Genomic DNA, 72,089 nt, shown 5'->3' on the forward strand with positions numbered 1-72,089 from the left:
GATCTAATATACAAATGTTTCCTGTACTTAGGAACATCTACTTCATGTTGTCCTGCATCATGTTCAGAGTTGTGTACACATTGACTAATGAACAGACTCCAGAAAAGAACCTGTTCACACTGAGGACTGTCTATACTAGCAAGTGCACTAATCATGCTAAGCACTACCCATATAGACCATTATATTTATGGTAATGTCTGGGCTTGTAATTTCACAAACAATCCTATACACAGGAACAGGAGGAGGTTACCCAGCAATTCAACCCTCTTCCATTAACTGTTAGTTAAGAGTTTATCTGAAATATTTAACAAGATTACTTCTATATCTTTACTCTCTTACCTAACCAAAATTGATCAGTCTTAATTTCAAAAGCTTGTACAATTTATTCTGGGAGATAATTTACCTGATTCCAATCCCCTCGTGAAAAGAAATGTGTGAAGTAATTAGTGATAGCTTTATAGAAATGTGCAAAGGCAGCTGTGTTACAGAACATAGAACATTACAGCCCAGGCTCTTCGGCCCTTGATGTTGTGCCGACCTGTGGAGACCAACCTGAAGCCCATCTATCCTACACTATTCCATTTTCATCTATATGATTACCCAATGACCATTTAAATCCCCTTAATGTTAGCCAGCATACTACTGTTGAGGCAGGGCGTTCCATGCCAGTACTACTCTCTGGGTAACGAACCTACCTCTGACATCTGTCCTATATCTATCACCCCTCAGTTTAAAGCTGCATCCCCACATGCTAACCATTGCCAGCCAAGGAAAAAGGCTCTCACTATCCACACTATCTAACCCTCTGATTATCTTATATGTCTGATTATGCCATTAGATCACAAGGAACTGCAGGGGCTGGTGTTTCCTTTATTTGCATGGTATGCAGGTGTCATTGGCTGCCCCAGCATTTGTTTCTCACACTCTCTTCCAATCTCTTCCATCAGGCAGAAGATACAGAAACTTGAACACACGCACCAACAGGTTCAAGAACAGCTTCTTCCCTACTCTTATGAGGCTGCTGAATGGACCTCTCTAATTTCAAATCTAATGTTGACCTTGCTTTTGTGCACCTTCTGAGCAGCTGTAACCCTGCATGCGTTGCTCTGCCTAAATACCCTATGACCTGTATGTCCTGGTATGGTATCATCTGTCTGCACTGCTCGCAAAACAAAACTTTTCGCTGTACTTAGATACATGTGGTAACAATAAATCAAATCAAATATTTGCCCTTGAATTGAGTGAATTACTCAGCCAGTTCAGAGGACAGTTAAGAGTCAGCCATCTGAATGTGAGCCTGGAGTCACATGGAGGCCAGAGCATCTAAACACAGTAGGTTTCCTTCCCCTAAAGGGAATTAGTCAGTGAGATGTCTTGACAAAAAACAGTTGACCATGGATATATTTTATTCCAGACTGTTTTATTTAGATCAAATTTTGCCATCAGTCCTTTTGGAATTTGAACCCATTTAGCCCAGACTATTAGCTAGTATCCAATGGGATTACAATGGCATTGCCACGGCCATGCAACCAAAGCGTATGATGCAAAGCTGGGGCTTGCTGTGAATGACTAGCTGCAGTGACAATACCATCCAACAGCTTCATGTTCACACTCTGTATCGACTAACGCCTGGAAACTATCAGTTTAACTCCAGCCTGCCCATGTCCATTTACAAGACGACAGACCTCATTTTCCTACAATACACTCTTTTTCATCAGTTTCCCAAATGGTTTCATTCTCACTTGAAGGTTATTGCTTCTGGATCTTGTCCCTTCAAATATAACACACCCTAAAATAAATTGAGAGATTCAGCCCTCTGCACCGTATACACAGATCCAATGTTTTTGATGGTTTTATTCCAACAATACCTTGTGAATAGAGCAGCGCCACCAGAAAGATTAGAATTTGAAGGATCTAAAGAGTAGGCTTCCCCAGGCTAGGGGAGATTAAAATGCGAGGGCATAGGTTTATGGTGAGAGGGGAGAGATAACAAAAGGGTCCGTTGCGGGGGTGCAATTATTTCATGCGAAGGGTGATGACTGCCCAGAATGGCTGCCAGAGGTAGTGGTGGAAGCAAGTACAATTTTGTCATTCAAGGAACATTTGGATAGCTACATGGATGGTATAGATATGGAGGGATGTGGACTAAATGCAGAGAAATGGCATGAGTTTAATTGTGAAAACTGGGTGGCATGGACAAGTTGGACCAAAAGGGCCTGTTTCTATGCTGTAAACCTCAAGTGAAACTTGAAAGGCTTCAGAAAAGATTTACAAGGATGTTGTCAGGGTTGGAGGGTTTGAGCTACAGGGAGAGGTTGAATAGGCTGGGGCTGTTTTCTCTGGAGCCTCAGAAGCTGAGGGGTGACCTTATTGAGGTTTATAAAATCATGAGGGGCATGGATAGGATAAACAGCCAAAGTCTCTTCCCTGGGATGGGGAGTCCAGAACTAGAGGATACAGGTTTAAGGTGAGAGGGGAAAGATTTAAAAGGGGCCTGAAGCACAACTTTTTTTATGCAGAGGGTGGTATGTGTATGGAATGAGCTGCCAGAGGAAGTGGTGGAGGCTGGTACAATTGCAACATTTAAAAGGCATCTAGATGGGTATATGAATAAGAAAGATTTAGAGGGATATAGGCCAAGTGCTGGCAGGTGGGCCTGCGTTAATTTAGGATGTCTGGTTGGCATGGATGAGTTAGACCGAAGGGTCTGTTTCTGTGCTGTACACCTCTATGACTCTGTGACTCTATGAGGTGATGAACTAGTGGCATTATCACTGGAGCTACACTTACAGAGGCTCAAATTCAATCTGGTTAAATTAAAAATCTGGGATTAAGAACCTAACGATGATTATGAAACTATTGTTGATTGTCAGGTAAAAAAACAATCAGGTTCACTAATGTCCTTTTCAGAAGGAAATCTGCCATCCTTACCTGGTCTGGCCTACATGTGACTCTAAACCCACAGCAATGTGGCTGACTCTCAGCTGCCTTCCAGGAAATTAGACGTAGGCAATTAATATTGGCCTGGCCAGTGACATCCATGCCCTGTCAATGAATAAAAATAATTGAAACAGGAAGCGACAATTGCTGTCAGCGATGTTTTATATCACTTTACAATTTGATAACATTAGTCCAACTCTCCCACCTTATCTAAACAACAGTTGTATTAATGACTACAATCTGATAGTCAATAAACGATGTGAAGCATTTTGTAATACCATTACTGTTCATTAACCCTAGTCCATTTTATTGGAGATAGCTCATCATGTATTTGAATGGAATGTATATGATTTCCTTCCCCACTCCATAACCCAACTCAAATGACAGGTTTTATATTTGGTACATTAGTGAGCAGAGTTTGTCCATCCCCACTTGTTTTGGTTTGCTTGCGTAAAACTTTAATAACAGCTTTAACGGGCTTGCCAATTTAAGTTCATTTACCTTTCTCAAAGTACACTTTGCTCAGAACATTGTCTCATTGCAGTTCACCTGTAAAAATACCACGTAGGTGAAAGGATGGATCATATAAAACAAAGCTCACATTAGTCGAGCTCCTTTGCATAAAATTAACACCAGTTTTTTTAAAAATGGAGAAATTAGGACAATCTTCTACACCCCAAGTTACTATAAGCTGAAATGCACGTTTGAAAACATGTTGGAAGCACATTTCACAATAATTTTAAGAAAGAAATTAGTGAAATAATTGAAGTGGAACAATTTTCAAGGCCATGAGGAAAGCTCAGAGGTTTAGCCTGATGGTCTTTTAAATGCATCAGTGCAAATATGAACATCAGACTGGCTGGTCGGATACTGATTGCACTAGCAAAATCCAAGAGTTTAAAATATGAGATGCTTTTCCATCCATTACAAGCAGGAGGTGCTGATACTGCAGATAGTGCTCAAAATCTTGGGGACACCTTGCAGGATCACATTACCTGCAATGGAGTGATCTACTCTGATGTTGTACTTGTTGTCAGCTTTTCTTTATCATTCCTTCATGGGATATGGACATCACTGACTGGACCAGTATTTACTGCCTGTCCCTAGTTGCCCCCTTGAGAGGGTAGGTTTGAGCTGCCTTCTTGAACCACTGCAGTCTGTGTAATGTGGGTAGATCCACAATGACCTTCAGGAAGGAGTTACAGGATGTTGACCCAGCGACCACGTAGGGACACAGCAACAAATTTCCATTTCAGGGTAGTGAGTGGTTTGGAGGTGAACTTGGAATGGGGGACTTTAGATATAAGGAAAGATTAGAGAGAGATTAGGTTTATTCTCTTTGGAGGAGAGAAGCCTAAGAGGTGACCATATCGAGGTGTTCAAAATTATGAACAACTTTGATAGAATAGAGAAAGATATCCTGCTTTCGCTAGTTGGTATGTCAGTAACACAGGGTCATAATTTCAAGATTGTCAGCAAGAGAGCTAGGAGTGAGATGAAGAAAAATTCTTTACTCAGAGAGTTGTTAGGATTTGGAATTAGGACGAGTGATGGGGGCAGATTCCATCAGAGGTTTCAGAAGAGAGCTGGATAGATATTTGAAAGTGATGAAGGTAGAGAGCCAAGGAGATAGTGCTGGAGAATGAGACCAGCTGGGTAGCTGATTTGGGAGCTGGTACCGACACAGTGGATCGAATGGCATCCTCCTGCACTATAAAATTCTATGATTCTTCAGGATGGCTCAGTAGTTAGCACGGTTGCCTCACAGCACTAGGGACCAGGGTTCGATCCCAGCATTGGGCAACTATCTGTGTGGAGTTTGCACATTCTCCCTTTGTCTGCATGGGTTTGCTCCAGTTTCCTCTCACTGTCCAGAGATGTACAAGTTAGTTGGCTATGCTAAAATTGCCCATAGTGTTCGGCATGTGTAGGTTAGGTGCATTAGTGGGGGGGGCAGTTGGTTACTCTTTGGAGGGTCAGTGTGGACTTGTTGAGCCAAAGGGCCTGTTTCCACACTGGGGATTCTTTTATCTATAGCAGAATGTTTGTGGATGGGGTTCCTTTGCCTTGGATGGTGTAGACTTTCTTAAGTGTTTGGAAAGTACTGTCCGAAACGAAAGCCTTTGACAAGTTACTGCAAAGTAAAATGTACATCAGTTCTGCATAAAGTGGTGGATCTGGTAGAACTTTTCTTCCCAATGAGGGACAGATAACTTCTTACAAACTTGACATTTTGTGTACAGACTACCATCTAGTGGTCAAAGTAAGATACTGATAATGGGCCAGTTATGACAACAACTCACCAACAGCTTTTAGGTCGAGATCAATTGCTTTTACATTTGTTCAGGCAATTTATTGCTCAAATAATTAATTTCACCTATCTGAGAGATACCAGCAGTAAAGTGATTGTCGTATTAGTGATTATCAAAAGCAGCTTGCAGGTCTATTAATGGGACCTGAGGTTCCTTAATCAGGAGGATCAGACTCAAACAGCAACTCTTTGGTCCAGAATGATAGGTGCCTTCTTCTAAAATCTTCTTCTCAACAAATAAAAACAATTCAAAAACAGAAATTGCTGAATAAACTCAATAGATCTGGCAGCATCTGCGGGAAGAAAGCAGAGTTAACATTTCAAGTCTGGTGACTCTTTCAAAATGTTAACTCTGCTGTTGCCCCACAGATGCTGCCAAATCGGCGAGTGTCTCCAGCTATTTCTGGTCTTGTTTCAGATCTTCATCATCTGCAGTTCTTTGTTTTATATAAAGATAAACAATAAATTATCCAACATAGCTTTTTGCGCGGATAAGCAATTGAATTACCAGTTAAGACAAGCATTTCATATATTATGTGAATAATTCTTCCAGCCACATTTCTGAACTCCCTACCTTGAAAGGAGCATAATTGTTCATGGGATGTGTCTAGACCAGCATTTATTTCCCAGAGGGGAGTTAAGAGTCAACCACATTGCCATGAGTCTGGAGTCATATGTAGGCCAGACCAGTAAAGGACATTAGTGAATCAGATATATTTTAACAACAGCTGACTGTAGTTACATGGTTCTGGATTAGTGGTGCTGGAAGAGCACAGCAGTTCAGGCAGCATCCAAGGAGCAGTGAAATCGACGTTTCGGGCAAAAGCCCTTCATCAGGAATAAAGGCAGTGAACCTGAAGCATGGAGAGATAAGCTAGAGGAGGGTGGGGGTGGGGAGAAAGTAGCATAGAGTACAATGGGTGAGTGGGGGAAGGGGATGAAGGTGATAGGTCAGGGAGGAGATGGTGGAGTGGATAGGTGGAAAAGGAGATAGGCAGATAGGACAAGTCCGGACAAGTCATGGGGACAGTGCTGAGCTGGAAGTTTAGAACTAGGGTGAGGTGGGGGAAGGGGAAATGAGGAAACTGTTGAAGTCTACATTGATGCCCTGGGGTTGAAGTGTTCCGAGGCAGAAGATGAGGCATTCTTCCTCCAGGCGTCTGGTGGTGAGGGAGTGGCAGTGAAGGAGGCCCAGGACCTCCATGTCCTCGACAGAGTGGGAGGGGGAGTTGAAATGTTGGACCACGGGGCGGTGTGGTTGATTGTTGCGGGTGTCTCGGAGATGTTCCCTAAAGCGCTCTGCTAGGAGGCGTCCAGTCTCCCCAATGTAGAGGAGACCACATCGGGAGCAACGGATACAATAAATTATATTAGTGGATGTGCAAGTAAAACTTTGATGGATGTGGAAGGCTCCTTTAGGGCCTTGGATAGAGGTGAGGGAGGAGGTGTGGGCACAGGTTTTACAGTTCCTGCGGTGGCAGGGGAAAGTGCCAGGATGGGAGGGTGAGTTGTAGGGGGGCGTGGACCTGACCAAGTAGTCACGGAGGGAATGGTCTTTGCGGAAGGTGGAAAGGGGTGGGGAGGGAAATATATCCCTGGTGGTGGGGTCTGTTTGGAGGTGGCAGAAATGGTTACCATTAAGCTAGATTTTATTTTCTCCCCAGATTTTTATTGTTTTCAAATGTTACCATCTACTGTAGTAGGACTTGAATTCATGTCCCTAGAATATTTGTCTGAAGGTCTGGATTACTCGTGTCGAGATATTTCCACAACACCACACCAACAAATAGACAGACCCCAACAATGATTCAGAGATGTTTGTTTCAATGATGAAGTCAGGTTTTTTTTGAGAAATGGTAATTAAAGGGTCATAATTCAGATCTTTGAAGTAAGCATAAACTCACGTTTATAATATTGCTTTAGTTAATGAAGTACCAAAGACCATTACAGCTAAATAAGTATTCTATTGTGTTGCTCCTGTTCTGATGTAGTAAAACACAAGACAGTTTTAACAGGCGAATGCAGTTCTATGATCCATTGCTGTCCTGCCAATATACAGCATTTACATCAACAGGATTGTCTTCTTGTATTAATACACCACAATCATAGACAATAGACAATAGACAATAGGTGCAGGAGTAGGCCATTCAGCCCTTCGAGACTGCACCGCCATTCAATATGATCATGGCTGATCATTCCTAATCAGTATCCTCTTCCTGCCTTATCTCCATAACCCTTGATTCCACTATCTTTGAGAGCTCTATCCAACTCTTTCTTAAATGAATCCAGAGACTGGGCCTCCACCGTCCTCTGGGGAAGAGCATTCCACACAGCCACCACTCTCTGGGTGAAGAAGTTTCTCCTCATCTCTGTCCTAAATGGTCTACCCCGTATTTTTAAGCTCTGTCCTCTGGTTCGGCCCTCCCCCATCAGCGGAAACATGTTTCCTGCTGCCAGAGTGTCCAATCCTTTCATAATCTTATATGTCTCAATTAGATCCCCTCTCAGTCTTCTAAACTCAAGGGTATATAAGCCCAGTCGCTCCAGTCTTTCAGTATAAGGTAATCCCGCCATTCCAGGAATTGACCTCGTGAACCTACGCTGCACTCCCTCAATAGCCAGAATGTCTTTCCTCAAATTTGGAGACCAGAACTGCACACAGTACTCCAGGTGTGGTCTCACCAGGGTCCTGTACAGCTGCAGAAGCACTCTTTGCTTCTATACTCAATCCCTCTTGTTATGAAGGCCAGCATGCTATTAGCTTTCTTCACTACCTGCTGTACCTGCATGCTTACCTTCATTGACTGGTGTACAAGAACACCCAGATCTCTCTGTACTGCCCCTTTACCTAAATTGATTCCATTGAGGTAGTAATCTGCCTTCCTGTTCTTGCCACCAAAGTGGATAACCATACATTTATCCACATTAAACTGCATCTGCCATGCATCTGCCCACTCACCTAACTTGTCCAGGTCACCCTATAATCTCCTAACATCCTCATCACATTTCACCCTGCCACCCAGCTTTGTATCATCAGCAAATTTGCTAATGTTATTGCTGATACCATCTTCTATATCATTAACATATATTGTAAAAAGCTGCGGTCCCAGCACGGATCTCTGCGGTACCCCACTGGTCACTGCCTGCCATTCCGAAATGGAGCCGTTTTTCACTACCCTTTGTTTCCTATCAGCCAACCAATTTTCAATCCAATCTAGTACTTTGCCCCCAATACCATGCACCCTAATTTTACTGGAGAAAGTGAGGACTGCAGATTGAATTCAAGAGTCGTGAGGTGATGTTGCAGCTGTACAGGACTTTGGTTAGGCCACATTTGGAGTACTGTGTGCAGTTCTGGTCGCCTCACTTTAGGAAAGATGTGGAAGCTTTGGAGAGGGTGCAGAGAAGATTTACCAGGATGTTGCCTGGAATGGAGAGTAGGTCGTACGAGGATAGGTTGAGAGTTCTCGGCCTTTTCTCGTTGGAACGGCGAAGGATGAGGGGTGACTTGATAGAGGTTTATAAGATGATCAGCGGAATAGATAGAGTAGACAGTCAGAAACTTTTTCCCCGGGTACAACAGAGTGTTACAAGGGGACATAAATTTAAGGTGAAGGGTGGAAGGTATAGGGGAGATGTCAGGGGTGGGTTCTTTACCCAGAGAGTGGTGGGGGCATGGAATGCGCTGCCCGAGGGAGTGGTAGAGTCAGATTCATTGGCGACCTTTAAGCGGCATTTGGATAGGTACATGGATGGGTGCTTAATCTAGGATAGAAGTTCGGCACAACATCGTGGGCCGAAGGGCCTGTTCTGTGCTGTATTGTTCTATGTTCTATGTTCTATGTTCTAGATGCTGGAGATCAGAGCTGAAAATGTGTTGCTGGAAAAGCGCAGCAGGTGTGGCAGCATCCAAGGAACAGGAGAATCGACATTTCGGGCATGAGCCCTTCTTCAGGAATGAGGAAAGTGTGTCCAGCAGGCAAAGATAAAAGGTAGGGAGGAGGGACTTGGGGGAGGGGCGTTGGGAATGCGATAGGTGGAAGGAGGTACGAAGGTAAACTGGCCAAAAGTATAAAGGAGGATAGTAAAAGCATTTTTAGGTATGTGCAAGGCAAAAAAATGGTTAGGACTAAAATTGGGCCCTTGAAGACAGAAACAGGGGAATATATTACGGGGAACAAAGAAATGGCAGAAGAATTAAATGGGTACTTCAGATCTGTGTTCACTGGGGAAGACACAAGCAATCTCCCTGAGGTAACAGTGGCTGAAGGACCTGAACTTATGGGTGACGGTGATAGGCCGGAGGGGCCCCCACCTTGTCTCAGTCAAATCCCTCGAACTCAGCACCGCCTTCCTAACCTGCAATCTTCTTCCTGACCTCTCCGCCCCCACCCCACTCCGGCCTATCACCGTCACCCATAAGTTCAGGTCCTTCAGCCACTGTTACCTCAGGGAGATTGCTTGTGTCTTCCCCAGTGAACACAGATCTGAAGTACCCATTTAATTCTTCTGCCATTTCTTTGTTCCCCGTAATATATTCCCCTGTTTCTGTCTTCAAGGGCCCAATTTTAGTCCTAACCATTTTTTTGCCTTGCACATACCTAAAAATGCTTTTACTATCCTCCTTTATACTTTTGGCCAGTTTACCTTCGTACCTCATTTTTCCTCTGCGTATTTCCTTCTTAGTAATCCTCTGTTGTTCTTTAAAAGCTTCCCACTCCTCCGTTTTCCCACTTATCTTAGCTATGTTATACTTTTTCTCTTTTAACTTTATATGTTTCTTAACTTCCCTCGTCAGCCACGGCCGCCCATGCCTCCTCCTGGGATCTTTCTTCCTTTTAAGAATGAACTGATCCTACAACTTCTGCATTATGCAAAGAAATATCCGCCATTGTTCCTCCACAGTCATCCCTGCTAATTAGGCCTTCTGCTGATCTTCAAGGGATCAGTGAGGATCCGTGGCTCCCAGATATCCGATGCTTCAGCCACTGGAATATGACACACCCTAGCAACCATCAACTAGGTCCCAGTTATGGATCAACTAGTCATCTACTCCCCACCCACAAACAGACTGGACTGTGGAACTGAGCAGAATACACCAACTAGTGCAGTGAGAGAAAGGGTTGGTGTTCTCATTCCTTCCGAATCTGCTCTGCTAGAGTTCCCCAGGTGACACGGCACAGTGCATAGCTCTGAGGCTGGATCAGGGGATCCTAGAAGAATTAGGCAGGAGCCTGGCCTCAGCATTGATGACGTTCATGAGTTTCAGGCCAATTTCCTTTTTATGCCCAAATTCCTGATTGCATCAAGAGCAGAAAATGAACCAGTTTGGTATTGGCGTCAAAGATGGTGATGGTGCGCCCTCCAGTGGCTGAATTCTGAGTGCTTTTCACTGACAACAAATGCAATGTGTATTCATGAGAACAAAATACGTCTAACTTCACCACCTAAGAGATCCTAACTTGCCTTCCATTTAGGCAGCAGTGATAGTGTCACTACCTTTGAGTCAAGAGGCTTGTGTTCAAGTCTCACACTCCAGAGGTGCATCTTAGAAAATATCTCCATCTGTTTCATAAATATGTTTTGGAATGTCACTTTCATTTTTCTTCCCACAAATCCATGTTATCCATTGATGATGGCAGTGGCTCTGTTAGTAACGTTCTCACCTCTCAACTAAGGAATTTGGATTCAGGATTAGTGGTGCTGGAAGAGCACAGCAGTTCAGGCAGCATCCAATGAGCAGCGATTTCGCTGCTCGTTGGATGCTGCCAGAACTGCTGTGCTCTTCCAGCACCACTAATCCAGTATTTGGTTTTCAGCATCTGCAGTCATTGTTTTTACCAATTTGGATTCAGGACCTACTCCAGAGGTTTTGGTGCATGCTGCAGATATGTGTGCTTTGTGCTGGACGGATCTCTCTTTTTAGTGAGGCACTGTTACAGGTGACAGACTTTGCATCATACATTAACGCAAAATAACTCTGTAATTTCAAAACACAGCAAGGAACTACACCGACTTGAGTGACATGAATGAGTCTGGTCCATTTTATATTAACTGATGGAACGTGGGCATCACTGATTGGACCAACATTTATTGCCCATCCTAGGTTCCCTTGACCACTTCCATTTAAAAGAACAAGGACAGCAGATAATTGGGAGCATCACCATCCAAAACCTCTCCATCAAACCACTCACCATCCCAACTTGGAAAAATATCGCCATTCCTTCAGTGTCATTGGGTCAAAATCCTGGTATTCCCTCCCTTAGAGCATTATGGGTCTACACACATCACATGGACTATAGTGGTTCAAGAGGTCAGACTCAAGATTTGGATACAGACAGATTAACCCCACATCTTTAATGCAGTCTCAGCTGAGATGTCACTTTCTTTTATACTGATAAAACCTTAAATTATCTTGGGACTGTGACTTGAAAGAAGTTCTGGAACTTACATATTAATCAATCGAAACCTGCATCCCCATTCTAAGTGATTAAAATTAACAGCAGTCTAGGTTTGTTCAATTCATTGTCTCAGTTGTCTCTGATTTTTTACAATAAATCCTGTGCCCTATAATTCTGCCCCACTAGCTACCTGATGTTGGAGCAATGCTCCGAAAACTAGTGCTTCCAAATAAACCTGTTGGGACTATAACCTGGTGGTGTGTGATTTTTAACTTTGTATATCCATATCATATCTTTATCTACTATCTTATCCTATTAATTGGAAGACTTCAATCAGATAACTCCATAACCTTTAAATTCAGGAGAAAATGTTGCCTCAATGTCAGCAAGATGAAGGAGGTGGTCGTTGAGAGTGAGGGGGACACACCCCTAACTTTTCCAATGATGCTGAGGTGGAGGTGATTGAGAGCTTCAAGTTCCTCAGAGCAATATCACCAACAATCTGTCCTGGTCCATCCACATCGGTGCTACAGTCAAGAAAGCACACCAATGCCTCTACTTCCTCATGAAGGCCAAGGAAATTCAGCATATCCACAATATCCACAGACACAGTGGCTAGTATTGCTGCCTCACAGTACCAGGGTTCAATTCCAGCTTCCTATGACTGTGTGAAGTTTGCACATTCTCCCGACTGTGTGGGTTTCCTCCCACAGTCCAAAGATGTGTAGGTTGTGTGGACTGACCATGGAAAATGCAGGATTATAGGCTAGGGGGCAAGTCGGGTTAAGATGTTCTCCAGAGAGTAGCGTGGACTTGTTGGGCCAAATTACCTATTTCCACACACTATGGGTTCTATGGCAATATTAGAGTTGATTTTTCTCTGCACCTGCTTTGTAGTTGTAACACAGTATTCAGCATTCTGTTCTATTACCCTGATGCACTTAAGCAAGGTAGGATTAGTCTGGTTAGCACAAAAGGTAGTACTTCTCAATGTACCAGCCTTTTTCCCTGGATGGTAATGGCTAGCATGAGGGAACATAGTTTGAAACTGAGGGGTGATAAATAAAGGACAGATGTCAGCATAGTTTCTTTCCTCAGAGAGTAGTAAGGGTGTGGAATGCCCTGCCTGCAACAGTAGTAGACTCACTAACTCTAAGGACATGTAAAAGGTCATTGGATAAACAGATGGATATAAATGGAATAGCGTTGCTTAGATAGGCTTCAGACTGGTTCCACAGGTCAACACAACATTGAGGGCCAAAGGGCCTGGTCTGTGCTGTAATTTTCTACATACTTCTCAATATACATGACAATAATAAATCAAATCAAAACAGGCCTGATTTGTGTTATCTCTCCTCATAACTTAATACTTGAAGTGCAGTTACCATTCTTGTAAACTTGTTATATTCCCTGTAAGGCCAATATATCCAATCACATTTCTGGAAGCATCTGATCAGCTAGCAAAGGTTAATAAACCATAACCTTTAGTGGTTAGGTGCATGAAGAGACGGCAAGAGAATATCTCCTCTTGTCTGAACATTGCCCCAGTCAGAAGATGTCATGAGCTCGTCTCTCAAAGTGAACCAATTGCCTTAAGTATCAATTATTCATACAGAAAGGTAATAAATTCTGTGAAACGTATGAAAGTACACTTGCTGACCGCTGACCACCAACCCCACCGCTCCAAAAACACAGAGATGGTCTGGGCTTGGAGAGAAGTGGGTATGACTGTTGCAGAGGGGTTTGGTGGGTGGTCAGACCATCTGCGGAGAACCTGCGCTGAGCTGGAATATTCATTTGAAATTTCCTACTTTGCTGGAGTGTCAACCATTTACCATTGTCCTATTTTTAACTTTTCTTTCAACTGTAAGTAATGCAATTACTTTTACTCCTGCTGTATCCAAGATATGTACCTAAGATAGCACGATAAGAGGCAGACATTGTAAAGGCTTTTCATTGTACTCCTACAGTGGAGTGCATGTCACAATTAATAGACAATAGACAATAGGTGCAGGAGTAGGCCATTCAGCCCTTCGAGCCTGCACCACCATTCAATATGATCATGGCTGATCATCCTTAATCATTATCCTGTTCCTGCCTTATCTCCATAACCCTTGATTCCACTGTCCTTGAGAGCTCTATCCAACTCTTTCTTAAATGAATCCAGAGACTGGGCCTCCACTGCCCTCTGGGGCAGAGCATTCCACACTGCCACCACTCTCTGGGTGAAGAAGTTTCTCCTCATCTCTGTCCTAAATGGTCTACCCCATATTTTTAAGCTGTGTCCTCTGGTTCGGCACTCACCCATCAGCGGAAACATGTTTCCTGCCTCCAGAGTGTCCAATCCTTTAATAATCTTATATGCCTCAATCAGATCTTCTCTCAGTCTTCTAAACTCAAGGGTATACAAGCCCAGTCGCTCCAGTCTCTCAGCGTAAGGCAGTCCCGCCATTCCAGGAATTGACCTCGTGAACCTACGCTGCACTCCCTCAATAACCAGAATGTCTTTCCTCAAATTTGGAGATCGATACCGTATTGTGTCGTTTGTCAGGAATGGAAGACCTTTATCTTGGTTCTCTGAAACAGCCTGCAATTTGTAACTGACCTGGGTCTCACAGTTACAAAAAGCCCTTCGTGATGAAGGACTTTTGCCCGAAACATCGACCCTCCTGCTCCCTGGATAGTGCCAGACCTGCTGTGCTTTTCCAGCATCACACTCTCAACTTTTGCGGTTATAGTTAAACTGAAAACTTCAGACTTTAAATTTTACACCACCCTTAATTCCACCTTTTGGCAACTTACTATAATAATCTAAAAATTACTTGCTCCAAACATTCTACTCATAATACAGAGAAATACACATCAACCTCTGCAGTCCAGAATTCCTGAGAATAAATCTTCCAGCTCAGCGAGCAAACCTACACCCAGATCCACATCCAGTCATTCTAGATTTTGCAGTTTTCCGAATTACAGAATTAATTGGAATATCTATTCACAAGACTATTACCATATAAATAAAACATTCAATTGTATAATTCATCCAAATACCACATCTGTAAGGTATTTGCTCCCAAAGGCTATGCTAAAATGAATCTGATCAGGGAATTCCTCTATATCTGAAAATATTTCTGGTTTCTAACAATAGGTTTCTGTGCTGCTGCCACATTTAAAAGGGAAGGAAGCCAGTTTGGTTATTATCTGATTTTGTTTTTGGACTCTTGACCAACATGCTGGTTTTGCTTCCTTGTTATGACAGATGTGAAAACATGACTGAAGCAACAAAACAAACAATTCAGAATTTAGCTAAAACTGCAAGTCATAGAATAGTGAAGGAGGAAATGAAAGTTCTGAGATGTGCAATGCTTCCTGGCACTGTGGGTACTGCATTATTGCGACAAACTGCGGGGTGGGGGTGGGGGGAAGAGATGGTTGGGACCTTGGGTTGGGTGGGGGGTGCTGAAGGGCTAACAACATTTTATCTGCCCACTGGGTTACTGAACTCATCTCTACCTACCTCGACACTGTCCTATCCCCCCTAGTCCAGGAACTCCCCACATACGTTCGAGACACCACCCACGCCCTCCACCTCCTCCAAGACTTCCGTTTCTCCGGCCCGCAACGCCTCACCTTCACCATGGATATCCAATCCCTCTACACCTCCATCCGCCATTACCAGGGCCTCCAAGCCCTCCGTTTTTTCCTCTCCGGATGTCCCCAACAGTACCCTTCCACCGACACTCTCATTCGTTTGGCTGAACTGGTCCTCCCCCTTAACAATTTCTCCTTTGAATCCTCCCACTTCCTCCAGACCAAAGGGGTAGCCATGGGCACACGTATGGGCCCCAGCTATGCCTGTCTCTTTGTTGGCTATGTAGAACAGTTGATCTTCCGTAATTACACCGGCACCACTCCCCACCTCTTCCTCCGCTACATTGATGACTGCATTGGCGCCACCTCATGCTCCCGCGAGGAGGTTGAGCAATTCATCAACTTCACCAACACATTCCACCCTGACCTTAAATTTACCTGGACCATCTCTGACACCTCGCTCCCCTTCCTGGACCTCTCCATCTCCATTAATGACGACCAACTTGACACTGACATTTTTTTTCAAACCCACCGACTCCCACAGCGACCTGGATTACAGCTCTTCCCACCCTACCTCTTGCAAAAATGCCATCCCATATTCCCAATTCCTCCGCCTCCGCCGTATCTGCTCCCAGGAGGACCAGTTCCACCACAGAACACACCAGATGGCCTCCTTTTTTAGAGACCGCAATTTCCCTTCCCACGTGGTTAAAGATGCCCTCCAACGCATCTCGTCCACATCCCGCACTTCTGCCCTCAGACCCCACCCCTCCAACCGTAACAAGGACAGAACGCCCCTGGTGCTCACCTTCCACCCTACCAACCTTCGCATAAACCAAATCATCTGCTGACATTTCCGCCACGTCCAAACAGACCCCACAACCAGGGATATATTTCCCTCCCCACCCCTTTCCGCCTTCCGCAAAGACCATTCCCTCCGTGACTACCTGGTCAGGTCCACACCCCCCTACGACCCACCCTCCCATCCTGGCACTTTCCCCTGCCACCGCAGGAACTGTAAAACCTGTGCCCACACCTCCTCCCTCACCTCTATCCAAGGCCCTAAAGGAGCCTTCCACATCCATCAAAGTTTTACCTGCACATCCACTAATATCATTTATTGTATCCATTGCTCCCGATGCGGTCTCCTCTACATTGGGGAGACTGGACGCCTCCGAGTAGAGCGCTTTAGGGAACATCTCCGGAACACCTGCACCAATCAACCACACCGCCCTGTGGCCCAACATTTCAACTCCCCCTCCCACTCTGCCAAGGACATGGAGGTCCTGGGCCTCCTTCACCGCCGCTCCCTCGCTACCAGACGCCTGGAGGAAGAACGCCTCATCTTCCGCCTCGGAACACTTCAACCCCAGGGCATCAATGTAGACTTCAACAGTTTCCTCATTTCCCCTTCCCCGACCTCACCCTAGTTCCAAACTTCCAGCTCAGCACTGTCCCCATGACTTGTCCTACCTGTCTATCTTCTTTTCCACCTATCCACTCCACCCTCTCCTCCCTGACCTATCACCTTCATCCCCTCCCCCACTCACCCATTGTACTCTATGCTACTTTCTCCCCACCCCCACCCTCCTCTAGCTTATCTCTCCACGCTTCAGGCTCTCTACCTTTATTCCTGATGAAGGGCTTTTGCCCGAAATGTTGATTTCGCTGCTCGTTGGATGCTGCCTGAACTGCTGTGCTCTTCCAGCACCACTAATCCAGAATCTGGTTTCCAGCATCTGCAGTCATTGTTTTTACCAAGTACATTAACTAGGCAGCTGATTGACAAAGTTACAGACTTCAGACATTCCTATTTCATCAGGAGTCACGTGTAGACCAGACTGTGTCAGGATGACAGATTTCCTTTCCTGAAGGAAATGAGGGAACCAGATCAGTTTTTATGGCAAAAGAAAAACCTGCAGATCCTGGAAATAGAGTCATATAGCCATAGAGATGTACAGCACGGAAACAGACCCTTCGGTCCAACCTGTCCATGCTGACCAGATATCCCAACCCAATCTAGTCCCACCTGCCAGCACCCGGCCCATATCCCTCCAAACCCTTCCTATTCATATACCCATCCAAATGCCAATTAAATGTTGCAATTGTACCAGCCTCCACCACATCCTCTGGCAGCTCATTCCATACACGTACCACCCTCTGTGTGAAAAAGTTGCCCCATAGATCTCTTTTATATCTTTCCCCTCTCACCCTAAACCTATGCCCTCTTGTTCTGGACTCCCCAATCCCAGGGAAAAGACTTGGCCTACTTACCCTATCCATGCCCCTCAAGATTTTATAAACCTCTATAAGGTCACCCCTCAGCCTCCGACACTCCAGGGAAAACAGCCCCACCCTGTTCAACCTCTCCCTATAGCTCAAATCCTCCAACCCTGGCAACATCCTTGTAAATCTTGTCTGAACCCTTTCAAGTTTCACAACATCTTTCCGATAGGGAGGAGACCAGAATTGCACCCAATATTCCAACAGTGGCCTAACCAATGTCCTGTACAGCCGCAACATGACCTCCCAATTCCTGTACTCAATACTCTGACCAATAAAGGAAAGCATACCAAACACCTTCTTCACTATCCTATCTACCTGTGACTCCACTTTCAAGGAGATATGAACCTGCACTCCAAAGTCTCTTTGTTCAGCGACACTCCCTGGAATCTTACCATTATGTGTAAAAGTCCTGTTAAGATAACCAAAATGCAGCACCTCGCATTTATCTGAATTAAACTCCATCTGCCACTTCTCAGCCCATTGGCCCATCTGGTCAAGATCCTGTTGTAATCTGAGGTAACCCTCTTCACTGTCCACTACACCTCCAATTTTGGTGTCATCTGCAAACTTACTAACTGTACCTCATTTGCTCGCATCCAAATCATTTATGTAAATGACAAAATTTGGATGACCCAGCACTGATCCTTGTGGCACTCCACTGGTCACAGGCCTCCAGTCTGAAAAACAACCCTCCAATACCACCCTCTGTCTTCTACCTTTGAGCCAGTTTTGTATCCAAATGGCTAGTTCTCCCTGTATTCCGTGATATCTAACCTTGCTAATCAGTCTCCCATGGGGAACCTTGTTGAACACATTACTGAAGTCCATATAGATCACATCTACTGCTCTTCCCTCATCAATCTTCTTTGAGGAAGTAACAAAAAACTCAGTCAAGTTTGTGAGACATGATTTCCCACACTCAAAGCCATGTTGACTATCCCTAATCAGTCCTTACCTTTCCAAATACATGTACATCCTGTCCCTCAGGATTCCCTCCAACAACTTTCCCACCACCGACATCAGGCTCACTGGTCTATAGTTCCCTGGCTTGTCCTTACCACCCTTCTTAAACAGTGGCACCACGTTTGCCAACCTCCAGTCTTCCAGCACCTCATCTGTGACTACCAATGGTACAAATATCTCAGCAAGAGGCCCAGCAATCACTTCTCGAGTTTCCCACAGAGTTCTAGGGTACACCTGATCAGGTCCTGGGGATTTATCCACTTTTATGTGTTTCAAGACATCCAGCACTTCCTCTGTAATATGAACATTTTTCAAGATGTCACCATCTATTTCCCCACAGTCTATATTTTGCACATCCTTTTCCACAGTAAGTACTGATGCAAACTACTCATTTATATCTCCCCCATTTTCTGTAACTCCACACAAAGGCCGCCTTGCTGATAGTTGAGGGGCCCTATTCTCTCCCTAGTTACCCTTTTGTCCTTAATATATTTGTAAAAACCCTTTGGAATCTCCTTAATTCTATTTGCCAAAACTATCTCATGTCCCCTTTTTGCCCTCCTGATTTCCCTCTTAAGTATACTCCTACTGCCTTTATACTCTTCTAAGGATTCACTCGATCTGTCCTGTCTATGCCTTACATATGCTTCCCTCTTTTTCTTAACCAAACCCTCAATTTCTTTAAGTCATCCTACATTCCCTATACCTACCAGCCTTCCCTTTCACCCTGACAGGAATATACTTTCTCTGGATTCTTGTTATCTCACTTCTGAAGGCTTCCCATTTTCCAGCCATCCCTTTACCTGCGAACATCTGCCCCCAATCAGGTTTCGAAAGTTCTTGCCTAATACCGTCAAAATTGGCCTTTCTCCAATTTAGAACTTCAACTTTTAGATCTGGTCTATCCTTTTCCATCATTATTTTAAATCGAATAGAATTATGGTCGCTGGCCCCAAAGTGCTCCCCCACTGACACCTCAGTCACCTGCTCTGCCTTATTTCCCAAGAGTAGGTCAAGTTTTGCATCTTCTCTAGTAGGTACATCCACATACTGAATCAGAAAATTGTCTTGTACACACTTAATAAATTCCTCTCCATCCAAACCCTTAATACTATGGCAGTGTTAAAATCCCCTTCCATAACTACCCTATTAGTCTTAAAGGTAGCTGAGATCTCTTTACAAGTTTGTTTCTCAATTTCCCTCTGACTATTAGGGGGTCTATAATACAATCCCTTTCTGAAACTAAAACAGAAATTGCTGGAGGAAGTCAGTAAGTCGGGCAGCATCTGTAGAGAGAAAACAAAATTAATGTTTCAGATCCAATTACCATTTGTTTGTTTTTAAATGACAACTAGCAATGGTTATATGGTGACCATCTGGCCAGCATTTAGTTCCAGACTTTTATTGAATTTAAATTTCACCATGTAGTGTGGTGGGATTCAAATCAATGGCCCCAAAACATTTGTCTAGGGCTCCAGATTAATAACCTGGTGACATTACCACTATGCCACCTCCCCATAATACCTATTCCCATTACAATACTGCATTCTACATAGAATTCAAATACAGAAAAGAAATTCTCTTTAAATCACTGTATTTAAAAAACAATGCATTAGCAAGTCAAATTGGAGCTCTTCCACAATATAAATTAAAATTCAAAATTGTAAACATGCAGTGAATCCACAACCTTCTCATTTTGAGTATATGCATTGCTAAGATATTATGAATGACACAAATTTCCCACATTAGCTCTTGCTATGCAATCCATTCAATGGGGATGCAAAGGGATATCATGTTACACCACTTATTTGCAACACTATGGGGTGAGATCTCTAGCAGAGCTTCAGCACATGTATGACCAACATTACCCAAGGGTTGAAATACAGAAGGGAAGAGCAAGTCATGTTTCTGTTATGTGAAGTGATTACAGTACAGGACTGTATTCCATTTAGAACAGGCTGCACAAATTGAGCAGAATTACACAGAACTAAAAGAATGAAATTCTGGAGCTTGATTGCAAGATGATCAGAGGATTAGATACGGTGGACAGCGAGAGCCTTGGATGGTGATTGCTAGCACGAGGGGACATAGCTTTAAATTGAGGGGTGATAGATATAGGACAGACGTCAGAGGTAGTTTCTTTGCAGAGAGAGTAGTCAGGGTGTGGACCACCCTGTCTCCAATAGTAGTAGACTCACCAACATTAAGGGCATTTAAATGGTCATTGGACAAACATATGGATAAAAATGGATTCGTACAGGATAGATGATGGGCTTCAGATTGGTTCCACAGGGTCAGCACAACATCAAGGGCCAAAGAGCCTGTACTGTGCTGTTATGTTCTATGTTCTAATCATAGAATTGGCTAGCATTCCTTTGAGGACAGAAAGTCAAAGGGTGATCCAATTGAGATGCTTAAAATGACTAAAGGACTTGGGAGGGTAGGTGGAATGGAACATTGTCCATGGGGGTTTTTGGGGGTGGGGGAGGGGGTGGGGGAGGGGGAGGGGGAGGGGGAGGGGGCTGACACATTGAAGTAGTGTGACCTAACATTAGATCTCAGCCATTCCAGAGTGATATTATCAAGTATTTTTCTCCCCCACACAGACAGCAATGTGAATCTGTCTGCTCTATCATGTTGTTAATCCTGGGATCAAATAAACTTTTCATAGAAAATAGGAGCAGGAGTAGGCCATTTAACCCTTCGAGCCTGCCCCACACCATTCAATATGAGCACAGCTCATCATCCAGCTTAATAACCTGCTCCCACTTCTCTCCAATATTCTTTGATCCCAGGACCCCAACTGTCAGATCCAACTCCCCTTGAAATCACAGAGTGTTTTGGCCTTGACTGCTTTCTTTCAGAGTGAATTCAGGCACAGGTTCATCATTCGCTGGGCAGTGATATATCTCCTCATCTCAATCCTAATTGGTTTATCACGTATCTTTAGACTGTGATTGCTGTTCCTGGACTGTCCATTCATCAGGAACATGAACTAGACTGCTGATTATCCCTCACAGGTTCTAGAAGGATTTTGTTAAACATTGCCATTCAGTACTACGTGTCCAAAGATGGATAGTTTGAGTGAACCGTGATCCAGTGTAACAGGAGAACCAGCAGCAGTGCTGAATAGCTGCTTCCTGTTCCTGTGAACATGACAGTGCTAATTCTGGTTGGGTGTTCAAGAACAGATAGAACTGCAGTCACTTAAAAACGAATAAAAATCTGTTTAAAAATGACTTTGCTGCTGTACTGGTAGACTGTGCTTGTACTGCACACAAAACAAAATGTTTGGCTGTACCTAGGTACTTGTGACAGTAATAAATCAAGAGATAGAGCAAACTTAACTGATTTTTAAGACAAGTTGGTTTACAATTGTTGTTTTGACACTGAAGCAGCTACACTCTTTGGCACCATTACTAAAAAGTTCATTCTACACCTTTAACACTTGCTGTATCATTTGCAAGTGTTTTAGCAGGCATAGCTGCTGTATGTTTCAGGTGGAAAAATAATACACATCAACATCAAGAAACTAACTCTTAAAAAATATGTAAAAATTAAAATCAAGTAATGAGGATAAATACAAAACTGTCCAACAATATTCACAAGTTCATGATTAGAAATCCCACTTTTTCAAGTATTACAGATCTGTACAGAAGATTCACGTATGTTCGGGTGCAAAAACGTTGCAAGAATAAACCACTAGATTCAATCGGTGGACAGGAAACTGAAGCACCAAGCGCTCAGGGAGCAATGTTGTTAGGTCAATTTCATTATCGCTAAAATGCCAGTAATAAGACCAGCCGAAAAGACTGCCAACGTCTGATAGGTCGATGTTCCAATGTAAGAATAGATAGTCTCCTAAAAGAGATAAAAAGACACAGTAAAACCAGTAATTAATAGGACTTACCAAACCAGAACTTGATGCCAAAGCAATCAGAATAAATATTGCAGAAAATGAATGAGTTTTGTGAAAGATCACATTAAAGAAAATGGTTTATTGTCAGAATGAAAGCAACATCAGAAGAACAGAAAACCTGCCATTATTAACGGATATATTCAGAATCTCTCCCTGTAAACTGTACACACAAACTCCCTGGGTTCAATCATTGCTTAGGTATTCCGTTATAAAAGTGATCAAATTTTTTTCCGAGAGGGTCTCTGTGTTGTCTCTCTCCTCTCTCTAATTATAAATCTATCTAGCCTCACAGCCCAAGATGTCCGCCTGTCCCTTCAACTCTGTTCAGAATTCCAACTTCCAGGGTATAATGTTTAAACTGACGAGAAAGCATTCAGGTCCTAACTCCAAATTTTACACTAGTTTTGATGGGAAAATCTGATCTACTTAAAGTTACTTCATTTCTAAGGAATACCTTTCATGAATGAAGCTATAGCATTAAGTGAGGAATAGTATCATTAACACAGTGTCCCTGTTGTAATTTTGGAAACATGACAGCCAGTTTGCAGATAGCAAGTTCCCTCAAAGGAGTATTGATCAGACAATCTGTATTTGTGATAATGTTGGGCATAACTATTAGCCTGGTCACCAGGTGAACATCCAGGGCCATGAGATCTCTTACAGGCATCAGTTTAATGGCTAGGCAGCATTTATTGCCCATCCCTAATAACCCAGAGGGCAGTTAAGAGTCAGCCATGTTGTTGTGGGTCTGGAATCAAGTCAGCCAGACCAGGTAAGGATGGTAGTTTCCGTCCCTAAAGGGCATTAGTGAGCCAGATGGGTTTTTCCAACAGTGGACAAGGGATTCACTGTCATCGTTGGACTCAATTCCAGATTTTTACTGAATTCAAATTACACCATCTGCCATGGCAGGATTTGAACCTGGGTCCCAAGAACATTATCTGAGTCTCTGGATTAACAGTTCAGCGATAATACCACTCAGCCCATTAACTCCTCATAGACATTTCAAGGGTGCCCACATCTCATGGATGAACTGTTTTTTTAAAACACTTTTTGAAAAAAAACAAAAAAATTCAAAAAAGATTACTCCCCCAACAACACAGCAGGGGAGTGTAAGTCTTGGCTGTGATTTTCACTGAGGTAATTGGGAGGGGGAGGTATGGAACAGGGACAACTAAATTCCATTAGAAAATCAAAAATCTCAGGCTCAGTAATATTGGCCAGGAAACTATCATCGATTTTTGCAAAAGCCTAATTAATTAATATCCTTTACCCAAGCACATAGATGATGCCAGACTCAAATATATCCTGACAGCGTGAAATCAGGCCATTCAGCCCATCGAGTCCACACCAACCCTCCAAAGAACATCCCACCCAGACCCAGCCCATTCCTATAAACCCACATTTCCCATGGCTAATCCACCTAATCGCCACATCCTTGCACACTATGGGCAATTCAGCATGGCCAATCCACTAACCTGCACATCTTTGGACTCTGGAAAGAAACCAGAGCACCTGCAAAAAACCCACACAAACATAGAGAGAACGTGCAAACTCCATGCAGACAATCAGTCGAGGATGGAATTGAACCCGGAATCCTCGAGATGTGAGGCAGCAGTGCTAACCAGTAAGCCACCATGCCACCCAAAACTAATGTGATTTGACTCTTAACTACTCTCAAATAGCCTAGCACTACACTTAGAGAAAGGGCAATTAGGGAGAGGCAACTAATTCTGACCTTACCAGTGACATCCGCATCCCATGAATGAAGAGGAGATAAAAGTTAACTCACCCATCCACCCTGTTGTTCAATCCATGGAATTACACGGGTTCGAATCAAATCCAAAGACCAATTAATGATAGGTTGAATCATTGCCCTCAATTTTTTCAATGCCTGAGAAAAGAAAGGCAGTTACTCTTAAACAACAACAGAAGGAAAACCCCATTCACCCAATTTCCTTCTTCCCTCTCCTCTCCTGAAGCTGGAGAAATTTGTGCCAATACAGTAATGCAGCTCCCTTATGATACACAAACACAACTGCAATTGCTTTCAGGCTAACCACGGGCGATTTTCCAGGTTCAGGACAAGATTAAAATACACCATCCTTTAAGACCTTTCTCTCTGTCGGGACCAGATACCAAATACTTGGTTATTAAAACTGCACCAAGGTATAAACGCCATTGTGATGATGGCTCCAATAAGATTACATAACAGAACTTCCAACTGAACAGGCACCTAAAAATTGTAAAAAGAGCAGTGTCGAATGAAGGTTCTTCAGATGACTTTGCCACATATTGAGGCAAGGGGTTAATATTTATTCCTCCAGTGGACTTTGTAGTGTGTAGAAAATTAGCAATGATCTGATCAACAGCTAATTTACACAACTGAATTATTGGAACAGCAGTCTATGGGTTACCACAGGTCCTTTCTGGGCTATCATTCAGCAGGATGGGATGGGGGTAAGGAAACAAATAAGTTATTTAGGGAGAGGCTATGGCCTAGTGGCTTTACCACTGGCCTGTGAACCCAGAGACCCAGATAATGTTCTGGGGACCTGGTTTCAAATCTGGCCACAGCAGAAGATGGAATGCGAATTCAATAAAAATCTGGAATTGAGTCTAACGATGACCATATGTCGATTGCCAGAAAAACCCATCAGGTTCACTCATGTCTTTTAGGGAAAGAAACTGCCATCCTTACCTGATCTGGCCTATATATGACTCTACAACCACAGTAGTGTGGTTTGACTGCCCTCTGGGCAATTAGGGATGGGCAGTAAATGCTGGTCTAACCAGTGACACCCTCATCCCATGAGTATCTTATTTAAATTTCCTCAGCTCAATGCCACTCATAGTTGTTTCTACTCATGAGGCAGATACTTTATTTTTCAAAAAAGAAATCAATTTAGATTCTTTATTTTCAGAATTACTTAAATAATAATTGAAGGAATGAACAGCATTATGTTTTATTTGCATACAGTATTGTAAAACACTGACCATACATTGTGGGGGGGGATGAAACAGGAAATGTAATGTGAGAGTGAACCTGATTGTCACCTACAGAATGTCCAATCCATCACACACTAATGCAGCTTACCTTAGATACAAGTCTGCCAGCAAAATACAGGAAGGTTACAATTCGCCCCCAGTTCAAACCATCAGAAACTAAAATCCCTTCAGCCACTTTGCACAGAACTTCTCGGATATTGTCAAGAGGTACCGTTTCAATCAGACTGTTATCAGAAAGAAGTACAGAGAGGATTAGTCATCTGCAATTCAAAACATGCTAACATTTTTCATAAAAATAAACGGTAATTGTAAAATAGTATTTAGGATACACACAAAATCTAACATCAGAAGGTGATAGCAGTCCTAGCTTGCTACATTGAACTAAGATTTGCCAGCACTTGGCCCATATCCCTTTAAACTCTTCCTATGCATATATCTATCCAGTATAATGAGAAGGGAGGGTGCCATACGTGAATGCTCAGTGTATACAAAACAAGATGGCGTGGTGAGTCAAACTTTCAGGGTCACAGGTTCCAAGGCAGCATTAGCTACTGTGGGCTCAGACTGAGCCCTGTACTTCTGAACTACCTGGCTCCACTCTCATAGACAGACACCCTCTTATATACAACCCAGTCTCCAACCTTAGTGAGATGTCAATACAATTTTCAGAACTTAAAATGGAGTCACAGAAGGAAAAGATTTGTGAAGAACTTGTGTAGAATGTGACATATTATAAATGACAGATCCTGGCCAACAGAAAACAGACAAAACTTGTAAGCAATTCCCACCTCAGGCGACTCTCTGTGTGGAGTTTGCACATTCTCCCTATGTCTGTGTGGGTTTCCTCCGAATGCTCGTTTCCTCCCACAATCCAAAAATGTGCAGTTTAGGTGAATTGGCCTTGCTAAATTGCCTGTAGTGTTAGGTGAAAGGGTAACTGTAGGGGAATGGGTCTGGGTGGGTTGCGCTTCGGCAGGTCAGTGTAGACTTATTGGGCTGAAGGGCCTGCTTCCACACTAAGTAAGTAAAAGTAATTTAATTATTTGCAAGAGGTAATGAGTGATGAGTCACATGATTACTCTTGGGGTGAAAGGACCAAAGGAATGGATGCTGAATTTACTGACAGTACAAAGCTGGTGAAGAAAGAAGGACATGAAGGTGGTTACTGAAGGACACAGAATGGGCGGAGATCTGGAAAATGAAGTGTGATGTGGGAAAATATAGAATTATCCATTTGACAGGAAGAGGAAAAAAGCACGTTTAAAGAGTGAGACATTGCAAAGCTCCGAGCTGCAAGGACATCCTGCCATTTTAGTGTGTGAATTACAAAGAGGAAGAAATTGGAAAGCTAATAATAATGTTAATGTTTGTTTAAGGGGAATCAAAATCACAAAGTTATGCTTCAGTCACATGGGGCAGTAGTGAAACCTGACCTGGAATACTGTGCATTGCTTTAAGGAAGGAAGGAAGGATGTAAATACACTGAAGAAATTCAAACTAATACCTGGAATGAGTGGGTTATCTGAAGAGGAAAGGTTGACAGGCTAAACTCATACACACTGACCTTTAAAAAGCTAAGAGGTGATTTGATTGAAATACACAAGTTCTTGAGAGGTCTTTGCAAAATTCAAGTGATGATGATTTTGTGTCTTGTGGAGAATCTAGAACTACAATTCTTTTTTTTAAAGTAAGGAGTCACTTTTCGACAGAGATCAGGATAAATATTTCTCAGAGGTGACACTTTTTTGGAACTCCACTTCACAAAGCAATGCAAGCACAAGCAGAGGGACATCCGATTCCTGTCAAGCTCTGTGTCTGTGTTTGTTTGCGTATGTGTGTGCATATGTACGTGCACATCTGTATGTGCATCTGAGTGCATGTCTGTGTGTGCACACGCATGTTTGAGGGGTGCAGGCATGCCAGTGTATGAGAATGTGTGAGTGCATGTGAATAATCAGACCAGCCATGATCCTCCTGAACGGTGGAGCAGGTTCAAGGGACCAGGCAGCTCACTCTTGCTCCTGAGTTTTTTAATGTTTGTACATACCACAGTATGACAATAGCTAAATCATTGACGATACAGTCAGACAGAGAAATCCAACTATATTGCCCAATTACATACTGTTGTAATTCCATATTTCTGTTCAGCTCATCTCCAATTTTCTTCAAACTCTTGCATATCTCCTTGACGTTAGGGTCATCAATCTCTCTTCTAGTGCCACCAAGATCCTCAGGACTGAGTTGGCATTGCGGATCTTCTTCGAGGATCGTCTCCAGGACAAACCTACATCATAATTCAAAAAGAAAATTAGACACTTTTTGAAAAGAAAATCACACTTTTCCAACAGTGTATTTGCATCCATCCACATACACACCCACTGGAGTTCTTAAAGAAACAGTGCAAAATCCTAACCAACTGCATTCACAATTTGGAATGGCATCGTCAGTCAATACTTTATCAAACGGGACAAAAACCAGCTTTTGAAATGACTGTGGCAATAGCATATGAGCTGCAGATGATACAAAGTTGCCAGCAAATTCTTAAAAAATATAGACATTCAGAACTATCCATTGAGTGCACAATTCTACATTGAAGGACAGGATAACACAATAATGCCGTGGAATCTTCAGTCAACCTGACTCCACATTTCCAACTGAACCAAAAGGAGGATCCAAAACTCAGCAGATGTGCCTGTCATGACCCTACTGTATCGGGAGGGTTTTCACAATTCAAACTAGATAAGGTGGACCACACAGCTGCAAATCCTCAGCACAATTGGGATCATTTCAACACCAGCTCTCGTTTGGAAAGGACCTTAAATTTTCTGAAAAGCCACTTGGAGGAAGTGGTTCCTTTTTCCGATTTGAAAAGCATCTAGGGGTTGTCTGCAGACAGATTCCTGAGGCTGTGGTGAATTTATGAGCACGGTCTGGACAGGCACTGACCTTCCTGGAGACTAACAGCATCAGGGATACTGGGACAGTGCAGGCAAGTGCTGTGAGCTGGAAAATCAGCCACTATTTCATTGAATGGTGGAGCAGGTTCAAGGGGTAGAATGGCCTACTCCTGTTCCCATGCAGACCAGGCTTGGAAACACAGTAACAGCCTTATAACAGGTAAAAAGAGTAAAACTGCTACAGTTTTCAAAGTTCATCTAAGGAGCAACAACCTGGTGTGAATATTCCCATTTTCAAGGTGCGCACTTCAGCTTTAACGACAAATTTAAGCTGTAAGTTTGCTCGCTGAGCTGGCAGGTTTGTTCTCAGACGTTTCACCGCCATGCTAGGTAACATCATCAGTGAGCCTCTAGTGAAACACTGGTGTTATGTCTCACTTTCTGTTTGTGCGTTTTGGTCTCAAAGGTGGGTGATATAATTTCCAGTTGTTTTTTCTCAGAGGTTGGTAAATGGGGTCCAAATCAATGTGTTTATTGATGGAGTTCTGGTTTGAATGTTAGGCCTCTAGGAATTCCTGTGCATGTCTCTGTTTAGCCTGTCCTAGGATGCATGTGTTGTCCCAGTCAAAGTGGTGTCCTCCCTCATCTGTACGTGAGGATACTAGTGAGAGAGGGTCATGTCATTTGGTGGCAATGTGGTGTTCATGTATCCTGGTGGCTAGTTTCCTGCCTATCTGTCCAATGTAGTGTTTGTTACAGTTCTTGGATAGTATCTTGTAAATGACATTCGTTTTGCTGTTTGTTGGGATAGGGTCCTTTAGGTTTATCAGCTGTTTCAGTATGTTGGTAGGTTTGTGGACTACCATGATGCCTAGTGGTCAGAGTAGTCTGGTAGCCATCTTAGAGATGTTTTTGATGTTTGGTAATGTGGCTAGGGTTTCTGGGGTGTTGTGTTGACTTGCTGGGGTCTGTCGTTTAAGAATCGGTGGCGGGGTTGAGAGAGGGCGGGGGCGCGGGCGGGGTCGAGAGAGGGAGAGGGGCGGGGACAGGGACGAGGGGCGGGGGGCGAGGGCCAGAGAGCGAGAGCGGGCGAGCGAGGGCCAGAGAGCGCACGTGACAGCGAGAGCGAGAGCGAGCGCGCGGGGTGGGGTGGGAGGGGGGGGGGAGGGGGGGGAAAGAGTGCGCGCGGGGTGGGGGGTGGGGGGGGGGAAAATAGTGCGCGCAGGGGGGGAGGGAGGAGGGAGAGCGCACGCGGGGTTGGGGGGGGGAAGAGCGCGCGGAGAGGGGGATAGCGCACGCGCTGGGGGAGAGAGCGCGAGAGAGAGGGAGAGCGCAAGGTAGGGAGAGAAAAAAATTGACAGTGAGTTTGAAATAACCTAAATTAAATGAGATAAGTGTACAAATAAATAAACTGCTCTTTTTAATCTTTGAGAGGTTGCTGCTGATTTAATTAATTATATCAGACATGTCCAAGGGTAGAATAAGACCACTCTCTCACTGAACAAACTATCTGTCTCACAGATAGTAACACAGTCCTTCCAGTCTGTCCATGATAACTGATGCTCATATTGTTTCCTCGGTTATACTGACCGTAGTTCAAGCATTCTGCATATCTGTAAAACATTGAGGTGTCCTGAGATTATGAAAATGAAGCAAGATTTCGTTGCAGGTCAGTTGTCCAACTGTCGCTGAAAATAAAAACAAATCTCCATTGGATAGTTGAGAATAGCAAAGAGATTTGCAGCTCGAATGTAGGGACTGCCTCTCTAAAGAGAGGACTTCAGTCTATAACATGATCGAGTGGAATATGGGAAGAAGCAATTTACTAACAAAGGTAAAATCTTTATAATCCCGGGGAGCATACGGCTGCTCCCTCATTAGAGAGAGGGATGATTGATGGACTGAGGGTCATCATGTCCCAGGCAAGGGGAGACATTGAGAAGACAGAAACTTCATGTCAACTTAGCTGATGCAGGAATTGAACCCATGCTCACATACAGCCAGCTGAGCCAACTGACCCCAAGTTGTTAACTGCAATAGCGTCTTCTCAACTGGCATAACAAAGACACTCAGAACATTTAATGTAACGTTTAAGGCAGTCACCAACCTCCGCACGAGAGCTTCAGATTGCCTGTCCAGACTCCTGTTCACTGAATCTGAAAAATAACACACAAAATTTAATTATAAGCATAACAGTTAGTTAATTAGATTGTCAACTTGATTTAACACAAGAAAATTGAATGGGCAACAAAAGGATGAAAACAGACGATTTTCAGTGGAAGCATCAAGGGGCAAGGTGGAGAAAGGCTGTTGAACTGAAGATGATCATCACAAGACCATAACATACAGGAGCAGAATTAGGCTATTCAGCCCATTGAGTCTGCTCTGCTGTTTGATCAAGGTTGACATGTTTCTCATCACATTCTCCTACTTTTTCTTCATAATTTTTATTAATGACTTGGAAGAGGGAGTCGAAGGGTAGGTCAGTAAATTTGCAGACGATACGAAGATTGGTGGAGTTGTGGATAGTGAGGAGGGCTGTTGTCGGCTGCAAAGGGACTTAGATATGATGCAGAGCTGGGCTGAGGAGTGGCAGATGGAGTTCAACCCTGTCAAGTGTGAGGTTGTCCATTTTGGAAGGACAAATAAGAATGCGGAATACAGGGTTAACGGTAGGGTTCTTAGTAAGGTGGAGGAGCAGAGGGATCTTGGGGTCTATGTTCATAGCTCTTTGAAAGTTGCCACTCAGGTGGATAGATCTTGTAAGAAGGCCTATGGTGTATTAGCGTTCATTAGCAGAGGGATTGAATTCAAGAGTCGTGAGGTGATGTTGCAGCTGTACAGGACCTTGGTAAGGCCACATTTGGAGTACTGTGCGCAGTTCTGGTCGCCTCACTTTAGGAAAGATGTGGAAGCTTTGGAGAGGGTGCAGAGAAGATTTACTAGGATATTGCCTGGAACGTAGAATAGGTCATACGAGGATAGGATGAGAGTGCAAGGCCTTTTCTCATTGGAACGGTGAAGGATGAGGGATGACTTGATAGAGGTTTATAAGGTGATCAGAGGAATAGATAGAGTAGACAGTCAGAAACTTTTTCCCCAAATACAACAGAGTGTTACAAGGCGACATAAATTTAAGGTGAAGGGTGGAAGGTATAGGGGGGGGGGGGGGGGGGGGGGGGATGTCAGGGGTAGGTTCTTTACCCAGAGAGTGGTGGGGGCATGGAATGCACTGCCTGTGGGAGTGACAGAGTCAGAATCATTGGCAACCTTTAAGCGGCAATTGGATAGGTACATGGATAGGTGCTTAAGCTAGGACAAATGTTTGGCACAACATCGTGGGCCGAAGGGCCTGTTCTGTGCTGTATTGTTCTATGTTCTATGTTCTAACTCTCAATCTCCTTACTAATTAAGAACCCATCTCTGGCTTAAATACATTCAATGACTTGGCCTCCACAGCCCTCTGCAGTAATGATTCCACAGAGTCACCACAATCTGGATGAAGAAATTCCTCATCTCAGTTCTAAAGGGTCAGCCCTTCATTCTGAGGCTGTGCCCTCAGCTATGAGTCTCTCCTACTTCCAGAAACATCTTCAAATCTCAATAATCTAGATTTCCTCCCTCATCCTTCTAAACACCAAGTTCAGACCCACAGTCCTCAATTATTCCTCATACCTTTGTGTTGTTTTTAATTAATTCCCGGGATAAAGCTAGTGTTTATTTCCTATCCCTAATTTACCTGCAGGACAGTTAATAACCAACTACATTGCTGTGGATCTGGAATCATATGTAGACCAGACCAGATAAGGATGGCAGGAAGGAAAGGACACTACTGAACCAGATGGGTTTTTCCAACCATCAATAATGGATTCACTAGGCACTGAACATTAGCTGGGTCTCTGCATTAACAGTCCAGCGATTTTACCACTCCGCCCATCACCTCCCCTTCATCCCCAGAATCACTCTTATGAATCTTCTCTGGAACCTCCAGGGCTAGAACATTCTTCCTTTAGATACAGGGCCCAAAACTGTTCACAATATTCCAAATGAGTCTGACCACAGCCTTTTTCTTTTAATATTCATTTATGAGATGTGGCCACTACTAGTTAGGCCAGAATTCATAACCCATTCCTAATTGCATGGGGTCTTGCACAGCCCCAGCAGTACATCTCTGTTCTTTTATTCTAACCCTCTCATAATGAATGCCAACATTGCATTTGCCTTCCTAGTTGCTAACTGAACCTGCTTGTTAAGCTGAAAACAATCCTGAACTAGGATTCAGGTTTCTAAAGTCTTTGCCCACTTAGAAAATTGTTTGCCCTTCTATTTTTCTTACCAAGTGCATACCCTCTCACTTTCTAATACTGTATTCCACCTGTCACTTCTTTGCCAACTCTCTTAGCCTGTCCAAGTCCTTCTGCAGCCTTCCTATTTCCTGATCACTATCTGTCCCTCCACCTCTCTTTGAAATATCTCCAAATGTAGCAACAACGCCCTCAGTTCCTTTGTGCAGATAGTTAGTGTAGAATGTGAACGGCTGCAGCCCCAAACAGACCCCTGTGGAACTCCACTAGTCACTGGCTGCCATCATGAAAAAGACACATTCATCATCACTCTCTGCCTTCTGCCAGTCAGCCAATCCTTTATCCATATCAATCCCTTTCACATAACACCAAGGATTCTTATTTAAGCAGCCTCCTGTGTGGCACCTTTTCAAAGGCCTCCTGGAAATCCAATCAGATCATGTCCACTGACTCTCCTTTGTCTAACTTGCTTGTTACTTCCTCAAAGAATTCTCACAGATTTGACAGGCATGACCTTCCCTTGACAAAGCTGTGCTGACTCAGCCCTGTGTTACCATGCAACTTCAAGCAATCTGTAATCTTCTCCTTAGTAATAGGCTCTCAAATCTTTCCAATGACCAAGATCAGGCTAACCAGCCTGTAGTTTCCTTTCTTCTACCTCCCTCTCTTCCTAAACAGTGAGGTGTTAGGTTAGCCATTTTCCAGTCCCCTGGAACCCTCCCTGACTCCAGCGAATCTCCAAAAGGGTTACACCTGAAACACTGACTTCTCCACCTCCTGATGCTGCTCAGCTTGCCTCCTGCCTGTCTACAATATCCTCAGCTATCTCCTTCTGAACCCGAGGGTGTCGTCCATCTGGTACAGGTGATTTCACCACTTTCAGCTTCCCCAGCACCTACTGCTTAATGATGGCCACTACCCTCACCTCCGACTCCTGACTCTCAATGTTCTGATATGCCACTGGTGTCTTTCACTGTGAAAACCGATGTAAAGTACCTGTTCAGTTCCTCCTCTATTTCTTTGCTCCCACTACTTTTCCAGCCTCCTCCAGTGGCCCAGTGTCCATTCTTGCTTCTCTCTTACCCTTTATATAATCTAGAGGAAAAAAAAACTATTGCAATCTTCCTTTAAAGCCAGGCTGCCCTTATATTTCATGTTCTCCCCACCCTTATTGCTTTTTTAGTTATCCTCTGCTGTTTTTTAAAGGCTCCCCAGTCTTCTGGCTTCCCACTAATCTTCGCCATATTGTGTGCTTTTTGTTTTTCATTCTTGACTTCCCTCATGAGCCATGGTTGTCTCATCCTCTCCTCAGTATGTTTCTTCTTCCTTGGAATGAATATCTGCTGTGGTTCCTGAAGTATCCCCAAAGATTCCTGCCATTGATGCTCCACTGTTTTCCCTGCTATATTGCCCTTCCAATCAACTCTAGCCAACTCCCTCCCTCATGTCTTTGCAATTACCTTTACTCAATTACAGTAAAGTTACATCTGATAGCAGCTTCTCCCTCTCCAACTGCAGGGTGAATTCTGTCACATTAAGGTCACTGACCCCTCAGAGTTCCTTCACCTTCAGCTTCCTAATCAGGTCTAACATGTGACACCTGACACGCTATTACACAGGAACCCTGATTAACCGAATTTCGGATTATCCGCACAAGATCGCAGAGTGCCGACGCTTGGCTAATTATGTTATCCAGCATTTGATTCACCAAACAAAATACTCCCCGTCCGTGTCCTTTGGATAATCTAGGTTCCTCTGTATTGAGTTGTCCTTTGCCCTAGTGCAATCTACCACAAGCTGCTCCTAAACAAAATACTTTTTCGTATACATTCCAGAAATTTCTTTTCTTGAGATCAGCTACCAATCGGATTTTTCCAGTCCACCTGTATATTGAACTCCCCATGATTACTGTAAAAGAACTTTTTTTTTTACATGCCTTTTCCACCTCCCGATTTATTTTCTTGTTCACACCCTGACCACAGCTGGACGTAACTCCTATCAGGGTCTTTTTCCCTTTGTGGTTCCTCAACTCTACCCACACAGATTCTACGCCTTCTGACTCTATCCTTTCTTGTTGTTAATTTCATTTCGTTTCTTACTAACAAGGCAATCATGCCCCCTCTGCTCGACCTTTCAACAGAACACATATCCTTGGACATTTATTTCTTAGCCCTGGTCTCCTTGCAGCCATATCTGTGATACCCACAACATTGTATCTGTCAATTTCGATCCATGCTACAAGCTCTTGAGCTTGTTTTATATACTGTCTGCATTTAAGTACAACACTTTCAGTCCTACATTGACTGTCCCCTTCTCAAGGTTGTCCCCTTATAGAGTCATAGATTTATAGAGATGGACTGAAGAGTCTGTTCCCGCGTTGTCTAACTCGTTCATGCCAACCAGATATCCTAAACTAATCTAATACCATTTGCAAGGACTCGGCCCATATCTCTCCAAACCCTTCCTATTCATATACCCATCCAGATGCCTTTTAAATGTTGCAATTGCATTGGCCTCCAGCACTTCCTCTGGCAGCTCATTCTATACACACACCACCCTCTGAGGAAAATGTTGCCCCTTAGGTCCCTATCAAGTTTAGGGTGAAAAGGAAAAAACTTATGCCCTCTAGTTCTGGACTCCCCCAGCCAGGGGAAATCACCTTGTCTATGTACCTTATTCACATCCCTCATGATTTTATAAAGATTTGCTGTGCCTGAAGTTAGATTCCTGACCCTTTCCATACTCTCTGCTCCATTACTTGTTCCAGAAACTTTAACAACGTCTGCTAAGCTCACTCCCTTTAACAAGTTTGACGGTATTAGACAAGAGCTTTCAAAAGCTGTTTGGAGGCAGATATTCGCAGGTAAAGCGACGGCTGGAAAATGGGAAGCCTTCAGAAATGAGATAACAAGAATCCAGAGAAAGTATATTCCTGTCAGGGTGAAAGGGAAGGCTGGTAACTACAGGGAATGCTGGATGACAAGAGAAATTGAGGGTTTGGTTAAGAAAAAGAAGGAAGCATATGTCAGGTATAGACAGGATAGATCGAGTGAATCCTTAGAAGAGTATAAAGGCAGTAGGAGTATACTTAAGAGAGAAATCAGGAGGGCAAAAAGGGGACATGAGATAGCTTTGGCAAATAGAATTAAGGAGAATCCAAAGGGTTTTTACAAATATATTAAGGACAAAAGGGTAACTAGGGAGAGAATAGGGCCCCTCAAACATCAGCAAGGCGGCCTTTGTGTGGAGCCACAGAAAATGGGGGAGATACTAAACAAATACTTTGCATCAGTATTTACTGTGGAAAAGGATATGGAAGATATAGACTGTAGGGAAATAGATGGTGACATCTTGCAAAATATCCAGATTACAGAGGAGGAAGTGCTGGATGTCTTGAAACAGGTAAAGGTGGTTAAATCCCCAGGATCTGATCAGGTGTACCCGAGAACTCTGTGGGAAGCTAGAGAAGGGATTGCTGGGCCTCTTGCTGAGATATTTATATCATCGATAGTCACAGGTGAGGTGCCGGAAGACTGGAGGTTGGCTAACGTGGTGCCACTGTTTAAGAAGGGCGGTAAGGACAATCCAGGGAACTATAGACCAGTGAGCCTGACCTCGGTGGTGGGCAAGTTGTTGGAGGGAATCCTGAGGGACAGGATGTACATGTATTTGGAAAGGCAAGGACTGATTAGGGATAGTCAACATGGCTTTGTGCATGGGAAATCATGTCTCACAAACTTGACTGAGTTTTTTTGAAGAAGTAACAAAGAAGATTGATGAGGGCAGAGCAGTAGATGCAATCTATATGGACTTCAGCAAGGCATTCAACAAGGTTCCCCATGGGAGACTGATTAGCAAGGTTAGATCTCATGGAATACAGGGAGAAGTAGCCATTTGGATACAGAACTGGCTCAAAGGTAGAAGAGGGTGGTGGTGGAAGGTTGTTTTTCAGACTGGAGGCCTGTGACCAGTGGAGTGCCACAAGGATCGGTGATGGGCCCTCTACTTTTTGTCATTTATATAAATGATTTGGATGCGAGCATAAGAGGTACAGTTAGTAAGTTTGCAGATGACACCAAAATTGGAGGTGTAGTGGACAGCGAAGAGGGTTACCTCAGATTACAACAGGATCTGGACCAGATGGGCCAATGGGCTGAGAAGTGGCAGATGGAGTTACATTCAGATAAATATGAGGTGCTGCATTTTGGGAAAGCAAATCTTAGTAGGACTTATACACTTAATGGTAAGGTCCTAGGGAGTGTTGCTGAACAAAGAGACCTTGAAGTGCAGGTTCATAGCTCCTTGAAAGTGGAGTCGCAGGTAGATAGGATAGTGAAGGCGGCGTTTGGAATGCTTTCCTTTATTGGTCAGAGTATTGAGTACAGGAGTTGGGAGGTCATGTTGCGGCTGTACAGGACATTGGTTAGGCCACTGTTGGAATATTGCGTGCAATTCTGGTCTCCTTCCTATCAGATTGATGTTGTGAAACCTGAAAGGGTTCAGAAAAGATTTACAAGGATGTTGCCAGGGTTGGAGGACTTGAGCTACAGGGAGAGGCTGATTAGGCTGGGGCTGTTTTCCCTGGAGCGTCGGAGGCTGAGGGGTGACCTTTTAGAGGTTTACAAAATTATGAGGGGCATGGATAGGATAAATAGGCAAAGTCTTTTCCCTGGGATTGGGGAGTCCAGAACTAGAGGGGATAGGTTTAGGGTGAGAGGGGAAAGATATAAAAAGAGACCTAAGGGGCAACTTTTTCACACAGAGGGTGGTACGTGTATGGAATGAGCTGCCAGAGGATGTGGTGGAGGCTGGTACAATTGCGACATTTAAGAGGCATTTGGATGGGTATATGAATAGGAAGGGTTTGGAGGGATATGGGCCAGGACTAGACTGGGTTGGGATATCTGGTCGGCGTGGACAGGTTGGACCGAAGGGTCTGTTTCCATGCTGTACATCTCTATGACTCTAAGTTTAATGTCCTTGTGGTCTAAACTTACACCATCAGTTTATCCCCCTTGTTCAGAGTGCTTTGTGTAAAGCTCTAATATTGAGTTTCCCTACACTTTTATGGCTCCTTGGCGTGATGTGACATTCACACATTCTGTCCCTTCATTTTGTTTTCTGATAACAATCAACCCCAGCAATCCCTTGCAATTGAACCCACCAGCTCTCCCACTATTCAGTTTCAAGCGCTATCCATAGCCCTAGTTATGGGATACTCCAGGATTCTAATCCCAGTAATTATTCAGGTGGAGTCCATCCTATTGGAACAGCTCCCTCCTTCCCCAGTCCTGGTGCCAATGTCCCACAAATTTGAACCCATTTCACCCACACCAATCTTTAACACTGTTAGCCCTGTGCCAATCAGCTCATGCCACAGACAGCAATCCAGAAATTATTTACCTTTTTGGTTCTGTTTTTTTGCAATTTTAAATGTTTACCCACAGGAATGTGACATATGTTTGAAATAGAGCATTGTAGAAAGATACCAAAGGGTGGGGCGGGGGGAGCGGGGGGGGGGGGGGGTGCTGTAATGGGTCTTAAAGACAGAACACTCTGTCATCTTTATAAAAAAAGCAAATACATCACCAGTTGTGCTTATCATGTGATCAGATGCCATGTGTTCTCAGAAATACCTCCAGCCAACATGACCCAGCACCCCACCTCACAAAGAAATGCACGTTCCAGGGCTGAGAGAAATCTGGTGGGGTTTCTGTTGTTTTGTATTGTGGCATTTACTTTAGCAACTTGTTTCTACGTAAAAGCTGCTACATAAATTCAGCTAAGATATTTCACACAAACAAAATTCAGACAAAAATGGATACCAAGCTACAGGAGGTGATATTCACAGTGTGACCAGAAGATTGATCAAAGGGTTAAATTTCAAAAGACATGCTGAAAGGAAGACAGAGATGGAAAGGCAAAGATGGTTAGAGACACTGAATTACGCATGTATAACTAGACATGGGAAGCTGGCAGTGTAGTGTTAACATCATGAGACTAGTAATCCAGAGACCAGGCTAGAGATCTAGAGACATGGGTCCAAATCTCACCATGGCATCTGGGGATTTAAACTCAATTAATAAATCTGAATTATAAAGTTAACCTCAGCAATGGTACCTCATGATGAATGCCACTGATCATTGTAAAAACCTGACTGGCTCACTGAGGAAATCTGCCAGTCTTACCTGGTCCAGCCTACATGTGCCACCAGACCCACAGCAATGTGATTGACTTTTAACTGCCCTCTGAAATTTCCCAGAAAACTATTCAGTTCAAGGGGAGTTGGAATGCTGGCCAAATGCTAATTGTACAGTGATGCCAAAAACCCACAAAGAAAGGCAGAAGGTCCATCCATTCCCATTGGTAATGGAAGGATGGGGAGGGATACACTGAAAGGCACAATCCAAGGAATGGCAAGTTCTGAGGTGTACGGGGGGGGGGGGGGGGTAGGGGGGGGTAGGGGGCTGGAGGTGGTTACGGACAGGAGGATGGAAAACTGAAATTTGAAACTTTCAGTAGCTGGAATTTACTTGATGTCAAGTGAGCAAAAGGAGAATGGACAAGCAGAGTGTGGCTCTACACATGCAGCAGACATCGAAATGAGGTGAAGTTAACAACAGGAAGCAAACTGGTCGGGAAAACGAACCAATACTGTACTTGGGTCGGAATGGGACAGGGCAGCTGCAGGTGGCATTGACACCACATACATCTTCCTCTGCCCACCTTCCTTCTCCAGATGAGTCAGTGATTTGAAGGTTTATTTTTTGAATCCTGGTTGGTTGAGAGTCATTTGGAGCAAGCAATGGGAAGTACCTTCTAACAGCTTTACAGCAATAACTGGCAGGACTTGGTACAAACCAGCTGCCCTGATCCAGCAAGATGGCAGCAGCCTTTATGAAGGCGACAATGAGGAACAGTCCTCTTCATTCCCATATCTGGAAGTATTATCACACACCTTTCCCACCACCAAATCATTCTGTCATTTCTGGTTTATCTATTAACCATCATCAGCAAAGACCTGTTCAGCCAATTCAACATTTAGATGTAAAGCCCATTATAGACAATCAACCATCGCGCGTGTGTGTGTGTGTGTGTGTGTGTGTGTGGCACATCCCACAGAATCAGCAACAAGTGATTTAAAACAGGGATCCCTTCAAGTCAGAGTCATACAACACAGAAACAACTAACTATAACATCCCACCCCTTCCTATAATGCTCAATGCAATCCATTCTCCCCTTTGGTCCATGCTAACAATAAGGTGGTCCTGCCTGCCAGCTCCTGGCCTATAATCCTTCCAAACCTTTCCTAATCATGTATTATCAAAGTTTCTTTTAAACAATGTACCTGCACTCACCACTTCCTCTGGCAGTCCATTCCACACACAAACCGCACTAAAAAAAATTTCCCCTTTAGACCTTTTTAAAATATTTCTCCTCTCACCTTAAAAATGTCCTCTAGTCTTGAAATCCCTCACCCTAGGGAAAAGACCTTTGCTATTCACCTTATTTATACACTCATGATTTTAAAATCTTGTATAAGGTCACCCCTCAACCTCCTGCACTCCAGTGAATAAAGTCCCAGGCAACATGCAGGTAACGCACAGCAGTTCAGGCAGCATCCAAGGAGCTTCGAAATCGACGTTTTGGGCAAAAGCTCTTGGATGCTGGCTGAACCGCTGTGCTCTTCCAGCACCACTAATCCAGAATCTAGATTCCAGCATCTGCAGTCATTGTTTTTAACAACATGCTGGTAAATCTTTTCTGAGCTCTCCCCAGCTTGTGATGAGTATCTCAATGTTGTTAAGAGAATGGATTGCGTTGAGCATTATAGGAAGGGGTGGGATGTTATAGTTAGTTGAGATATTGACAGGGAGTTGGTCCCACCAGCAAATCAAAAACACAAGACTGAAAACTCAAGGCACTGCGTCAGTTGTCACGGAAACCAGGTAAAGGGCAGTTCATGGGACACAAAGCCACTGAAGTAGTTCGAGTTTACAGCACCTTACTTTCTAATGGAGCAGTTGCATTGATTGTCTGCAAGTTCCACATAACAGGGCTGTGAGCTAAGAGGTAGAGAAATGTTTCCAAATCAGTCCATGTTGGGGCTATATTCATCAGCTTGTCACCATAAGCAGTAGACACAGTGGGTGGGGACTCGGGCTAGGGGTTGGCCAAACTGAACTATCCGAGGGCAGGAAAAAAGCATTCTGAGCGAGTCCTGACTGGGCCCAACTTGCAGAGTCATTGCTGATGGTGACACCCAGTTCCTCTCTCAATACAACTTGATTGCACTCAATTTCATTTCCAAAAATACTTTGGCCCTCTCTCCCCAGCAGTAATCCCGCCCCACCCCAGCTATTTTAAACCTTACAGTACAGAGAAAGCAGCCATTTGGCCCATCTGCTCTTCTCTCGCCTCTATTCACTGCTTCCTGGTCTCTCCGATGGACTATTACACAGCTGGTGTCTTAGACAAGTACTGTACTCCCCTGGGTGCAAACCCTCGCCACTCCGAGGCAGAACCCAACTGGTTCATGGGGGTATCTGTGTGGAGGGGCCAGGCCCTGCCAGAAAGGATGGGAGATTGGTGGAAACAGTCACTTTAGAAAAAAAGGGGTCATGGATGGGGAGAACATTGTGGGGGGGAGCTAGCCGAGAGACTTTGGGGAGGGCGAATGGCCTCCTTCGCTACTGCGGGGTGGGATAAAACAGGACGTGTTTGTATGGGAGCCGGTTAAAGGGGACAGCTAAGAGCAGAGGAGGAAGGGACGGTCTGGGGGAGTGTGAAAAGCACTTACCAGAAGCAGCGGCTCCGTTATCAGCTTCCTCCCTGCGCCTGGAGCTCGCCATGTGTCAGAGCGTCCACCTCACCCCAGACACACAGACAGAGACAGGAGACCCCCCCCAGACACACAGACAGAGACAGGAGACCCCCCCACCCACAGGCACAGAGAGGCGAGTGCTGGTACACAGCCTTCCTCCGGGCTCTCTCTCTCTCTCAAGTCCAAACTTCACTCCAACTTTCTCTCTCTCTCGACAAGTTTTCCTCCACTCTGCTCCCCATTGGCTCCTAACCCCAGGGAGGTCGAGGCTAACGAGATCTCGGCCTTTCCCATTGGTTAAGGGGAATGTCAATCATAAGGCATTCATGGGGGGGGGCGTGTTGGGAGAGGGAACAGGTTTGGATTGTGGGGGAGGGGGGGGGAATGCGAGGTTTGAGTGTCGACTTTAGGGGATTTCCTGTGTCTCATCCTCTGTCTGTACACACACGAGAGGGATCCAGTAACATGTTACTGAGACAAAGGAATGTGCACAGGGAGAGGTCAGGATCAGGCAATGACGGCTGATGAGGAAGTGAAAGAGGGTGGAGATCTTTTCAGGTCCAAACATTTTCGTTTTCCATGTACCTGGGTAAGACAGCTGGAACTAGACGGGTGTTTTAAACATCACCAGCTTCACAATGTTAAAAATCACAAGGAACGTTGCTCCGAAAGCTACTGCTTCCAATTAAACCTGTTGGACTATAACCTGGTGTTGTGTGATTTTTTAACTTTGTCCACCCCAGTCCAACACCGACATCTCCGAATCACAGTTTCACAATAAGTTGATTTCATTCACCAAGTTTTTGTAACTAGGAAGCTTCCAAATGCCCTGGGTATTCTGTTACAGCCCAAGACAATAGTGAGACTTGGAATGAAAGAGGAAACTTGCCCCAAACTGTTTTCCGACCACGCAACCAGCCGGAAAATATTGGCATCGCGCCAAGGAAATAATTCAAGGGCTGGGTTTTAAGGTGTGGTACGTGCCGGAAAGTTAGAGGCGCAAAACTGAGAGATTCCCCACGCACAACGGAAGGTGGAGAAGAGGGAGGGAGTCACATACAAAGGTCAAGGTTGGAATAACATAGAACGAGGAAGTGAAAAGGGTGGCGATGTTTCAAATCTAAACATTCTCATTTTCCACTTCCCTAGGTAAGACAGTTATAACAGGGAAAGAACTCCTCTGTGCAATTGCAGGGAGTTAGTGATTAGATTAGATTCTCTACAGTATAGAAACAGGCCCTTCGGCCCAACAGGTCCACGCTGCCCCTCCGAAGAGTAACCCACCCAGACCCATTCCCCTACCCTATATTTACTCCTGACTAATGCACCTAACACTACGGGCAATTTAGCATGGCCAATTCACCTAACCTGCACATCTTTGGACTGTGAGGAGAAAGTGAGGACTGCAGATGCTGGAGATCAGAGCTGAAAAATGTGGTGCTGGAAAAGCGCAGCAGGTCAGGCAGCATCCAAGGAACAGGAGAATTGACGTTTCGGGCATAAGCCATTCGGCCATTCCTGAAGAAGGGCTTATGCCCAAAACGTCGATTCTCCTGCTCCTTGGATGCTGCCTGACCTGCTGCGCTTTTCCATCAACACATTTTTCATCTTTGGATTATGGAAGGAAACCAGAGCACCCGGAGGAAACCCACACATACACCCGGAGAATATACAAACTCCACAGACAGTCACCCAAGGCTGGGATTGAACCCAGGACCCTGGCGCTGTGAGGCAGCAGTAGAGATAGGGAGACGTTTTCTGGATCCTATCCCCAAAGCCAGGAATGGAGTCAAAAACTCTAAGCCAATTGGCATGTGATTTGGACATTATTCCCCAGGTCTCCTGAATTAGTTAATAATTTTGTCAAGGGGAAGAGTGGACTGGGTAATGAGGCACAATACCCAATACAGAAAGGGTAAACCCCGAGCAGCAGGGGGCCTAGGGAGAGGAGGAAACAGCAATATAGAAAATAGGTGCAGGAGTAGGCCATTCAACCCTTCAAGTCTGCCCCACCATTCAACATGATCATGCTTGATCATGCAATCTCAATATCCCACTCCCACTCTCTCCCATTCCCCTTGATCCCTTTATCTGCAAGGCCACATGCAGCTGCCTCTTGAATATATCTAACAAATTAGCCCTAACTGCTATCTGTGGGAGAGAATTCCACAGATTCACAGCTCTCTGAGTGAAGACATTCCTCCCCATCTCAGTCCCGAATGGCTTACCCCCTTATTCGTAGACTGTGACCCCGAGTTCGGGACTTCCCCAACATCAGGTACATTCTTCCCACATCGAGCTTGTCCAGTCCCATCAGGATTTTATATTTTTCCATGAGATTCCCTCTTATTCTTCTAAATTCCAGCAAGTACAAGCCCAGTCGATCCAGCCTTTCCTCATATGTCAGTCCTGCTGTCCTGGGAATGAGTCTGGTGAACTCCCTCAATAGCAAGAATCTCCTTCCTCAGGCTCGGAGACCAAAACTGCCCACAATCCTCAAGGTGTGGCCTCATCAAGGCCCTGTATAACTGCAGCAAGACATCCTTACTCCAATGCTCAAATCCTGTGAAGGCCAGAATGTCATTAGCTTTCCTCAAGAAGAGTGGGAAATATAGAGCAAAGAAATTTGGGAGTGTTTAGCCATGAATGTCAAAAAGCTAGCATCCAAGTTCAGCAGGTTATCAGGAAGGCAAATGGAATATTGGCCTTTGTTTCAAAGAGAATGGAGTATAAGTTAGGGAGGTCTTACTAAAATTATACAAAGTTAAAAATCACACCACATCAGGTTATCGTCCAACAGGTTTAATTGGAAGCAGTAGCAGGTGGTTGTAATGCTTCCAATTGAACCTGTTGGTCTATAACCTGGTGTTGTGTGATTTTTAACTTTGTCCACCCCAGTCCAACACTGGCATCTCCAAATCATTAAAATTATACAAGACACTAGGCAAACCACAGTGAGAACATTGTGAGCAATTTGGGCTCTTTATCTTAGCAAAAATAGACTGATATTGGAGGCAGTCCAGAGAAGATACACTGGGTTGATGGCTGATATGGAGGGACTGTCTTATCAGGAGAAGTTGAAGCGGTTGGGCCTGTACACAATTAGAGGTTAGAAGAACGAGAGGTGACCTGATTGAAATATGAGATATGCAGGTAGATGTAGAGAGGTTAGTTCCCCTTCTGTGAGAGTCTAGAATCAGAGGGCATCATTTCAGAATAATTGTTTAAACATTTAAGACGGAGATGAGGGGAAATCTCTTCTCTCAGAGGGTAGGACTCTATGGAATTCTTTACTGCATGAGCTATTGATTATTAATTGTATTCAGGTCTGAGATAGCAAGATTTTTAATCAGTAAGGGAATCGAGGGTTATGGAGTAAAAGCAGGAAAGATAAATTGATAAATATTAGATCAACTACTGAATGATGGACAAAAGTGAGGACTGAAGATTAGAGTCTGGATTAGAGTGGTGCTGGAAAAACACAGCCAGTCAGGCAGCATCCGAGGAGCAGGAAAATTGACGTTTCCGGCAAAAGCCCTTCATCAGGAATGAGGCTGGGAGCCTCGGGGGTGGAGAGATAAATGGAAGGGGGGTGCGGTTGGGGAAAAGGTAATTGAGAGTGCAATAGGTGGATGGAGGTGGGGGTAAAGGTGATAGGTCAGAGGGGAGGGTGAAGCAGATTGATGGGAAGGAAGATTGACAGGTGGGACAGATCATGAGGGCGGTGCTGAGCTGAAAGGTTGAAACTGGGGAAAGGTGGGAGGGAGGGGAAATGAGGAAACTAGTGAAGTCCACATTGATGCCCTGGGGTTGAAGGGTCCTGAGGTGTAAGTTGAGGCATTCTTCCTCCAGGCGTCGGGATGGTGGAGCTAACTGAATGGCCTCCTTCTATTTCTACAGGATATACTGATGGAATCAAAGTTATCTGGAGATGGCAGAGACCCCAGTGCTGCCAGTGACTACGTTTCTCCTGATAGATGGTCACAGACACCTGCGTTCTCATCAGCAAAAACCTTGCACCTTATAACACCGATTGCCAAGCCCAACCTGTGGTCACCACAGTCACTGTATCTTGGAAAGTATTCAGTTCAGACAACTTCCAAAGATCAGCTTTGGAACTTAGTGCATTTTGCAAATGACTGCACACCACTGAATCTCTCAGACCTGTGAATCTAACAGACCATTGAATCTATCAGACCGCTGATGCCCTGTTTTCCAGAGTTGGACCGAGTACATGGTTTATAACAGACATGCCCTAGAAGGATAGAGGGCATTAGGGTTTACTGCCATCAAAGGAGTGCCCCAGTCTCACCTCAAGCCCCCCAGGGAACAACAAGTGAGATTCATCATTCCCTCAACTCCACTGGTCAGTGTTTGTTGGAATGTGCCCACCCTGACTCCTTATGCCTCTGGCATTTACATCAATATTACCAGAAAAACCTATTCACCAGAAGGCACTTTGGAATATCTCAAGGTTGTGAGAAGCACTATATAAATGTATACCTCTCTTTTTCTGATACATCGGTAACTCTTTTGTGTGCTCAGTTTAATAATGGTTGAAAGGATTAAATCATACTATGCTCAGTGAGTAATCCTACTTGTTCAATTAAATCATTGTGTACTTTAATTGATTGTGAATTCTCGCTATCACCACTGGATGTCACTGTTGCTTCATCTGCGTCTGACCCTCAAATTCACATAAACTCAACAAGGAGAATAATAATTCCACTCTTAATGTAAATCTTGTTCGAGATCTGCCTAAATCTAAGGACTTATACCCAGGTTTCCTGAGAAAATCTGTCATTTTGCAAGAAAAGGTGTGATCACCTACTTGAGAAACACTGGTCCCAAATCGTTTGCAAGGGATGATTCTGGTCAATTGGTTCAAATGACAAAGTTGCACCAGCAGCGTGGGTTCAATTCCTGTACTGGCTGAGGTTACCATGAAGGACTCTCTCCTTCTCCCCAAGTTAAGATGATCCTTAAATTAAGCCACAACCAGTTGTCTCTTTGTCTATCTAAGAGAAAGCAGCTGTAATATGTGGTAGGGCTATGGCTAACTTACAATGACAAGTTTTTTCAAAAGAAGAATTTCTGTAATAGCAAGTAGCAGCCTTTGTACAAAATCGCCAACCAAGTCCAGATTGGAACTTTAATACAGCCCTGTTCCATAACCAACCATGGCATTACTCTCAGAAAGTGAAGACCAATTGATATCTTCCAAGTGAAGCAGAGTTGAAGGGTGGGACATCAATGGGTTTGTGTTTTCAGATGTAATGTTATAATAAGAGGTTGACGGTTCGATTTGTCTAACAATAACAAATATTTGCATTTATTTGCCACCTTTAGTATTCCAAAGTGCTTCATAGCATCATCAAACAAAATTTGACTAAGAAAAGAAAGTGCTGGAGAAACTCAACAGGTCTGTTAGCACCAGTGCAGAGACAAACAGAGTCAATGTTTTGAGTCCGGTGACTCTTCTTCTTAAATGAGATTTGGTAAATGTCCAATTTGTGCTACTTGTGCAGCCAGGAAAATGACTCTATAAATGTTCAGTATACACCCAGTGTCTTTAAGACCAGAAATAGCCAACAACCCCAGAAAATACAGCAAAAGGAAGGCAAAACTGACTGGGCTCACCAGTATCGTTACCTTTTTCTTCAATTTAAAGTCTGTTTATGATGACTGCACAAAGACATCATGTGCTTGATTTCATACTCACTCTCTTTCAGATGCTAATTGGTACCTTATGTGGTTTTGCGCTGTCTTTACTGAGCTGACAAAATTGCTATTTGTACCGTGATGGAAAAGTCAGCAAAAACTGTGGAAGGGTATTTGATAAGATTAGCAGCCGTTTGGATAGTGGTGGAATATGTTCCAGCCTGAAGTGAAATGGCCAATTCTCTGGTCACTGGTCTCTCAAGAACCCAGACAACAAGCCAAAACTTCTGCAGGTAAGTTTGTTATCCTGTGGCCACTCCAAACTGTCAAGTTTGGGTGCAATAGGACACAGGATGAATTACATGGAGTGAGCATACAGTGCTTTTCTAAAAATCACTAATATATAACTTAGTACTATTCCCATCTGGTAAGCACCAACGTGGTTCAGATGATGGCACTGTAACCCAGAGTCAGATATTACCGTAGTGGATTTGATTCTCAGAGCAAATTTGAGGATGTGATCTAAGCTGAGACTGCAGTGTAATATTGATGGACTGTTGCATTATTGCAAGGGATTGTCTTTAATAGTAGAAATTTAAATGAAGGCCACATTTTTTGCTTAGTTACAAGTAAGTTTCAACAGCTCTGTATCATAAGTTCATGACACAGTACAGCAGGAGGCACATTTGTTCTATCTCTGTTCTTATTCAATGAGTCCAATTTCTCTTGCCTTTCCTCAGAGCCCATATTATTTGCTTTTACTTCCCTCAAGTAATTCTCCAACTTGAAAGTTATCATTGAATCTGCTTCCACCACCCATTGAGACAGTTCCAGATAGGATGGCATGGTCTCTCAGTGGTTAGCACTGCTGCCTCACAGTGCCAAGGACCTGAGTTCGATTCCTGCCTCAGGCAACTGTCTGTGTGGAGTTTGCTTATTCTCCCTGTGTCTGCGTGGGTTTTCTCTGGATGCTCCGGTTTCCTCCCACAGTCCAAAGATGTGCAGGTCAAGTGAATTGGCCATGCTAAATTGTCCATACCACTAGGTGCATTAGTCAGATATAAGTGTAGGGTAGGGGAATGGGTCTGGGTGGGTTACTCTTAGGTGGGTAGGTGTGGACTTGTTGGGCCGAAAGGCCTGTTTCCATACTGTAGGGAATATAATGTAAACTATTGCCACTGGTTGGGGGTTATAGGCCTGGAGACAGAGTCTGAGAATTAGAGTCAGATTGTTCAGGAGAGATGTTAGGAAGCACTTCTACACACAAAGGGTGGTAGATGTCTAGAACTCTCAGAAATGGAAGTTGATGCTTGGTCAGTTGTTAATTGTCAATCTGAGATAGATAAATATTTGTTAAGCAAAGGTATTAATTGATATGGGCCAAAGGCAGGTCTATGGAGATAGGCCAGAAATCAGCCACAATCTCATTGAATGGTGGAATAGGCTCGAGGGACCGAATGGCCTCCTCCTGTTCCTTCCTTCCTTCCAGATCATGACGACTCATTGAGTAGTGACATTTCACCTCATCTGACTTCTGGCTGATGTGCCAATTATCTTCAATCTGTATCCTTTGGATAATGACCCACCTGCCACAGGAAGCAATTCCCTTTGTTCAGTCTAACAAAGCCATTAATCTTTTTAAAAGGTCAAACATTCTTATGAAGAATTTAAAAAGAATGATATAATCTAAATCTCCTAAAACAGACGATCAGATCTGTTTGAATGTTTCTGGGGGTTTGTTGTATATGAGCAAAGTAGCAATAATTACACTTCAGAAGGTTGCTTAGATGTTCTTTAGAGTGTGTGAAAAATTAATATATACAGAAATTATGTCCTGTAAATTGTTCCTTGACAGCCAATCTTATCTATGATTGGTTCTATTATAAAGGATGAAATTACGGCACATCTGGATAATAGTAACAGGATAGGACAGAGTCAGCATGGATTTATGAAGGGGAAATCATGCTTGACTAATCTTCTGGAATTTTTTGAGGATGTAACTCGGAAGATGGACGAGGGAGATCCAGTAGATGTAGTGTACCTGGACTTTCAGAAAGCTTTTGATAAAGTCCCACACAAGAGGTTAGTGAGTAAAATTAGGGCGCATGGTATTGGGGGCAAAGTACTAGATTGGATAGAGAATTGGTTGGCTAATAGGAAACAAAGGGTAGTGATTAACGGCTCCATTTCGGAATGGCAGGCAGTGACCAGTGGGGTACCGCAGGGATCCGTGCTGGGACCGCAGCTTTTTACAATATATGTAAATGATATAGAAGATGGTATCAGCAATAACATTAGCAAATTTGCTGATGATACAAAGCTGGGTGGTAGGGTGAAATGTGATGAGGATGTTAGGAGATTACAGGGTGACTTGGACAAGTTAGGTGAGTGGGCAGATGCATGGCAGATGCAGTTTAATGTGGATAAATGTCTGGTTATCCACTTTGGTGGCAAGAACAGGAAGGCAGATTACTACCTCAATGGTATCAAATTAGGTAAAGGGGCTGTTCAGAGAGATCTGGGTGTTCTTGTCCACCAGTCAATGAAGGGAAGCATGCAGGTACAGCAGGTCGTGAAGAAGGCTAATAGCATGCTGGCCTTCATAACAAGAGGAATTGAGTATAGAAGCAAAGAGGTGCTTCTGCAGCTGTACAGGGCCCTGGTGAGACCACACCTGGAGTACTGTGTGCAGTTCTGGTCTCCAAATTTGAGGAAAGACATTCTGGCTATTGAGGGAGTGCAACGTAGGTTCACGAGGTCAATTCCTGGAATGGCAGGATTGCCTTACACTGAAAGACTGGAGCGACTGGGCTTGTATACCCTTGAGTTTAGAAGACTGAGTGGGGATCTGATTGAAACGTATAGGATTATGAAAGGATTGGACACTCTGGCAGGAGGAAACATATTTCCGCTGATGGGGGAGTGCCGAACCAGAGGACACAACTTTAAAATACGGGGTAGACCATTTAGGACAGAGATGAGGAGAAACTACTTCACCCAGAGAGTGGTGGCTGTGTGGAATGCTCTGCCCCAGAGGGCAGTGGAGGCCCAGTCTCTGGATTCATTTAAGAAAGAATTGGATAGAGCTCTTAAAGATAGTGGAGTCAAGGGTCAAGGGTTATGGAGATAAGGCTGGAACAGGATACTGATTGGGAATGATCAACCATGATCATATTGAATGGCGGTGCAGGCTCGAAGGGCTGAATGGCCTACTCCTGCGCCTATTGTCTATTGTCTATTGTCTATTGTCTATTCTGCTGAACATGAACTAGTCAAAGGATTGGGTGAACTGCTATAACCAGTTTTGAGCAAGCTTTCCACTTACATGGTGAAGGACTGCTGCAAATTTGCAAAATCCATGCAGGATTTGTGTATCAATTACACAGCAACCTCCATGATACCGTTCCCAATTCATCAATATACAATTCAAGAAAGTCCTCTATAATGTAACTGCAGCAATAATTCATGTTGATGTAGATCCACCACCATCCATCAATAAGAGATGGTCAAACTCTCTCATTGATGATGATCATTGATTGTTAGCTGTGTCATGCAAATGTTACTTAACACACAAGAAACTGAATATTGTCCTGCTCTTGCTGCACTTGAACATGGACTGCATGAATATCTGAGAATTTTGCAAATGGTGCTGAATGTAGTGTAATTACCATCAAACGAGACAGTGCAAGATAGCAGACAATGACACATCCCTCCCAGATCATCTCAATGCCTTCTATGTTCCCTTTGAGCAGAATCTCAGCTAAGAGCAAATGCCTATTCTAACAAGTCCTGACCAACCTATCCCAACAGTCACTGCATCAGAAGTCACATCAGTTTTCCTTCGTGTGAATCCAAGGAAAGCGATGGGACCAGACAGAGTACCAGGCCGCACACTCAGAGCATGTGCAGACCAACTGGCAGAGGTCTTCTCAGACATCTTTAACCTCTCCCTGCAGCCACTGTCCCTGCCTGTTTCAAGAGGCCAACATCATTCCTGTGTCTAAGAAGGCTTATGCAGTATGTCTCATTGACTACAACCCAGTGGCTCTAACTTCAGTGGGCATGAAGTGCTTTGAAAGGCTGGTCACAGCATTAATCAACTCCAGCCGCCCCACTAATCTTGACCCACTCTAATTTGCCTATTGGATCAAGGGGCGGCACGGTGGCTTAGTGATTATCACTGCTGCCTCACAGCACCAGGGACCCGGGTTCAATTCCCACCTTGGGCGACTGTCTGTGTGGAGTTTGCACATTCTCCCCATGTCTGTGTGGGTTTCCTCCCACAGTCCAAAGATATGCAAGTCAGGTGAATTGGCCATGCTAAACTGTCCATAGTGTTAGCAGTATGGTGTAACACACACCATAGTCTTAGGTGCATTAGTCAGGGAGGATTGGTATGGACTTGTTGGGCTGAAGGGCCTGTTTCCACACTGTAGGGAATCTAAATCTAAATCTAACTCAGCAACTTGAACAGTTTAATTCAGTTTCAACAACACCATGTGTCTAGATGTCCAAGTTGGCATTAGGAACCTGATTACACCCAGCTGTCAGAAATGTCTTTGCTGGGCTCCATGAGAAATATATCCTCAATGGAATTACATCGAACCTTCTGCACCTTGCATTTTTCTGATATGTAGGTGATATGTTTGGTCAGGGAGGGTTTAAACTAAAAGTGACAGAGCAATAGGAGCATATTCAGGGAGGCAATGGGGAGATAAAGAATGGCAAAAACAAAAGACAGAATTAATAAAAGAAAAGTGATAGGCAGAGAATTCAAGTTACAGTGCTAACAAAATGTGTACAGGAATAAAAGTGTTCAGCAGAAAAAACTTAAGGTTTGAAACAAAAACAGAGAAATTGCTGGAGAAGATTAGCAGATCTGGCAGCATCTGTGGAGAGAGAAAGCAGAGTCAGAATTTCAGGTCCAGTACCCTTCTTCAGAAGACAAAAGACTTTGTGTTTTAATGCATGGAACATTGACAATAAAGTGAATGAGTTAATCACACAAACAGATACAAGTGGATGTAATTTGGTTGGAATTGCAAAGACATGGCTACGGAGTGACGAGGAATGGGAACTGATTTTCCAGGGTGTATTCAGTTTTTAAGTAGCACAGACTTGAAGGAAAATGAGGTGGGGCAGCATTGCTGGTTAAACAGACATTAACACAATAGTGGGGAAGGACATTAGCTCTGGTGAAGTGCAATCTGAATGGATAGAGTTTAGAAACCCCAATGGACATAAAACATTAGTGGGGATCCTATATAGACCCACAAATTATTGTGGTGATGTTGATAAAGGCATTAAACATGAAATTAGAGTCACAAGGCGCAAAGGCACAGCTGGGCGACTTTAATCTGCATATAGATCAGTAAATCAAATTAGCACCAATAACATTGAGGAGGAATTCCTGGAGTGTATATGGGATAGTTTTCTGGATCAATATGTTGAGGAACCAACGAGATTTTGTGTAACAAGAAAGGAATAATTGACAATCCAGCTTTATGAGGCTCCTTGGGGAACAGTGATCATAATATGATAGAATTCTTCATTAAGATGGAGAGTGATGTAGTTGATTCTGAGACCAGGGTCCTGAATCTAAATATAGGAAACTATGATCATGAGGCAGTAAACTGGATAACATTATTTAAAGAGATGACAGCAGATAGACAATGGCAACCATTTTAAGAGAGTTTGAAGGAACTGCGACAACTGTTCATTTCTGCCTGGCACAAAAATAAAATGGGAAATGTGGCCCAATCATGGCTATTGAGGAAAATTATGGATAATATTAGACCTATGGAAGGGACAGACAAATTGATCAAAAGGCAGCAGACCTGAGGATTGGGAGCAGCTTAGTTTTCAGCAAAGGAGGAGAAAGGGATTGATGAAGAGGAGGAAAGTAGAGTGTGAGAGGAAGCTTGTAGGGAACATACAAACTGACTGTACAAGCTTCTGTAAGTACGTGAAAAGAAAAAACATTGGTAAAGACAAATGCAGCATCCCTACAGTTAGAAACAGGAAGTTATAATGGGACCAATTAATTGCATATTTTAGTTCTACGTTCACAACGGAGAACACAGATAAAATCCCAGAAATATTTGGGAAGACAAGGTCTTGTGAGAGAGGAACTGAAGGAATATGATAATAGTAATGAAATGGTGTTTAGGATACTGTTGAGAATAAAGGCTGGCAAATCCCAAGGGTCTGATAATCTACACCCCATGGTCTGTAAGGAAGTGGCCCTAGAAATAGTGGATATATTGGTAGTCATCTTCCAAGATTTTTTACGCCACTGGAACAGTTGTTTCAGATTTCAGTAGTTAATGTGACCTAACTGTTTAAAAAAGGAGATGGAGGGAAAATTAGAATTACAGACCAGTTAGTTTGACTTCAGTAACACGGAAAATGTTCGAGTCTATTATAAAAGTTTTAAAAGCTGTGTACTAATACTGCCTACCCCAATATCCCATCACTGGAAAGGGTGCATACTGGGATGATTGCAGTTCCATACACTGCAAGATTAACCTCATCTGCCATCCCCAAACTTTAAATAGGAATCAAGTCATTTGTCCACCATAGAAACTTGATGCTGAAATCAGGCACATCAAAACCAATCTGGTGAATAATAATTACCCTGGTCAGATCAATTTTGTTGTAACATCACACAAGCTCATGAATTGGCGAAAGATTGGCTCTCTGGTCGTGCTAGTCTACCCCAGATCTCCCTGGCAGGTAAGGTATCTCAGAGTGTTTAGCAACAAGGAAAGCTGGCTGTATCACACTGCTACTATGCAGTAGCTACATGAGTGATGTTCACCACTAACAGGATGCTGTTGTCAATCTGAAAACATATCTATCCATGTATCACACAAAAGAATAATGTGGTTAATGAATTTCAGTGCCACTGTGATGCCAGATCTGTAGGTTGTATGTCCCAGAGACTGGCAAATCATATCAAACCATCCATATCTTCAGCAGGTTGCAATGAGCAAGGTATTGACTATACCCAACCCACCCACTCTTACAAACCTCTCAATACTGTGTCCAACGTTAGATGTGATTCTAAAATTGGACAACACTTGTGAACTAATCCTGAGTATGTGACAATTACACTGAAAACTAATTTAAGATCGTCAGATGATCTCATGGTATGGCATAATTGTGTATTCTAGAAGGTATATATATGAATACAATGAATCCTGGTCCATACAGGCAGAAAAACCATGTACACACACTGCACCTGTTTCAACTCAACAAAATAAGTGACAGCCATTCGCTGGTTTATTTCTCAGGGCAGTCCCTTGATCAACCAGAGTGAATCCCTTTGGTTTAAATTTTAAACAAAACCTGGCTGTGAACTGTCAGTCATCATAATGGATGCATTCTCCATGACAATGCCTCCACTAATCAGAGTGCATTTGCCAACAAATTAACACTGTCCTTTCATACATATACATTTTGGTTCCTCCTTTGGTGTTTCTTGTAAATTGTCCTGATGAATGCATGAATTAAAGCTTTGATTAATTTGTCTTTTATTCAACAATATTCAAACCTACAGCTACAATTTGGCAGAAAAGCTCAAATGATGGCTGTGTTTGCTCCTATCAAGATGAAAAATCTCAGAAACCATCATAAAATCCCTGTTGACCTTGCATTTTAAATTTCTGATACAATCAACAATCCCATGTTTGGTAATCCAGAAACACAGAGGGCCCTGTCTGCTGTACCAACACCTCTCGATCTCAAACGAACAGTTCTCGTGCAATGTAAATATTTGGTCATTGTTCTGACATGGTCTCTGGAATTCACCCGTGAGTAAAACCAACCCAAAGAAAGTTTAGGAAGAAATTACTCTGGTATTTTGTTAAATGCTAAAGAAACAAATTTGTGTCACCCAAAGCACTTAACCAGTTTTGGCCATCACTTGAGCTATGCACAGTTTATACATTTCAGATTGTAAAAACACAACAGCCATTTTGTAGTAAGAGAAACAAGATAAATAGAGACAAGAGTAGGAATAACAAACCTCCTAGATTATGCCATTGCTTTAACAACTAACCTTCCAGAGAAATCAAGTTTTAAAATGGCTATATCTATTTTTCTTACATTGACACTTTTTTACTAAAAACAATTCCAGATGAGGATAATTGTTAGGTAGACAGGGCAAAAATCCTCCAGCGTCATGGTTAAGAATCTAACCAATTGGCCTGAGAAGATGGAAGGATGGACATGTCCAGTGACCAATGGAGGCACAGTGACATGGCTGGAAGTTGGAAATTATGTGATGAACATCTTCTGCAATGCTCAGCAGTAAAAAGCTATTACTATTGCGTTAATACATAGAGAATGTGAAGGTGGTAGTTAAATAAGTCCACAAAATATATGCATTATCCCAGAAATTATTGGTCAATGCATTCAGCGTATTACTTATCAAGTCATAATTTTGAAGCACATCTCAGCGGATGCAGTTTTAAGTATCTGCTGTATAAGTATCTTTGTCAGAAAGATAGTGTGTTTAACTATATTACTTGTATCCATTAATTCTTACTTCATAAGTGACTATAAAATAATGTGGCTTGGGGATCACTGAGAATATCACTATTGTACATTCTAAGTGCAATTTTCTCACTGTCAATTTAATGGAGATAGTGACCAGTTCATTTTAAACATAGAACATAGAACAGTACAGCACAGAACAGGCCCTTCGGCCCACGATGTTGTGCTGACCATTGATCCTCATGGAAGGTAAACCTAATGTACAAACCCTCAAATTTCTGTGACCATATGTATGTCCAGCAGTCTCTTAAATATTCCCAATGACCTTGCTTCCACAACTGCTGCTGGCAACGCATTCCATGCTCTCACAACTCTCTGCGTAAAGAACCCGCCTCTGACATCCCCTCTATACTTTCCGCCAAACAGCTTAAAACTATGACCCCTCGTGTTAACAATTTCTGCCCTGGGAAAACATCTCGGGCTATCAACTCTATCTATGCCTCTCATTATCTTGTACACCTCAATTAGGTCCCCTCTCTTCCTTCTTTTCTCCAGTGAAAAAAGTTCGAGCTCAGTCAACCTCTCTTCATAAGATAAGCCCTCCTTTCCAGGCAGCATCCTGGTAAACCTCCTCTGAGCCCTCTCCAAAGCATTCACAACTTTCCTATAATAGAGCGACCAGAACAGGACACAGTATTCCAAGTGCGGTCTAACCGAAGTTTTATAGAGCTGCAACAAGATCTCACGACTCTTAAACTCAATCCCCCTGTTAATGAAAGCCAAAACACCATATGCTTTCTTAACAACGCTGTCCACTTGGGTAGCCATTTTAAGGGATCTATGTACCTGCACACCAAGATCCCTCTGTTCCTCCACACTGCCAAGGATCCTGTCTTTAATCCTGTACTCAACTTTCAAGTTCGACCTTCCAAAATGCATCACTTCACATTTATCCAGGTTGAACTCCATCTGCCACCTCTCAGCCCATCTCTGCATCCTGTCAATGTCCCGCTGCAGCCTACAACAGCCCTCTATACTGTCAATGACACCTCCAACCTTTGTGTCGTCTGCAAACTTGCTGACCTATCATTCAATCTCCTCATCCAAGTCATTAATAAAAATTACAAAGAGTAGAGGCCCAAGGACAGAGCCCTGTGCAGCACCACTCACCACAGACTTCAGGCAGAATATTTTCCTTCCAATACCACTCGCTGTCTTCTGTTGGCCAGCCAATTCTGTATCCAGACAGCTAAGTTCCCCTGTATCTCATTCCTCCTGACCTTCTGAATGAGCCTACCATGGGGAACCTTGTCAAATGCCTTGCTGAAGTCCATATACACCACATGCACAGCTCGACCCTCATCAACTTTTCTAGTCACATCCTCAAAGAACTCAATAAGGTTTGTGAGGCATGACCTGCCCCTCACAAAGCCGTGTTGACTGCATTTAATCAAGCCATGCTCTTCCAGATGGTCATAAATCCTATTCCTCAGAATCCTTTCTAACACCTTGCAGACGACAGATGTGAGACTGACTGGTCTGTAATTGCCGGGGATTTCCCTATTTCCTTTCTTGAAGAGAGGAATTACATTTGCCTCTCCCCAGTCCTCAGGTATGACTCCAGTGGAGAGCGAGGATGCAAAGATCTTCGCAAGTGGCAATCACATTTCTCGCTTCCCAAAGCAGCCGAGGACAAATCTGGTCTGACACTGGCGACTTGTCAATCTTAATGTTTGTCAAAATTTTAGCACATCAGCTTCCTCAATCTCTATCTGTTTCAGCATGCTTACCTGCTCCTCAATGGTTTCATTCACTACAAGGTCCTTTTCTTTCGTAAAGACAGAAGCAAAAACCTCATTTAGGGCTTCCCCTACCTCCTCAGAGTCTATACACAACTTCCCTATGCTATCAATGATTGGCCTTACTCTTTCTTTGATTATTCTCTTATTCCTCACATACGTGTAGAATGCCTTTAGATTCTCCCTAATCCTTCCTGCCAAGCCTTTCTCGTGCCCCCTCCTGGCTCTCCTCAGACCATTTTTGAGCTCCTTCCTCGCCTGCCTATAATCCTCTAGAGCTGAGCAAGACCCTTGCTTCCTCCACCTTATTTAAGCTGCCTTCTTTCTTTTGATGAGAAGCTCCTCCGCTCTCGTCATCCAAGGTTCCTTTATCTTACCCCTTCTTGCCTGTCTCAGAGGAACACATTTGTGCATCACTCGCAACAACTGTTCCTTAAACCGACTCCACATGTCTATAGTGGCCTTTCCATGGAGCAATTGCTCCCAGTCCATGCTTCCCAACTCATGTCTGATAGTATCATAGTTTCCTTTTCCCCAATTAAATATCCTCCCATTGTGCCTGCTTCTCTCCTTCTCCATAGCTATGTAGAATGTGAGGCAGTTGTGGTCATTATCACCAAAATGCTCTCCCACCGCAAGATCTGATACCTGCCCCAGCTCATTGCTGAGCACCAAATCCAAAATGGCCTCTCCCCTCATCAGCCTGTCAATGTACTGAGTTAGGAAACCCTCCTGAACACACCTTACAAAAACAGATCCTTCCAAACCATCTGCTCAAAAGAGGTTCCAATCAATGTTGGGAAAGTTAAATTCACCCATTACAACAACCCTACTACATTCACACTTTTCCAAAATCTGCTGACCTATGCTTTCTTCAATCTCCCTGCTGCTATTGGAGGGCCTGTAGTAAACCCCGAATGAAGTGACTGCTCCGTTACTGTTCCTAATTTCCACCCATACTGACTCAGTAGACAGACCCTCCTCGACAATGGTAACTTCTGTAGCTGTGATACTCTCTCTGATTAGTTGTGCTACATCCCCTCCTCTTTTACCCCCTCCCTATTCTTTGTAAATGCTCTAAACCCTGGAACATCCAGCAACCATTTCTGCCCCTGAGAAACCCGCGTCTCTATTATGGCCACAACATCATAGCACCAGGTACTGATCCATGCTCTAAGCTCATCACTTTTATTCCTGATACTCCTTGCATTAAAGCAAACACACTTTAACCGATCCCATGGTTCTCTCCCAGGAAATTCCTTCCCACTGGCTGCGCTACCTCTTGCTATTGCCTCATCTCCATCAACTCTCACCACCGGTATATAGCTCAGGTTCCCACCCCCCCTGCCATACTAGTTTAAGCCCTCCTGAAACACTCGAGCAAACCTTCCACCCAGGACATTGGTCCCCTTCCAGTTCAGGTGCAATCCATCCTTCATGTACAGGTCCCACCTTCCCCAGAAGGCATCTGTCCCTTTTCCTCCCCCTGACTGTACTAATATATATGGTCACTTACTTTCCTTCCCAGCAGCCTAGACTTCTATTAAAATGCTAGCAAGAAAAATTTAACATGACTGCACTCACTTTTATACAAAAACATATTTAACAGTAATTTCCAGACTAATGTATCTTCTATTCAATGTCCTCAGTATCTGGAGACTGGCAAGAAGGAACTTACTGAGCGTTGGCAGTGGAGCAAGTGGATGTTTGTGAATATAGTGCCAATCAATTGGGCTACTTTGTCCTGGATGGTGTCAAGCTTCTTGAGTGTTAGACTATAAGACCATAAGACATAGGAGTGGAAGTAAGGCTATTCGGCCCATTGAGTCCACTCCGCCATTCAATCATGGCTGATGGGCTTTGCTAGAGTTCCACACATCCAGGCAAGTGGGGAGAATTCTATCCCACACCTGACTTGTGCCTTGTTAATGGTGGACAGGCTTTAGAGAGTCACAACGTTACGTCCTCACTGCAGTATTCCTAGTCATGCTGTTGCATTGTTTTGGAACTTTGGGAGTAAAAAGTCAAAACAACAGCAGTTTTAAAAGGAAGAAGTACAGACAAAGGAAGCACATGGTGAGGTCATTGCAGGAGAGAGAGAGAGAGAGAGAGAACCTGCACAATTACTGCCTTTGATGTTTGATTTCGTGTATTGCTGGACATTGGAGTGCATCTGGGAAAATTATCAAGCAGTGAAATTCACAACTGATCTTGGAGGAACTGTTGGGCAAAGTTCACGGCACAGAATCAGATAAGTTAATCATTGTTATAAGCGTGGCCGACAGAGAATCTGCAGCAGTGAGTAGGGTAGGTTCTTTCTTGATTATATGTTTTTGGAGATATGTCTCTTGATTAAACTTAAAATATGAGCCATAACTATTATTTTAAGCTGGGGCAGTGTTTGTAGAGGAATAAGGCGGTGTTATTTTCTGGGTCTGTAGATTGTGAAGGAGCAAAAATGGCCTTTAATAGAGTGATATGTATTTCTTGTCAGATGTGAGAGTTTAAAGAGAGTTTAAGGGTTACTGCGGATTATATCTGCCATAAATGCTGCTAGCTGCAAATTATATCAGATCCAATGGATCGGTTAGAGAGACAGAAGCATTGAGGAGTTTGCAACAGCAACAGTATGTGATGGATGGCAGTTATAGGAAGGGGGAATTTCTCAGATACAATCACATAGATGGGTTAACTCCAGGAAAGATGAGAGGTAGGCAGCTAGTGCAGGAATCTTTTGTGGATATACCCATTTCAAACAGGTATGCTGTTTTGGAAAATATTGGGGGTGATGGATTCTCAGGGGAATGTAGCACAAACAGCCAAGTTTCTTATGCAACGAGGGGTACGTCAGCTTCCAAGGCATCAACTTTGTTAGAGAATCTGTAGTCCAAGGCACAGACGGACGTTTCTGTGGCCAGCAGCAAAAAAGCAGAATGGTGTATTGCTTCCCTGGTGCCAGGATCAAGGATGTCTCAGAGAGGATGCAGCAGGGGAGAGGGGCCAACAAGAGGTCATTGTCCACATTGGAACCAACGGCATAGGAAGGGAAAGGGTTGAGATTCTGAAGGGACATTACAGAGCGTTAGGCAGAAATTATAAAAGGAAGGTCCTCGAGAGTAGTAACATCTGGATTACTCCTGGTGCTATGAGCTAGTGAGGGCAGGAATAGGAGGATAGAGCAGATGAATGCATGGCTGAGGAGCTGGTGTATGAGAGAAGGATCATTTTTGAATCATTGGAATCTCTTTTGGGGTAGAAGTGACCTGTACAAGAAGGATGGATTGCATCTAAATTGGGAGGGGATGAATATACTGGCAGGGAAATTTGCTTGAGCTGCTCGGAAGGATCTAAACTAGTAAGGTGGGGGGTTGGGTCCCGGGGGACCCAGGGAGATAGTGAGGAAAGAGATCAATCTGAGACTGGTACAGTTGAGAACAGAAGCGAGTCAAACAGTCAGGACAGGCAGGGACAAGGTAGGACTAATAAATTAAACTGCATTTATTTCAATGCAAGGGTCCTAACAGAGAAGGCAGATGAACTCAGGGCATAGTTAGGAACATGGGACTGGGATATATAGCAATTACAGAAACATGGCTCAGGGATGGGCAGGACTGTCAGCTTAATGTTCCAGGATACAAATGCTACAGGAAGGATAGAAAGGGAGGCAAGAGAGGAGGGGGAGTGGCATTTTGATAAGGAATAGCATTACAGCTGTGCTGAGGGAGGATAGTCCTGGAAATACATCCAGGGAAGTTATTTGGGTGGAACTGAGAAATAAGAAAGGGATGATCACTTTATTGGGATTGTATTGTAGGCCCCCTAATAGTCAGAGGGAATTTGAGAAACAAACTTGTAAGGAGATCTCAGCTATCTGTAAGAAAAATAAGGTTATGGTAGGGGATTTTAACTTTCCAGACATCAACTGGGACTGCCATAGTGTTAAGGGTTTAGACGGAGAGGAATTTCTTCAGTGTGTACAAGACAATTTTCTGATACAGTGTGTGGATGTACCTACTAGAGAAGGTACAAAACCTGACCTACTCTTGGGAAATAAGGCAGGGCAGGTGACTGAGGTGTTAGTGGGGGAGCACTTTGGGGCCAGTGACCATAATTCTATTAGATTTAAAATCGTGATGGAAAAGGATAGACCAGATCTAAAAGTTGAAGTTCTAAATTGGAGAAAGGCCAATTTTGACAGTATTAGGCAGATTGGGGGCAGATATTCGCAGGTAAAGGGACAGCTGGAAAATGGGAAGCCTTCAGAAATGAGATAACGAGAATCCAGAGAAAATATATTCCTATCAGAGTGAAAGGAAAGGCTGGTAGGTATAGGGAATGCTGGATGACTAAAGAAATTGAGGGTTTGGTTAAGAAAAAGAAGGAAGCATATGTAAGCTATAGACAGGAGAGATCAAGTGAAACCTTAGAAGAGTATAAAGGAAGTAGGAGTGTACTTAAGAGGAAAATCAGGAGGGCAAAATGGGGACATGAGATAGCTTTGGCAGATAGAATTCAGGAGAATCCAAAGGGTTTTTACAAATACATTAAGGACAAAAGGGTAACTAGGGAGAGAATATGGTCCCCTCAAAGATCAGCAAGGCGGCCTTTGTGTGGAGCTACAGAAAATGGGGGAGATACTAAATGAGTATTTATCATCAGTATTTACTGTGGGAATGGATATGGAAGATATAGACTGTAGGGACATAGATGGTGACATCTTGCAAAATGTCCATATTACAGAGGAGGAAGTGCTGGATGTCTTAAAACACATACAAGTGGATAAATCCCCGGACTTGATCAGGTGTACCCTAGACCTCTGTGGGAAGCTAGAGAAGTGATTGCTGGGCCTCTTGCTGAGATATTTGTACCATTGATCGTCACAGGTGAAATGCTGGAAGACTGGAGGTTGGCTAACGTGGTCCCACTCTTTAAAAAGGGTGGTAAAGACAAGCCAGGGAACTATAGACTGGTGAGCCTGACCTCAGTGGTGGGCAAGTTGTTGGAGGGAATCCTGAGGGACAGTATGTACATGTATTTGGAAAGGTAAGGACTGATTAGGGATAGTCAACATGGTTTTGTGCATGGGAAATCATGTCTCACAAACTTGATTGAGTTTTTTAAGGAAGTAACAAAGAGGATCGATGAAAGCAGACTGGTAGATGTGATCTATATGGACTTCAGTAAGGCGTTCGACAAGGTTCCCCAAGGGAGACAGATTAGCAAGGTTAGATCTCATGGAATACAGGGAGCACTAGCCATTTGGATACAGAACTTGTGCAAAGGTAGAAGACAGAAGGTGGTGGTGGAGCATTGGTTTTCAGACAGGAGGCCTGTGATCAGTGGAGTGCCACAAAGATCGGTGCTGGGTCCACTACTTTTTGTCATTTACATAAATGATTTGGATGCGAGCATAAGAGGTTCAGTTAGTAAGTTTGCAGATGACACCAAAATTGGAGGTGTAGTGGACAGTGAAGAGGATTACCTCAGATTACAACAGATGGGCCAATGGGCTGAGAAGTGGCAAATGGAGTTTCATTCAGATAAATGTGAGGTACTGCATTTTGAGAAAGTAAATCTTAGCAGGACTTATACACTTAATGGTAAGGTCCCAGGGAGTGTTGCTGAACAAAGTGACCTTGGAGTGCAGGTTCATAGCTCCTTGAAAGTGGAGTCGCAGGTAGATAGGAAAGTGAAGAAGGCGTTTGGAATGATTGATCAGAATATTGAGTACAGATGTTGGGAGGTCATGTTGCAGCTGTACAGGACATTGGTTAGGCCACTGTTGGAATGTTGTGTGCAATTCTGGTCTCCTTCCTATCGGAAAGATGTTGTGAAACTTGAAAGGGTTCAGAAAGAATTTACAAAGATGTTGCCAGGATTGGAGGATCTGAGCTATAGGGAGACGCTTAACAGGCTGGGGCTGTTTTCCCTGGAGCATCGGAGGCTGAAGGGTGACCTTATAGAGGCTTATAAAATCTTGAGGGGCATGAATAGGGTAAATAGGCAAAGTCTTTTCCCTGGGATCGGGGAGTTCAGAACTAGAGGGCATAGATTTAGGGTGAGAGGGGAAAGATATAAAAGAGACCTACGGGGTAAGTATTTCACACAGAGGGTGGTACGTGTATGGAATGAGCTGCCAGAGGAAGTGGTGGAGGCTGGTACAATTGCATCATTTAATAGGCATTTGGATGGGTATATGAATAGGAAGGGTTTGGAGGGATATGGGCCGGGTGCTGGCAGGTGGGACTAGATTGGGTTGGGATATCTGGTCGGCATGGACGGGTTGGACCGAAGGGTCTGTTTCCATGCTGTACATCTCTCTGACTCTGAGCTGCATTTGTAGCCACTGTGCTTACGTGGCGAGTCCAGTTGAGTTTTTGGTCAATGGTAACCTCTAGGATGTTGGTAGTGGGGGATTCAGTGATGGTAAAACCATTGAACATCACAGGTGATAAATAGATTCATTCTTGTTAGAAATAATCATTGCCTGGCATCTGTGTTTCTTAAAAAAACTCAAATTCTTACAGCGTTATAAACAGTTGCACCATTTCAAGCATCTAAACTTTGCTAAAGAATACAACATTCACATTGAAGAAGTCTTTAGATGTGCATTTGTGATGCCAAGACATACAAGGCCTGGGCCAGGTGCTGGACAGTGGGATTAGCAAAGTTCGGTGATTGTTTATGACCAATGGACACAGTGGGCCAAAGGGCCTTTTTCTGTGCTGTGAACCTCAATGATTCTATGATCAACAGCATAAGTTGCAAGAGCAGACATTGTTCATGGCTTCTTCTGACCTTCATTTTTACTAGACATTACTGGAGAAAGTAAATATCTGCAGCTTATACAGTCAAAATGCAGCACCCTGCACATTCCAAGCTGTCTCAGTGTAGGGTCTGTGAAGATCAGAATGGGAAGGGATGGTTTAACTTCATGTTGTACGGTGATATAATGATTTACACTGAGTTATAAGTTTTATCAATGAATAATCCTTGTAATTTACTGCTGGTTGATAACAAAGACATATAATGATTATGTGACTGATTCAAAGTTTAACTTTTTTTCCACTGTTGTGAAAATCAGAGGTAAAACCTCAAGAAATCACATAAACATTGAGAAAAAAAATCCACCCTATTCTGGCCTTTAACATGTTACTGTTTCATTGATACTGGCAGGCACCCAGAAAAGAAGCCTTCAGCAAAAGCTGAGGATCTTCCTGCCTAGAAGGTGCTGTCTACGGAACCTTGGTGAATTTCTATCAATGGTACACACTGCTGTGACTGAGCGTCGATGGTGGAGGAAGTGCATACGTGTGTGGATGTGGTGTTAATCAAGCGGGCTGCTTTGTCCTGGTGTCAAGCTTCTTGTGTGTTGCTGGATCTGTACCATCAAGGAAAATGGGGAGTATTCCATCAAACTCCTGACTTGTGCCTTGTACATGATCGTTCCTGACGAAGGGCTTTTGCTCAAACGTCGATTCTTCTGTTCCTCGAATGCTGCCTGACATGCTGTGCTTTTCCAGCACCACTCTAATCTTGACTCTGATCTCCAGCATCTGCAGTCCTTAATTTCACCTTGTGCATGATGGACAGGCTTTGGGGACACAAGTAGTGAGTTATTCACTGCTTCTGCCCTGCACTCATCACTGCGATATTTATATGATTGGTCCATTTCTGTTTCTGATTAATGGTACCTCCTCAAGATATTCATCAACGATGGTAATGATTTTTAGTTTCAATAAGAGATAGTCAAACTCTCTCATTGATGATGATCATTGATTGTTAGCTGTGTCATGCAAATGTTACTTAACACACAAGAAACTGAATATTGTCCTGCTTTTGCTGCACTTGAACATGGACTGCATGAACATCTGAGAATTTTGCAAATGGTGCTGAATGTAGTGTAATTACCATCAACCGAGACAGTGCAAGATAGCAGACAATGACACATCCCTCCCAGATCATCTCAATGCCTTCTATGTTCCCTTTGAGCCGAATCGCGGCGTAGAGGTAACACCTATTCTGACAAGTCCTGACCAACCTATCCCAACAGTCATTGCATCAGAAGTCACATCAGTTTCCTTCGTGTGAATCCAAGGAAAGTGATGCGACCAGACGGAGTACCAGGCCGTGCACTCAGAGCATGTGCAGATCAACTGGCAGAGGTCTTCTCAGACATCTTCAACCTCTCCCTGCAGCAGGCGACTGTCCCTGCCTGTTTCAAGAGGCCAACATCATTCCTGTGCCTAAGAAGGCTCATGCAGCATGTCTCAATGACCTTCACTCCTCCCTAGAACATCTTGACACCAAGAACACCTCCGTAAGAATTCTACTCATTGACTACAGTTCAGCCTTCAACACTATTATCCCCTCGAGACTGATCACTAAACTTAGTGATCTCGGACTAAGCCCCACTCTCTGCAACTGGATCCTCAGTTTCCTGACCCACAGGCCACAATCAGTGAAGATTGGGGACAATATTTCATCCTCACTAACACTCAACACTTGAGCTCCCATGGGTGTGTACTCAGCCCCCTACTGTACTCACTGTATACCCATGACCCTGTCACCAAATACCAGACTAATGCCATTTACAAGTTCATTGATGTTGCACTTTTATAGGAGCACCACCATAATCAGTCGAATCTCAGATGGCGATAAAACAGAATAGGAGGTGGGAGACCTGGAAAAAGGTGGACTGAGAACAACCTAACTCTCAATGCCGGCAAAACCAAGGAACACATTACTGACTTTCAGCGGGATGTTACTCATTCCCCCCTACACATTAACAGCATGGAGGTGGAACGAGTGGAGGGTGTCAAGCTCCTGGGAGTGGTCATCAGCAACAAGTATTTTTGGACTCTTCATGTGGACACGCTGGTTACAAAGGCCCAACAACGTCTCTTCTTCCTCAGGCAGCTGAGGAAATTTGGCATAACGGTGAATACCCTTGCCAACTTTTATAGGTGCGCCATTGAGAGCATTCTGTCTGGATGTATCACTACCTGGTATGGCAACTGTACCATTCAAGATCGGAGACGGTTACAGAGAGTGGTGAACTCAGCCCGGACAAACAAAAAGGCCAACCTCCCATCTACAGAATCCATCTACCAGGCCCACTGTCAAGGAAAGGCTGCCAGCATTCTCAAAGATCCATCCCTCCCTGGCAATGTTTTTCTACAAACTGCTACCACTGGGGAGAAGGTACAGAAGCCTGAATACACGCACCAGCCGGTTTCGAAACAGTTTCTACCCTACTGATGTTAGAATACTGAATGGACTCACAAACTCTTAACATTCGCCTGTGCCTGTGTTTTTGTTTTTGCTGCTGTTTACCTATTATTTACTATCTATGCTACGTAACTCTGTGATCTGCCTGTATTGCTCACAAGACAAAGCTTTTCACTGTGCCTCGGTACACGTGACAATAAATTCAATTCAATTCAATTCAATCCAAAATACCCCTGATCTTATGATGGAGGTAAGGTGATTGATGAAGTAGCTGATGGTGGGGCTAAGGATATTATCCTGAGGGACTCCTGCAGTAATAATTTGGGACTGAGTTGACTGATGTCCAACAGCCACAACCATCTTCCTTTACACTGTATCCAGACAGTGCAGTGGTGTTGCCTGAATCCCATCGACATCAGTTTTTCTCAGGTTCTAAGACATCATACTTGATCAGAAGCTGTCATGATGTCAAGAGTAACTCACCTCATCTCTCGAGTTCAGCTCTGCTTCATCCACACAAAGACTTGGTTCTACCCCACCTAAAGTATTATGACACCTCGGGAAAGATCTACTTTCTTAGAGGGAGAGTGCAGTGAAAATTTACCAGAATAATACCTCAACTGCAGGAATAAATTGTAAAGAATCTTTCTCCACATAAAGGTAGTATTTTGAAGATTTAAGAGTCATCAAAATGTAGAGTCCAGGACAAGGGGACAGACAACAAACTAGAGTCAGACGTCCTTAGAGAAAACTCTTTATAAAACTTGTAACACTAAGAGTGGTCAAAGTTTAAAAACGCTCTTCTGCAAACATCAATTGGCACAAGATCGAATGTAAGTTTTAAAGCTGAGATTTAGAGATTTTTCTCACCAATTTATCAAAAGATGCAGAGCAAAAATAGCTAAATTAAATTAGTTGAAAGATTAGCTCTTATCTCACTGAATGGTGAGATTGACTCAAGGAGCTAAATAAATTGTTTCTGTCCCTCTGTTGGTAAGTTGGTGACAGAGTTGTCATAGTTGAAAACAGCACTCAACAGCTGTGGAAAGGGGAAAAAAAACAACGGGTTTTCCAGTCCTGAACATTGACCACTACCTCTCATTGCAAAGCATTAAGCTAGACTCAGACATGTCCTTCTCTTTCCTGCCTTGCCAGCACTCAAACATGAATAAAGACCATTTGTGTTACCAATAAAGCCAACCACTTAAAGCTTGAATTTGAGAAGAGGGAAAAATATTGGAATGGGATTAAATAAAGTTTTTCTCACATGAAGTTAAAACTAATAATACTAAGAGACTTACTTGACTTTAGAACCTACACAACCTACACAATAATGTTTATGCAATCAACATTTTGAATTGGAGATTCCTTTTCCTTTTATGATTTGGAGATGCCGGTGTTGGCCTGGGCTGGACAAAGTTAAAAATCACACAACACCAGGTTGTAGTCCAACAGGTTTATTTGGAATCACTAGCTTTCGGAGCGCTGCTGGTTGTCCATCTGATGAAGGAGCAGCACTCTGAAAGCTAGTGATTCTGAATAACCCTGTTGGACTATAACCTGGTGCTGTGTGATTTTTAAACTTTACCTTTTGACACTGTACACGTTCAGAAGCATTTCGGATCTTATTCATTTGTGCCGATGAGGGTCGTATTTACAAGTTATTCCACTTTTCTGTCTACCTCTGATAACCTTTCACCCTCTTACTCATTAAAAGCCTGTCTACCTCTGATTTCAAAAGATTCAAAGACCCCATTATTCTTGTGGGAGATCTTTCCAAAGATCCATGAATCTCTGTGAGAAACAATTTTCCTCAGCTCTGTCTCAAATTCAACAATGACACCTAATTCTAGAATGTCATTCAAAGTTTGGGAGAAGATTTGTAGCTTGGGTGCTCGTTGTTGTGGTTCTGTTCGCCGAGCTGGGAATTTGTGTTGCAGACGTTTCGTCCCCTGTCTAGGTGACATCCTCAGGGCTTGGGCACCTCCTGTGAAGCGCTTCTGTGATCTTTCCTCCGGCATTTGTAATGGTTTGAATCTGCCGCTTCCGGTTGTCAGTTCCAGCTGTCCGCTGCAGTGGCCGGTATATTGGGTCCAGGTCAATGTGTTTGTTGATAGAATCTGTGGATGAGTGCCATGCCTCTAGGAATTCCCTGGCTGTTCTCTGTTTGGCTTGTCCTATAATAGTAGTGTTGTCCCAGTCAAACCCCCCCCCCCCCCCCCCCCCCCCCGCCACCCAGCCAGAGAAATAATAGCCAACCTGCTGGACATACAGAACAGACAAGACGGGGAACCTATCAACAAAGACGGCATACTCAAACTACTGGACCTGTGCCTCACAACACACTTCCCATTCAACAACCAAATATATGAACAAATCAACGGCACCCCCATGGGCTCACCCATCTCTGGACTCATAGCAGAAGCGGTTATGCAAAGGTCAGAACCAACAGTCTTACCGCAAATTCAACCCAAACTCTGGGTCAGATATGTGGATGACACCTTTGTAATCATTAAAAACACAGAAATAGAGAACACCCACCGGATCATCAATGCCACACTCACAGGAATCCGATTCACTAGAGAGGAAGAAAAGGACAACCAACTCCCATTCCTAGACGCGATGGTACAGAGAACACCGAATGGAGAATTCACTACAAAGGTTTACAGGAAAGCCACAGACCAAGTCCTGAACTACGAAAGCAACCACCCAGCACACACAAAAGAAGTTGCATCAAGACACTGTTCAAAAGAGCCACAACACACTGCAGTACACCAGAACTGCAAAAAGAGGAAGAAGAATACCTCTACAATGTATTTGCCAAAAACGGATACCCCCGCAATTTCATCAACAGATGCCTAAGGGAAAGACAACGGAATGAGAACATGCCGCAACCCAAAAGACTAGCCACGTTACCATACATCAAGAACATTTCCGAACTGACAGCCAAACTACTACGACCACTAGGACTCATAACAGCACACAAACCAACAGCCACTCTCAGACAACAACTCACCAGGACAAAGGACCCAATACCCAGCATGAGCAAAACCAATGTAGTGTACAAAATCCCATGCAAGGACTGCACAAAACACTGCATAGGACAAACAGGAAGACAGCTAACGATCCGCATCCATGAACACCAACTAGCCACGAAACGACACGACCAGCTATCCTTAGTAGCCACACACGCAGATGACAAGCAACATGAGTTTGACTGGGACAACACTACCATTATAGGACAAGCCAAACAGAGAACAGCCAGAGAATTCCTAGAGGCATGGCACCCATCCACAGATTCAATCAACAAACACATCGACCTGGACCCAATATACCGGCCACTGCAGCGGACAGCTGGAACTGACAACCGGAAGCGCTTCCCAGGAGGCTCCCAAGCACTAAGGATGTCACCTAGACAGGGGACGAAACGTCTGCAACACAAATTCCCAGCTCGGCGAACAGAATCTAGACTGTCATATACAGGAAACATTCTTCCCACATCTGTCTTGTCAAAACCCTTAGGATCATTTATTTTTCAATCAAGTTGCTTCCAATTTTTCTAAGTTCCAGGAGATGCAAGCCTAGACAATGCCTCCTTTCCTCATAAGACAACACATCTCACTCCATTATAGGTGTGAGTCTAGTAAATCTTATCTGACCTGCTTCCAACACCTTTATACACCAATGTTTATGGATGCACCATTGGAAGCATCCTATTTGGATGCATCATGTCTTGGGAGATAAACTGCTCTGCCCAGGGCCATAAGAAACTACAGAGAGTTGTGAACACAGCCCAGTCCATCACGCAGCCAACCGTCCATCCATTGACTCCATCTATACCTCTCACTGCCTCAATAAAGCAGCCATCATCATCAAAGACCCCTCCCACCCCGGTTATAATCTCTTCCAACCACCTCCATTAGGCAGGAGATTCAGAAATTTGAACATACACACCAACAGGTTCAGGAACAATTTCTTCCCTGCTGTTATTGGACTTCTGAATGAACCTCCCAAAGCCAACCTTCTATTTATTGGATAATGTATTTTTTTTAATCTTCCTGCTAAAATGTACAATTTCACATCTTCCTACATTGTACTCCATTTACCAGATTTTTGCCCACTCACTTAAACTATTCATCTCTTTGTAGCCTCCAAATGGGTAGCCCAGTGGCTCAGTGGTTAGCATTGCTGCCTCACAGCGCCAGGGTATCCAGGTTCGATTCCAGCCTTGGTGACTGTCTGTGTGCAGTTTGCACATTCTCCCTGTGTCTGTGTGGGTGTGCTCCGGTTTTCTCCCACAGTCCAAAGATGTGCAGGTCAGGTGAATTGGCCATGCTAAATTGCCTATAGTGCTAGGTGCATTAGTCAGAGGGAAATGGGTCTGGGTGGGTTACTCTTCGGAGGGTTAGTGTGGACTTGTTGTGCCAAATGTGCTCTTCACAACTTGCCTTCCTGCATATCTCTGTATCTTTTGCAACCAAATCTTCAATCCCTTTTTCCAATTCATTCATATACATTGAAACAAATGTATGGTCCCTGCACTTATCTCTATGACACATCACTCACTAAATCTTGTGAACTAGAAAATTGCCACTCTCTGCTTCCTATGAGCCAGCTAATCGTCTACCCCACCAATATGTCAACCCTGCATTTTTTGTTTTTGCATTAACTTTTGAAATGGTGTCATTTGTGAATCTTGGAATGGAATCTTTTGTTCATTCTCACCCACTGCCAACTTGATTGAATTTTTCAAAGAGATGACTAAGTCTGTAGACAAGGGTAATGTTTTTGATATTATCTACTTGAACTTCAGCAAGGCATTCGATAAAGTTGTTGTCTAGATCCCCCTTAAACAATTTAGACAACCCCAACCAGATTGTTACGAATGAATTTGTCCAGGTGTCCCATAATACCAAAGCAGTCAATTTTATTAGGAACAAAGTTACAGTAACCTTTTATACTAAACATACTGTCTCTAATCCTATTTGCTCCCTTAAAGTTACAATACTTGCCGAGTCTCTTGTAGATTTAAGCAGTTGCTCTCTCTCTGGCTCTGACGCTGGGACTGAGAAGCTGCTTCCCCAAACCCCCACAATCCCCATCCTACCCCACTCCAGACCAGAACAAACACCCTCAAAACATGTGAAGGAGATTGTCCTAGACCCTAACATTTTCTTATTTTAAAGGCAAGTGTCAGGCATTGTGTTCTGGTCACAATTCGATTGGTCAAACTACTGTTATTAAAAAACAAGCATAAGAAAGGACAGGAATCATTAAACTCTATTGGAGAACTTAACAGAATAATAGGCCATTTAACTACTAAATAGTGACTGTTCCAATGTAGTAACATCTTAAAAACACACGCTAAATGCAAATTCAGTAAAATAGATTGTCTCACATGCAATTCTAGCAGCAAGAAGAGAACCCCAGTTTTTAGCTGTAACAGAGAGAGAAATA

At 43.6% G+C, this 72,089-nt stretch overlaps 1 protein-coding gene across 1 annotated transcript; it reads right to left on the bottom strand.

The window, feature by feature from the left end:
• Nucleotides 1-21,837: 21,837 nt before the first annotated feature.
• LOC140493849 (apoptosis regulator BAX) lies at nt 21,838-41,671 on the bottom strand. Its single transcript, XM_072592817.1, has 6 exons — nt 41,419-41,671; nt 30,422-30,470; nt 27,540-27,701; nt 25,506-25,641; nt 24,201-24,302; nt 21,838-22,350 (listed from the first exon to the last, which is right to left on the bottom strand). The coding sequence occupies exons 1-6, from the start codon at nt 41,468-41,470 to the stop codon at nt 22,249-22,251; spliced, it is 603 nt and encodes a 200-aa protein (XP_072448918.1). The 5' UTR covers nt 41,471-41,671; the 3' UTR covers nt 21,838-22,248.
• Nucleotides 41,672-72,089: the final 30,418 nt, after the last annotated feature.

Source organism: Chiloscyllium punctatum, chromosome 22, assembly GCF_047496795.1.
Source record: "Chiloscyllium punctatum isolate Juve2018m chromosome 22, sChiPun1.3, whole genome shotgun sequence".
Classification (NCBI taxonomy): domain Eukaryota; kingdom Metazoa; phylum Chordata; class Chondrichthyes; order Orectolobiformes; family Hemiscylliidae; genus Chiloscyllium; species Chiloscyllium punctatum.

Coding starts and splice junctions, on each gene's coding strand:
- LOC140493849 (XM_072592817.1), bottom strand. CDS start 41,470: ATGGCGAGCTCCAGGCGCAGGGAGGAAGCTGATAACGGAGCCGCTGCT. Junction 24,303..25,505: donor CTGGCAGACTTGTATCTAAG/GTAAGCTGCATT, acceptor TTCTTTTCTCAG/GCATTGAAAAAATTGAGGGC. Junction 22,351..24,200: donor TTGAACAACAGGGTGGATGG/GTGAGTTAACTT, acceptor TATCTCTTTTAG/GAGACTATCTATTCTTACAT.